Raw genomic sequence first — 71423 nt, 5'->3', positions numbered from 1 at the left:
AATTTAGTATTGTAGCATCTTAGAAGTGGATTTGGATCTTCCGCTGTTGCACTTTCTTCATGTCCTCCATTCTGCCCTTTATGTATCTATCTCTCTCATCATCCCCCTCTCTCTCTCTCATCTTAATGTCTTTATTTTTAATTTTCAATTTCTCTATCCTCACTGACAAAATCACTAGGCTGCCCTCCTACTGAGCATGAGGTGATCCAATTCCCTTAAAAATCATAATGGCAACAAAAGTAAAGGTGTGTTTAGAGGTGCATACGCTCAACCAAAACAGACACTTCATTTATAACCACTATTTTTTATTTATTAAGATAGGGGCATAAGCTGTAGAAGTATAACCACTATTTTACCATATCACAATTCAATATGGAATTTCCAACACTTCAAAATTCAAATACAATTAAAGGGTCATAATTCAATTTTAATAATTAATCAATGATGATAGTATTAGTTCCAAGTGTACTTGTATTATATCTATCTACCCTTTTGCTACAATGTTACACAAAATAGTAAAAAGACAAGAAAGAATATGGGGGGCCAAAATGAAAATAGACATGTATGACACAATTTGTGATCCGATTGAGCAGAGTCTTCATTTTTAGCATCAGTCAATACATATTCAATAAAGAGAAACATAAACTGCAATAAGATGAGAATCTGTCTCCCATGCAATGGATGAAAAAAAAAAATTAAATAAATTTTTTTGAAGAAAAATCATAAGATTCATTATTTGAATATATCTCAGTTACTTTGGACCAAGTCACATCCTTCTCGAATCTATAGAAATCAGTCTTGAAAGATAAAGCAAAGATAAAGAAAAAGTAGTAAGCAGAGATTGCTCCTTTGCTGATTTGGCTTTTGTGATTTGGAACATCCCATTAATTTGTTTAATAACATAATCATATGTTTAGGATTTGCCAAAGATGGAGTGGTTTAACCAACATAAGCTTATTCTAGTAAAAATAATAATATAAACAAACATAATCTTATTAAGATATTAGAAAAAAATGATGCCTATATTGCCTATTTGAGGCCTATATTAAGCTAAGTAGATGTCTTTTGTGTTTATATACTCCCTCTAATCTTAATTACAAGAGAACTTTTACATTTTAAATACATTGAAATGCTAATGTATCTAAACCATAATATAGTCAAAATTCATTAGTTTTCCAATGTATCTAAAAAGTGAAAATTATCTTATAATTAGGATCGGAGGGAGTACAATTTATTTGAATAAAAAATCATTTTAATTCCTGAATCTGTAATCACTGTTGTAATAGACTTTAAATATATTAAAATTACAAAAAAAAAATTAAATGCACATTTTACTAATAATTTATGGACTAATTTGACTAATTAAAAATGTATTCGAGTATGAAATTAATTAACCGAAAAATGCCTTGAGGACCAAAATTGAATAGTGAAATACTCCCCTCCGTCTCAAAATATAAAAAAAAAATAGGTCAACAAAAATTGATATATTTGATATAAAATATAAATTTTTATTGATCATTTTTTACTTATATTTTAGAACGGAGAGAATACACAATTATATTTATTTTTTGTAACTTTCATACATTCAAGAACTATTATAATACTGCACAAATCGTTAGTTGATTCAGTGGTGATTGACGTTGAACTTGACGGAGAGAATCATAGTTTAATCCCCGCAACTACGATCAGGAGAAAGCTGAAACCACTTGATGTCAAAACTGATCCACGAACCAGATTAAACTGATGAAAACCAAAAAACTATTATAATGCTGCCTATCAAAATAATTATATAGTCTAATTTATTTAAGTAATTGACCAAGTGGCACCACTATATATAGGTCCACATGGCACAAGAAATATTGGTTTAGGGGGTGGATTAATCAATGAAAAATGAAAATGAAATGTTAACAGTGTAACCTTTAAATTAAGGAAAGTGCTTTGTTGAACACTAGGCACTTAAAAGAAGGTGCCACCATAAAGGAATTCCCAAAGATTACTAGTAAAAAATTAAAGCCTAATTATATGATGCATGAAGACATAGGCTTTTTCTTGCTTACTGAGCCAAATTATATAAATCCAATATGGTTAGTGTGTTCCTATCCATAAATCTCAATCTCTATTTGAGTAGTGGAAAAGTACATAGCGTAAGGTGTTGCCTTAAAAAATGTAGTCTTTTTCAAAGGTAATTTGCACGTGTAATTTGCAAGGTAATTACCACTATTTTCACTTGGAGAAATAGTAGTAAAAAAAATTATTTATTGGATGATACATTTTCTTAGTTTTCTTTAAAAAAACATTTTTTAATAATTATTTATTTAGTAATAATCTGGTTCAATTGTTGTTCAACTCTAGTTTAACCGTTTGAAACAATTAAACCAATCCTCAGGAGTCTCGTCGGTCGATTTTCAGTTTGATTTTTAAAACATCAATTAGTATATTTTTTTACTTCAAGATTTTGAGGACTTGATTTAAATCCAAAATTTTTGTTAATTCATTACCTAACAACTTGATTTACATTTTACAACAACAAAAAAGGTACATTCCAAGTGAAGAAAAACAAAGAACAAAAAAGAGAGGGCATTAAGATCACACTTTAGCCTTAAAAACACTTCAATACTATGTAACAACAATATCTTATAGAACACACTAAATTCTTCCACACACAAAAATAATGATTTCTTCTATGATTTTTGCTCAAACTAGTTGTGGAACTTCACAAAGTTCATGCTTGATTAGGTGGTTGTCTATATTTCCTTGCTCTCCTGAATTAATATATATAAAAAAATTTAGAATATGAGAAAGATATAGAAAAAGGGCGAGATAAACTATATGAATAGAAATGAAATGACATGACAATAAACTTTATATTTGAAATTCGATTTGACATAATATTGTTTCGTTCAACCGGTTGAATTGGACATTTCGTCAGTTGATTTGATTTCAATAATATTGCAGTTAAGTTGAAACTAATAAAATCGGGTTGAATTGTGGTTGATTCTACCATATTTAATTTTTTTAATTCTTTTTATTTATTAATTAATCTATTATCCGGTTTAAACGTTATTGAACCAAATAAACCAATTGAAGTATAAATTGAAGATCTCACTGATCCGATTTTTAAAATTGCAACAAAATGAAATTCTTAATTCTATGGTAGGACATCATCATGTGCAGTGCTTTGATTTGTTATGCTACAATGATGGTAATCATCACAAATGGGTCCTAAAATTTAGAGTACTTAATAATTAATTAACATCAATAAGCAGCAAATTCCATATTGATTTTGAAATAACTCTTGAATAAAATTTTGAATTCAAATGTGGTTAAAAGTTGTTCATGATCCTACAATAAATTAATCAAGCTTTCCAAAGAAAGGAAAAAGAGCTACCTAATTATTTTTTTTTTCTTCTTTTCCCTCCAATAACTAAAGTGGTACAGTTCTTCACCCAATGTCTTTTTTTGGTTTCTCATAAAAATAAGAGAAAGATTGTTTAGTTAAAGAAGCTTTTGATAAAGAGTGAAAACTATCACTCTTTCTTGAATGTGTTCAAGTATTAGTACATTATGTTTCAGCTTTCCTTTATCCAAGTAGCCAAAGAAAAATTGTGCAAGCCTAGGCCTAATGAATATAATTAAATGTATTTCAACATTCTATATACTTAATTCAAGTTTAAACTTTTTTATGCTAATAAAAAACAAACATTAACATGTACGAAAGCAGGATTTAGCGACGGTTACAACCGACGCCAATTAAATTAATCCTAATTTTAAGTAGCTAAAAATACGGCGCAAAGTTTGGTATTGTTATGAACTTTAGAGGTGGTTGCATATAATGGCCCACATATGATACGCCGTTGTTGTCGGTTACAACCAACACTAACTTTGGTCGATGTTGCAATCAACTTGCAAAAAACAAATTTATGCAGTCGTCCAACCATATCTAACAATATTGTCACTTTGTTTCGTTGTATTACATCCTAAAATATTTTAACAAATATCTACGTATTGAAATATGATCCGAAGACCGTGCATATCTATTAAACCTAATTTAAAATAAGATAGTGAATTATGTCATCTAATCTTGTGTGTACATTAACCCTTTAACTTTATGATCAAAAGTACTAAGCCATGCAAATTATAAGATCAAAAGTATATAAAAAAAGTATATGATATAAATGTGTGTACTTACCTGTTATGTATTGGATCAGGTCCATTAGGTACTCTTCTCTTGCTAACAAAGACAAGTCTAGAATCTGAATGCAAGACATGTCTTTGCATGCCAACCAACTTTAATTGCTTGGAGATAACATTCACATTCATTGGATTTGGAACATGAATTGTTCTTTTTGTTTGAAGATTCATTGATGAAATTGCAAGGAAAATAAACCACATGATGCCTAAAGATAACAATGCTCCAAGAAACAACCTTTTATAACTAAAACCAAAACCAAAACCAACATCCATATTTTGATATCTCTTATGATTTTCCACACAATGGTAGTGACTTGAAGTTGAAGGTAATGGCATGAGAGTGTTTCAACAACATTGTGGCATTGAAAAAAGAAGTTATATGAGAAATTAAGAGAGAAAACTTGAAATAGAAAGAAAAAGGAGAGGACAAAGTAATGAAGTAGAGTGTGTGAGAGAGATTTGAAAGAGTGAAATGTGAGAAAGTGTGAAGAGAGCATGGACAAACATAAAAGGCCAATGAATCAGAAAAGTTAGTTATTTGAGACTCTTTAGGTGTTAAAAAAAGGGTCCACTTGAACTCTCTTTTTATTGAGTTTGTGCATTTTCATGTAACAAGGAAAGGGGATCTCACTATGATATCTCTAACTCACAAATTTTCTTTTATAGTACTTTGAAGTTTGTATGAGTTAAAAAAATTGCAAGTTATGTGAATTGCTGATGAAAATTGTTTGAGAGTATAACGAGTTAGTACTGAACATCTGGAACATGACCTGAGTGGTATGATACGGTTGGACCTTACAAATCTCAAACAGACTCTGATATCATCATAAAATTGAAGTTTGACCTAACTCAACTACTACAAAATTGATTTGCAAGAATTGTCGAATACTTATTGTTCCGAACTGGACCAGGGCTCGCCTGTGAGTTGGACCGGATTATCTGACACACACTTAGCTGTACGGACCATATGATAGACATTTCTAAAATGTTACATGCCAAAACTCCTTAGGTTTCACTCAAAACTAAGGAACAAAGGTTACATAAACAGCATAGATTATGAAAGTTTTAAAGATACTAACATAATTATGAGTTATGACAGTGAGGATCTAGTTTCCTACTTTCCTTGAAGTACATTAATATGTTATATGGTATACAGAGCAAATCTTTATCTTTTTTGTTGATAAAACAGAGCAAATCTTTATCTAACACTTGGTACTCTAGTTTTATTTTATATAAACATAATTTATCAAAGTTCTTTTATTTTGGAAATTTAATTTATATAAACACAAATATTTGAAGAAAAAGTAGAAAAACATCCTATAAATCCACTAGCTCTCTAAAAAAATTCAATAATTAATTTAATTTGATTATCAAATGATTAAAGACAACAAAATGGCCTTAAAGTAATAATGTTTTGTCATTGCATGACATCAAGGACCAAATTGGGGTCACATTTGTTTTTACATATTTGTACAACCATTCAGGAATTCATGGAAATAGATTCCAAACTTGGGGATATTTCTGATTAATGTGCTTGCTAAAGTTAGAAGGGTTGATTACTAAAGACTATATATAGGACAATTATAATATAATTTTTTGAGTGGATATTATTTTTGTTGAGCATGATGTTTGGCTTTGTCATTAATTGTACAATTGTTAAAAAAGCAAAAACAGTAAAAATAATTTTAAAAAAATTACGTTTGATTTGCTAACAAATAAGAGATTGGACAATACAACTTCAGCTATACTATGTTTGATTTTAAAACTGTTTCTGGGACTGAACAAAAATTGAAATTTTTGTCCACTACACAAGTTGTCTAACTTTTTATCCACCAAACATCTTACAAGATAAAATTTGATAAACACCTTAAATTTTGTCATTTGTTATTTTATCTTGTATTGTTCTATCCGATCCTTATATTTTATAGATCAAACGGGCCATAGATATACTTAAGCAAATGTGTAATTTGGGTTGTCATGTTATAATTTGACAAAACAATTGGCAAAAAACGAGTTCAATGCTCAAGAAGAATTGTTAACTTATTACTATTTATATTAAATAAGACCATCAAAATACTCAAAAGCATTAAAAATCAGTTTTATAAAGAATTTAAAGATGAAACAAAGACTGTATTTTAGTTTTGTAATCTCTCTCAACAATATGATACAGAGTTATTCATATCAAAGAGTTAGAAATTTACTCTTTAGGCCCCCTCTATTGCTAGCCACCCCCCCCCCAATTTGACCAAAATGCCCCTAATAAAGGCTTTGGATTTTGGAATCCAAAAATAATTATCATTGATTGGAACGTAGCTTCCGAACCTACCTTATATTTAAAAAGCTTTTGGTTGAACAAAATGCATAATAACCTCGATTTCAGAATGCAGTTTTCGAAAAGCTTTCTTTTAAGAAAAGTACACATGACTACATGCATGGTGTTGGCCAATATATATTGATGCTAGATGATTACTGTATAAGAAATTGGTGGATGCTGAGAGATGATTACAGTTTTCTCAGTTCCTATAAACTAGAAAAACTGAAATATATGCAAATTGACGTGGAGGTGAGCTTAAGCATCTTACTAAATACATTGCTCATCAAGGAATAATCCATAGACTTAAATATCCCCACAATCACCATCAAAATAGAAGTGTTGATAGAAAACATACTTGGTTTAACCACAAAATATCTTAAGGTGTTTGGTTGTGCATGCTATCATCATCATCTATACACCTTGTCAGGATTTAAACCCTGGACCTTTCCCTCCCCAACCCTTATGTCCCCCGCTCTTACCACTTGAGCTATTCTTCGGGAACATGCACTTGCCTATGTGGATCACATTATATTGACAGAGAGGCAGTGTGATAGATGAGAACATAAATTTTATATTCAGTTTGTAAGGCTTAGCCTTTAAACCCCATTCGTTATACATATAAAATGACTACGGTGCACATTGTTTTGCTTCAAAGATCGCCACAAATAGATTATTTTGGACATAGCATCATCATAATCAACTACTTTTTATCTGCTTGTTGCTTTTCCCACCACAGCCTCTTAACTCGTACTCGTTCACGAGGGGGAGAGACGTAGATTTCTCCAACCAAAGGGTAAAAGAGAGGCGGAGACCATCTCATTTTAAATGCCTCTCCCACATCCTCACCAGTCACCATTAGCGCCACCATTAGTTTCCATAGCATCAGAATCAATCGATCTGACCTCTCTAACCCTCTTTGCAGCGTAAAGGCTCACCCTTCAAACGCTGCAAAATCATGAAAATATTAAAGCAGACTTACATTATTATGTTAATCGTTAGTCCTTACTGATTGCTGATAGGAAGTGAATGAATTTCTCAATTTAGTATAGAAAACTCGACTAGCTCTGAATGAAAGAGGAATTACATTAATGGCTGGCAACGGTAGAGTGAGATTCTTGATATCATCGAAAGATTGAGACAAACACAAGACTTTCCTCTTCATATATGGCTCCACCCGGTCTATAATTCCAAGATCAACATTAACAATTGAAATCGTACACATATCGATAATATTGCAAGAACCACAGAAAAAATAAAAAATGACCTCAAAGGTGGCTTTTAATGGCACGGTGGAGGCAAATAGGGACAACGAGACAATGTTCGGATTGTTTGGCTGCATAACAGAGTGTGACAATTTTCTGTGCAGTTTCAGCTATAGCCATGCTGGCCTGCGACTTAATAGAGTAACAAGCTTCCCCTATCATTATAAATTTATACAGTAAACCAATAGCAACTACTCAAGGAGTATGTATTTTGCCACTTCATCCTAATTTCTTGATATAACATGAAACTTTCAATGAAAGGAGACATGGAGGGAAGAGAAAAATTCCAACTAAATACTATAAATGCCCTGCCCTCGGGACATTGTTTAAGGAATCGTTAAAAAAAATTGTCTTGAAAATACGAGTTGCATAAAAAGGAAATGCACGTCTTTCAATGAAAATATATTTTATTCATCACTTAAGCAATGTCCTAAGAGGACTTGTTGGCATTTTTATTCATATTATTCACCTATTTCTATTTTCTACACTTAGAATATGTTTGAGAGTTGGATTTTGAATGAGAGTTCAGAAAAGTTAAAGTCTATATTTTGTTATATGTTTTTGATTTTTAAAAAAATTAAAGTAATCACATGATGCACTTAATTTATTTTTAGAAACATTTTATAATTTTCTTAATGTAAAAAAAATAAAAATATAAAAAGTTCTCCCCTCTCTTCACCTCCAAAACACTTTATCCAAACATATCCTTAAGGTACCATTATGTGCACACAAGCTAACTAATATAATGAAAAATTAGTTTATGGACATTGTTACATCATCACTAAAATGTGAATAATTAATTTAGTATACTGTAAGTCCTTAATTTTCAAGTAACAAAATCCTGCTAACTCCTATAACAGTATAAACATTCCAACAACAAGTTTATCAGCCTTTTACTTCACTTGTTGTGTTTTATGAGTGTTTGATTTCTTCTTCTTTTGAGCCCATGTTGGTCCATAAATTGCCAAGAGGGTCCGGCCGAACCGCCTATCAGTTATCTGTAGTTTGAAACAATCACTTACACAGCTCAAAATGGAGACATATTATCAAACAATGTATATTAAGTTCATGAAAATAGGTTAAACGAATTTTCAATGTTTTAAAAACCGAACCTGATGGTTCCTGTGTTATACTAGGTATTGAATCCCGGATAGTGGCTTACTCTGAAAGTGAGGTAGCGGGATGGCCGGTATTTGATATTGTTTTGACAAATTTGATGAATATAACTTCGAAAAATATCAAAACAAAGGTGTTTGGGAGGAAAATCACGACATGATTTGTTCTTTGCGGAAGTGTCTGTAGCGTCTGCACCTGCAATATTCACCGTGGCGGCCAGCAGCCGCTATTGGCAGTGATTGACTAGGATAGCATCACGGTTTCATAGTGGATTCATCAAAATCCGCTATGTTATAGCAGCTATGGCACAACACTAGATGGTTCAACTGATTGAACTGTGAGGGTTTTGATCGAGGTTTGACCCCAGTTCAAACGGTTTAAAGTAGTTGAACCATGACTCAGAGGTCTCACCGATTCAATGACGAGTTCGGTTTTAAAAACATTGAGAATTACAAGAAACTTTAATGGTTGGCAATTCATTTATATGTGGTGCAACAAAATTCCAAAAAAAAATATGTATATTTTGTGAAATTGCGAACACGTTGATTACTTTAATTACCTTAACAAGGTCTCCGCAAGACTCGAGCATGTCGGTTTTTAAAGGATACTCGACTACCTGCATAAAAGAAAATGAGAGTTCAATGTAAAATTAGTACCAAGAATAATATTTAGACCAAGTATAAAGAAAGTAAGAAAATACTACATACCATAAAAGTGTCCTCTCCAAGAAATGGTGACTCTGAAATCAGCCTCATCAGCACTGCATAATCCACTACTTCGTACGGAGGGGTGACACTAATGTAATCAAATGCTCCGCTGTTTCCTGCATGTGAACAATTCAAATTTACAACAGCAGAAATTTCCAAACATAAATTGCATGCATTTGAGTTTTCACACATTCACGCATATGAACATATGTGTACCGTTTGTGTAAAATCTAACGACTCACAACATATCAATATAAAGTATTGTCAATAGCGGTTATAGAAGCGCTATAGCACTGGCATACCGTAATTTGAACAAGCCACTATTTTTCATGATCTGCGATTGACAACATTGATTTCAAGCCATAAATGTTTTTAAATTTGGGCAGGTAAAGAGGAAGTTTTTCATCATTATGTAACCTTGTACAATCCCTATTCCAGTAGAGTTTACTCGAATTAAGGTTGTGGACTAAAGAAGCAATGTGGATATGTACAAAATGAAGTTAAAAGGTAAAAAGATGTACATGCCTACAAATTGCTCGGCACGTTCGAAGAATTTCTCAACACGGACAGTGTGTATGACTGATTCATCAACAAATCCAGTCACCTCTAAGTTTGGACGTAAAACATCTGATACAACCCAAGGATCCATCTCAACAAAATGCACCTGGAATGTTCGCTTTTTGTCAAAATCATATAATCGAAAGACTTTAGGTCAAAAACTGCATGATGCATGGGAATATTCTATCACTCAGGAGAGAGCTCAGAAAGAATGGCAAATGATAAACACGGGATAGAGATTGAAACTGCCGATCGAAAACATTAATACCTCAGAACAACCTCGGCTAAGTGCTTCAATTCCAACAGAACCGGTACCGCTATACAAGTCTAACCAACGTCCAGGTCTCAAGGTTGCAGGAGAGCCCCCAGCCGCCTTGGCATTATAAAACAAAATTATTACTGTAAACAACAAAGTTGCAGCAAGAAAATTGACAAACTAGCCAAACTCAATATAGTTAATAACCAAACAAGGGCTAGTCTGTTTGGATTGACTTATTTAAACTTATCTACTGGCATAAGTGACTGTGAGACAGTTTATGGGAGCTTATGGAAACAGCTCATAACATGTCCAATTGTCCATAACTTGTTTTCAGCTTACTTGCATAAGCTCTCCAGGATAGCTTATGATAATAGTTAATAGCTTATATGAAAACGGTTTGGCTTTATTTTATCTTTTGTTATAAAGTAGCTTTTACAAATTACATAAACACTTGTATATGATAAGTGTTTATGCTATAAGTTCTTAATTAAGTTTTTATCCAAACAGAACCTAAGTAATATAGGAGATAACACTTCCAATTGGTACCTGTAATATATCAAAGGCCGCACCTTTCACGACCTCCATCATGGGACGAACATCCATACTGTTTGGTGAGAGTAGCTTCGTTCTTCGAACTGTTCCTCCAATAACCTATGTAGTCATTGGAAATAAATACCCGACATAATTTCATTGTGTCCAAAAACAAATTTCTATATAGTTATAATGCTTTGATCAACTAAACAAAGATGTTAACATTAGAAAAAGAAAATAACGATTTTCAAACTATTTGATTAATTTTCCATATATAATAATTACTCAAGCATGACATTCAGATTAAAATAAACAGTGAAATGATCAACTGATAAAGCTTGATAGTTTTTTTTGAACAAGCTATAAAGCTTGATAGTTGATAATAAGTTCCAAAGATTAGTTTACAAATTACAACTAAAATAGATGTGGAAGCTTTAAATATTAACTATCAGAAAGTCGTAGGTAATATGATAAATCTGGTATGAATATATGAATATAAGGAGCTATGAAGCATATATGAATATAAGGAGCTACGAACACGGACATCGGACACAACACAGACAGTGACAAACATCAATAATAATTTGAGAAAATGACACAATCATATGTGTCGTGTTGGATACCGATGTTTTTCCGACACCGGGAGACTCCTAAGCCCTGACCTCCTTATCACTCTACTCCCTAACTCACCCACCCCCACCGCCATCCCTAGCCACCAAATCATCCTTATAACTCCCAAAATCATCAAAAATTCTGTTGCCGGGTCAACAAATACCAAACTGTGCATAGAGGGAATCAAACCCAGGACAATGACATACTACTGCACAACCTAACCACTCGGCCAAGTCAACTCTTTTTTAGCTTCTAACTACCTCCTGAGAGCTACGCTCACTACTCAAAGAATAAGTCTACTCTCTGCCTCTAACTGTCAAGACACTTCTTCATACCCTCTCTCCTCATCAACCTGCTTCTTATAACGGAAAATGATCCGAGCATTACCCCTTTTTTTATTGCCAGCTCATAACTCTCTCCCTTCTTATTTCTCCTCACATACACCCTCAATATTTTGGGAACACCCTGTGGATGACTAGACATGTCATCGCCCCCCAAACTCTCCTCTCTAGCTCTACCAGAGAGCCTAGTCTCAACCAACCAAACTAACATAAAACTACCCAATGAGAATCTATATTCTCATCGTTATTCTATTTAAACATACATAAACAAATAATGCATTAACTTTGTACTCGTCAACAACAAAACCTACTCTGTCTGTCTCAATTTGAAAATCAAGAAAACCACGTTTTGGAAAAGGAAAATATGAAGCTCAAAAACAAAGGAGAGTGATATAAACCTATAATGTAAAAAGTACAAAACTCTAAATATGTCTGTCATCTTAAACCTATAGATATATTGGCAATTCATCATACACATAAAATGCCGCCACCTAACTGATATTTGCAAGACAAGGTCAGGAAAAATGTGACTAAGCTCAATGTAGCACCGACATTTCAGATTGAAAAGGTGTTTGGTGTATGACAATGACATGTGTCAGTGTTGGACACCAACATGACACGACACCAACACATGTGGTTACATTCAATAACTTGCAATTTCTCAACTTATAATTATATCTAGGTGCTAGTATCGTGTACAGCGTCCATGTCAATGCTTCAAAGACTAAGCTACTCTAAAAAGTAAGGCATGCCTCGGTTGAAATGCATCACTTTAATGTTTTTTTAACAAAGTTTAAGCAACCTCACAACAATATATCCATAAACACGAAAAAAATCCAAAAATGAGATTACCTGAAGTAATTTGTGCGTAGTGCGAGGAGGCTGCTTAGGTTCCACGGGTGGATCCTGCACTTGCTTCCCTCCTCGTGTCTTCTGTTGATCCTTTTTCCTCTTGGACTAATTGCATTCACAACATAAAAACAAAACAAACCAAAATTCACAAAACAAAATATTTAGAAACCGTTTTCACAGCCATTTATGAAACAAAAATTATTAAAAGAAAAGTTTAATGTTGATACATTGTCAGTGTAAAAAAGTTTTATAAAGTTAGCAAATCACAATCAATCATATGTCTGATTTTAGAATTAGAAGTAATTATGACTAAAATCGAAAGTTTTTAACTATGCGACCATTATAATTGAATTTGAATTAGAATTAGTAAATCATTAAAGTAATGTTACAATATTTTTAAAATAACCTTTTCCTGTATGTATTAAAATTAGCTATTACATCTCAATTTTTCTCAAAAACCATCTCAAATTCAATCCTATAAGCACTTCTTCCTAATTCAACAACAATGGCGATGTTTGGCATTACCAAATTTTGAACTTATAGCTTATAGCTTATTAGCTCATATTGAGAGAAAAAAAACTGTTTAGTAACATTTTTATCTCACAAGCTTATAGCTTATTTTTACTAGCTTAAAGCTTACCATTTTTTCTTCAAAATGTACCTCGTCATCTTACTTGAAAAGAATTTAATGTTAATTAAACAGATATTTTTTTATGTCATTTCATATTTATAAGCTAGTTCAACCTTCAACCGCTAATTTTAACGAACCTTACAAATTCAATCCGCTACCTTATCAACTATCCGCTATATCTTGCCAAACGGAGTATAAACTTATTCATATTGAAAAATTAAGCAGAAATTCAATCCAAACAGAGCTCAAAAGGCATTAATTGACATATGATATAGTAAAATTTTACAAGCATAGAAAGAAAAAAACAGATAGATAGAAAAATGAAAAACCTTTGGTGAAGATTGAGAAAAGGAATCATCAGCATCAACATCATAACCATACTTTTCAAGTAAGATTTTTTTCTCTTCACTCGCCAACCCATTTTCTGATTCTGCAAACAATTAAAGAAACACAAAATTCCCATCATTATAAACCACAAAAATTGATTAAAAAATAAGTTTTTTTTTTCCTTAAAAAAAGCAAAAAATGATGAACTTACTGTTAGAAGAGAAAATGGTTAGTAAAGAAGAACGTTTAGAAGTGAAAGTGAGAAGAGGAAGAAAAAGAGAAGAAGGTGAAGATGAAGAAGATGATGAAAGATTGGTTTTTGTGTTTAGAAGAAGTGGTGAATGTGTTGGAGGGGACAGAGCAGACATTGTTGTAGAATGAAAAGTGTTTTTATGGTTTTGGTTTTATGAGTTTGAGTGTGAAATTTTGGTTGGATTAGAAAGAGAAGAAATTGAGATTGTTGAAGTTGAGTGAGAAAATGTGAATGAATTTTTGTGTGTGAGTGAGGAATTGAACGGGAAAATGTTAGAGGAACAGGAACAAGTGAAAGCAGTTCGGTTGAGTTAAGGATAAAACGACCTCTGAAGACTGCAATACCAACATGAGCATTTGAGCTAGAAATAAAATTATTTTTGAGCTTATGCAATATAAATTAGGTTTTATGCTATTTTATAAGTTCACACTAGTAGAAATTGTATTTTTATAAAATATTTTATATAAACTACCTTGACAAACTTATAATAATACATAAAAATTTAATAAGTTGTTTGCATAAGCTCAAAAAATAAGCTAATTCAAACCAGCCCATTTTAGTTTTGTTAATCTATAGATTACTTTATTATTCCCACAACCATATAACTCATTTTAGTAAATAAATTTTTTCTTTTATTCTTATAAATCTCCAATTTTATAAAAAAATAAAAAGTTATAGTGATTTGGAGTTATTTAAGAAGATAAGTTAAATCTAACTAGATCAATCATTCATTTCGACAAGTTTTCTTTGAGCGGAAAAATTCTCCATTGTTTCTAGTTTTTTTTCTCCTTTGTTCATCACAGATAGGTGTTTATAATTCATTTTTGACCTAAAATCACCCCTCTTATAATATAAATAAGTGGTTTTAAATGGATCAAGTTTTTCTTGTGTTTTTTTGTTATTTCGTCTTATGAGTGTGGCTTTGTGTTGATCATCATCTTGTGCAACACTATTTGATTTTTGGTACTATTGTGGTGTACGTTTAATTTTTATTGAAAGATCAATTTCAATCAACTACAGTTCAATCAATGATTTACACATCAAATATGATTGGTTGCGACCATCATTTATACAAGAAACATAAGTACCGTTTTGTAGAGTCTTTGAATTTTCTTGGACATCAACATGAAAGCCCTTTAATGAGGGATCCTTGAATTGAGACATCTCTATTTTGTGGGGGGGCTTGATAGCAACTCAAAACTCAATGACATATGTTTCCAAGTAGACAATATCAATAAAAATTGGGTTTACTAAAATGTGGGCTTCCAATACAATGTTAGAACAATTTGTCTAATTTGTGTTGATAGCTTCTCTTTAGGCCCCCGATGTTTCTTTTTCACCCTTTGGATTTCCAATTATGCCCTTGTAAAAAAATTGATTTCTGTTTACCGAATTTTTTTTTGCCTTGAAAATTTTTTCGATTTCTGTTTCCCAAATTTTTGATGAGTTTGAACTATAAAAACTTTGATTTCTGTGTTTCGATTCTTTTTTCAAGGGCAAAATTGAAAATCCAAGGGGTGAACAAAAACACGCGGACGCACGCATGTACGCACGCACGCACGCACACACGATTATCCACACACACATAAACACACTAAGTGAAAAAAATTGGTGCCCTAAAATTATGGTCCACTGTAGTGCCACTCCTCTCGAACACCTTCGGGAACCCTACGAGAATGTCAATGTGGAGAGACAAAGTGTGTGTTTGGTTTGACGGTTGCTAGAATTGAGTTTGGAAGAATTGAGTTTGAGAGAATTGATTTTGATTAAAAGTGAGTTTAGGTAACGTGATTTATGTTTGGATACATTAAATAAAAGTGATTCTTATCAATTTATGATGTTTGGATAATTGGTATCAAAATTGCTTTTAAACTTGTAAATTATCAAAATGTCTCCAACTCCCACCAACTCCAACCAATATTATTTTTTAAAGAGCAGCTCGACACTGGTAAACAAAATCCAATAAAATCACCTGTATCTCTCTTAATAACACCACCACCTGTTTTTAGTCAAAAAAAAAACACCACCACCTGTTTTACTTTCAGAAAAAATAAAATAAACACCACAACTTTTGTCAAAATTAAAACACCACCATCATTCATTTTTCTAGAATTTTTCCAGAATCTTCAATAACCTTCTACCTTTTCTCCTTCCATCTCTCAACTTTATCATACCCTTTTTTTCGTTTCTCCTTCCCCATCTCTCAATATTCTTCTACCATATTCTAGCAATTTTTTCATCTAATCTCTCGTTTCCCTCATCATCAACATGCTACAGTGCTCAAACAAATTGGTGGTGTTGTTGATTTTAGAGGATATTTTTCCCATTCAAGGTGAATTTACTATTTTTTTTTTTCATCCTTTGGATTTTCAATTATGCCCTTATAAAAAAATTCGATTTCTGTTTACCGAATTTTTTTTTGCCTTGAAAAAATTTTCAATTTCTGTTTCCCAAATTTTTCCTGAGTTTGAACTAGAAAAACTTTGATTTCTGCGTTTCGATTCTTTTTTCAAGGGCAAAATTGAAAATCCAAGGGGTGAACAAAAACACGCGGACGCACGCATGTACGCACGCACGCACACACGATTATCCACACACACATAAACACACTAAGTGAAAAAAAATTGGTGCCCTAAAATTATGGTGCACTGTAGTGCCACTCCTCTCGAACACCTTCGGGAACCCTACGAGAATGTCAATGTGGAGAGACAAAGAGTATATTATATGTTGCCACACACAAATAACGGAACATTAGAGAACAAACTCACACATCTAAAATGCATATAATATAATTCAAGTGTACGAAGAAAGGTACATTCTTTAAGGCATTATGGAAGAACTCTGATATTGCTACAAGATAGGTCTAGAAATTGCATATTAGCAAACCACATGATAGCCATCGGAAGACATAATGAGAGGTTGCTAATTCCTCTGAGGCGAACAGCCTCCACTTTTGGCATGTTGCAAATGCTAGGGAACATTAGCTTTCCACTTATATAAAAATTTAGTGAATGAAGCCCAATTAGATTTTGAATTGAAACTGGAATCTCTCGTATGGAAGTTCCATAAATAATAATTGTATGTAGTGTTTCGATCTTGTCTAATATTTCTGGAAAATTCTGGAGACTCTCACAATCCATAAAATTCAGATTTTTAAGAGAAGGTAATTTCAAGGGTGGAAAACTCCTAAGCTTCGTGCAACCTCTAGCATTCAAGAATTCAAGTTTGCTCAGAAACCCAATTGAGTTGTCAATTGTAATTAAATTCACACAATTTTTAAATGAAATTTCTTCTAAATTTGGGAGACCAGAGACATTTGATATCTCTGTTAAATATTCACAGTTGTCAAAGTTCAAAACTTTTATATTCTCAAATTTCTGCATAAACAGAGAAAGAAAAAAAAATAAGTATAAATAAAATCAAGGTGAATTTAGAATATGCATGATAAAAATTTAACTTATTTCACTTGCCTTGTTCAAAATACTAAATGGTGTTGAAGGATATTTTTCCCATTCAAGGTGAATTTACTATTTTTTTTTCATCCTTTGGATTTTCAATTATGCCCTTATAAAAAAAATCGATTTCTGTTTACCGAATTTTTTTTGCCTTGAAAAAATTTTCGATTTCTGTTTCCAAAAATTTTCCTGAGTTTGAACTAGAAAAACTTTGATTTCTGCGTTTCGATTCTTTTTTCAAGGGCAAAATTGAAAATCCAAGGGGTGAACAAAAACACGCGGACGCACGCATGTACGCACGCACGCACGCACACACGATTATCCACACACACATAAACACACTAAGTGAAAAAAAATTGGTGCCCTAAAATTATGGTGCACTGTAGTGCCACTCCTCTCGAACACCTTCGGGAACCCTACGAGAATGTCAATGTGGAGAGACAAAGAGTATATTATATGTTGCCACACACAAATACCGGAACATTAGAGAACAAACTCACACATCTAAAATGCATATAATCTAATTCAAGTGTACGAAGAAAGGTACATTCTTTAAGGCATTCTGGAAGAACTCTGATATTGCTTCAAGATAGGTCTAGAAATTGCATATTAGCAAACCACATGATAGCCATCAGAAGACATAATGAGAGGTTGCTAATTCCTCTGAGGCGAACAGCCTCCACTTTTGGCATGTTGCAAATGCTAGGGAACATTAGCTTTCCACTTATATAAAAATTTAGTGAATGAAGCCCAATTAGATTTTGAATTGAAACTGGAATCTCTCGTATGGAAGTTCCATAAATAATAATTGTATGTAGTGTTTCGATCTTGTCTAATATTTCTGGAAAATTCTGGAGACTCTCACAATCCATAAAATTCAGATTTTTAAGAGAAGGTAATTTCAAGAGTGGTAAACTCCTAAGCTTCGTGCAACCTCTAGCATTCAAGAATTCAAGTTTGCTCAGAAACCCAATTGAGTTGTCAATTGTAATTAAATTCACACAATTTTTAAATGAAATTTCTTCTAAATTTGGGAGACCGGAGACATTTGATATCTCTGTTAAATATTCACAGTTGTCAAAGTTCAAAACTTTTATATTCTCAAATTTCTGCATAAACAGAGGAAGAAAAAAAAATAAGTATAAATAAAATCAAGGTGAATTTACAATATGCATGATAAAAATTTAACTTATTTCACTTGCCTTGTTCAAAATACTAAATGGTGTTGAAGGATATTTTTCCCATTCAAGGTGAATTTACTATTTTTTTTTTCATCCTTTGGATTTTCAATTATGCCCTTATAAAAAAAATCGATTTCTGTTTACCGAATTTATTTTTGCCTTGAAAAAATTTTCGATTTCTGTTTCCCAAATTTTTGATGAGTTTGAACTATAAAAACTTTGATTTCTGTGTTTCGATTCTTTTTTCAAGGGCAAAATTGAAAATCCAAGGGGTGAACAAAAACACGCGGACGCACGCATGTACGCACGCACGCACACACGATTATCCACACACACATAAACACACTAAGTGAAAAAAATTGGTGCCCTAAAATTATGGTCCACTGTAGTGCCACTCCTCTCGAACACCTTCGGGAACCCTACGAGAATGTCAATGTGGAGAGACAAAGTGTGTGTTTGGTTTGACGGTTGCTAGAATTGAGTTTGGAAGAATTGAGTTTGAGAGAATTGATTTTGATTAAAAGTGAGTTTAGGTAACGTGATTTATGTTTGGATACATTAAATAAAAGTGATTCTTATCAATTTATGATGTTTGGATAATTGGTATCAAAATTGCTTTTAAACTTGTAAATTACCAAAATGTCTCCAACTCCCACCAACTCCAACCAATATTATTTTTTAAAGAGCAGCTCGACACTGGTAAACAAAATCCAATAAAATCACCTGTATCTCTCTTAATAACACCACCACCTGTTTTACTTTCAGAAAAAATAAAATAAACACCACAACTTTTGTCAAAATTAAAACACCACCATCATTCATTTTTCTAGAATTTTTCCAGAATCTTCAATAACCTTCTACCTTTTCTCCTTCCATCTCTCAACTTTATCATACCCTTTTTTTCGTTTCTCCTTCCCCGTCTCTCAATATTCTTCTACCATATTCTAGCAATTTTTTCATCTAATCTCTCGTTTCCCTCATCATCAACATGCTACAGTGCTCAAACAAATTGGTGGTGTTGTTGATTTTAGAGGATATTTTTCCCATTCAAGGTGAATTTACTATTTTTTATTTCATCCTTTGGATTTTCAATTATGCCCTTATAAAAAAATTCGATTTCTGTTTACCGAATTTTTTTTTGCCTTGAAAAAATTTTCGATTTCTGTTTCCCAAATTTTTCCTGAGTTTGAACTAGAAAAACTTTGATTTCTGCGTTTCGATTCTTTTTTCAAGGGCAAAATTGAAAATCCAAGGGGTGAACAAAAACACGCGGACGCACGCATGTACGCACGCACGCACGCACACACGATTATCCACACACACATAAACACACTAAGTGAAAAAAAATTGGTGCCCTAAAATTATGGTGCACTGTAGTGCCACTCCTCTCGAACACCTTCGGGAACCCTACGAGAATGTCAATGTGGAGAGACAAAGAGTATATTATATGTTGCCACACACAAATAACGGAACATTAGAGAACAAACTCACACATCTAAAATGCATATAATCTAATTCAAGTGTACGAAGAAAGGTACATTCTTTAAGGCATTCTGGAAGAACTCTGATATTGCTACAAGATAGGTCTAGAAATTGCATATTAGCAAACCACATGATAGCCATCGGAAGACATAATGAGAGGTTGCTAATTCCTCTGAGGCGAACAGCCTCCACTTTTGGCATGTTGCAAATGCTAGGGAACATTAGCTTTCCACTTATATAAAAATTTAGTGAATGAAGCCCAATTAGATTTTGAATTGAAACTGGAATCTCTCGTATGGAAGTTCCATAAATAATAATTGTATGTAGTGTTTCGATCTTGTCTAATATTTCTGGAAAATTCTGGAGACTCTCACAATCCATAAAATTCAGATTTTTAAGAGAAGGTAATTTCAAGGGTGGAAAACTCCTAAGCTTCGTGCAACCTCTAGCATTCAAGAATTCAAGTTTGCTCAGAAACCCAATTGAGTTGTCAATTGTAATTAAATTCACACAATTTTTAAATGAAATTTCTTCTAAATTTGGGAGACCGGAGACATTTGATATCTCTGTTAAATATTCACAGTTGTCAAAGTTCAAAACTTTTATATTCTCAAATTTCTGCATAAACAGAGAAAGAAAAAAAAATAAGTATAAATAAAATCAAGGTGAATTTAGAATATGCATGATAAAAATTTAACTTATTTCACTTGCCTTGTTCAAAATACTAAATGGTGTTGAAGGATATTTTTCCCATTCAAGGTGAATTTACTATTTTTTTTTCATCCTTTGGATTTTCAATTATGCCCTTATAAAAAAAATCGATTTCTGTTTACCGAATTTTTTTTGCCTTGAAAAATTTTTCGATTTCTGTTTCCAAAATTTTTCCTGAGTTTGAACTAGAAAAACTTTGATTTCTGCGTTTCGATTCTTTTTTCAAGGGCAAAATTGAAAATCCAAGGGGTGAACAAAAACACGCGGACGCACGCATGTACGCACGCACGCACGCACACACGATTATCCACACACACATAAACACACTAAGTGAAAAAAAATTGGTGCCCTAAAATTATGGTGCACTGTAGTGCCACTCCTCTCGAACACCTTCGGGAACCCTACGAGAATGTCAATGTGGAGAGACAAAGAGTATATTATATGTTGCCACACACAAATACCGGAACATTAGAGAACAAACTCACACATCTAAAATGCATATAATCTAATTCAAGTGTACGAAGAAAGGTACATTCTTTAAGGCATTCTGGAAGAACTCTGATATTGCTACAAGATAGGTCTAGAAATTGCATATTAGCAAACCACATGATAGCCATCGGAAGACATAATGAGAGGTTGCTAATTCCTCTGAGGCGAACAGCCTCTACTTTTGGCATGTTGCAAATGTTAGGGAACATTAGCTTTCCACTTATATAAAAATTTAGTGAATGAAGCCCAATTAGATTTTGAATTGAAACTGGAATCTCTCGTATGGAAGTTCCATAAATAATAATTGTATGTAGTGTTTCGATCTTGTCTAATATTTCTGGAAAATTCTGGAGACTCTCACAATCCATAAAATTCAGATTTTTAAGAGAAGGTAATTTCAAGGGTGGTAAACTCCTAAGCTTCGTGCAACCTCTAGCATTCAAGAATTCAAGTTTGCTCAGAAACCCAATTGAGTTGTCAATTTTAATTAAATTCACACAATTTTTAAATGAAATTTCTTCTAAATTTGGGAGACCGGAGACATTTGATATCTCTGTTAAATATTCACAGTTGTCAAAGTTCAAAACTTTTATATTCTCAAATTTCTGCATAAACAGAGGAAGAAAAAAAAATAAGTATAAATAAAATCAAGGTGAATTTACAATATGCATGATAAAAATTTAACTTATTTCACTTGCCTTGTTCAAAATACTAAATGGTGTTGAAGGATATTTTTCCCATTCAAGGTGAATTTACTATTTTTTTTTTCATCCTTTGGATTTTCAATTATGCCCTTATAAAAAAAATCGATTTCTGTTTACCGAATTTTTTTTTGCCTTGAAAAAATTTTCGATTTCTGTTTCCCAAATTTTTCCTGAGTTTGAACTAGAAAAACTTTGATTTCTGCGTTTCGATTCTTTTTTCAAGGGCAAAATTGAAAATCCAAGGGATGAACAAAAACACGCGGACGCACGCATGCACACACGATTGTATGCACACACGCACACACAATTATCCACACGCACATAAACACACTAAGTAAAAAAAAATTGGTGCCCTAAAATTATGGTGCACTGTAGTGCCACTCCTCTCGAACACCTTCAGAAACCCTACGAGAATGTCAATGTGGAGAGACAAAGAGTATATTATATGATGCCACACACAAATAACGGAACATTAGAGAACAAACTCACATCTAAAATGCATATGAAAGATAAAGTATTAAGAATTTGAATTGGCAACCCAACACATCATAATGTTACTAAAACCTTTTATCATTTAAGGCGGAACAAGAAATAAACATTTTAGCTAGTGGATGATTAAAAGCCTTTAGAATAGCATATTCATTCAATGGAACATAGTACCTAATGCTTGTCTAGAAGGGGACATATCACGATACCGGCTTTCATGACCATGTCCGAACCACAATCTATAACTTTGTATATAGTTTGAAAAGAAATAGAAGAATCTTATATATATGGTATATTATTCCAAATGATAACCACCTACTACTTCATGTATGGTAAGCTAAAATCTTATATATTTCGACTATATTATAGTTTAGATACATTAGTTTTACAATAAACCTAAAAAGTAAAACTTATCTTATGATAAAGACCTGACAGAGTATATTTTATGGTAAATTCTAATATGGATCACTTCATCAAGTGGTCCATGGTGGACCAGTCATGAATAACATTATAACGAATACGATTTTTACAAAATTCACCGTTGAATTGAAAGTTTATATCATATAGATCATCCATAAAAAAATTTATAAAAAATGAAAATCATTTGATATGTTATTGAGACACATCAAGATTAACGGTTTATTAAATAACGTAAATCTTGATGGGTCTCAATAACATATCAAATTATTTTTAAAAAATTTATGGATAATCTATACGATATAAAATTTCAATCCATCTGTGAATTTCGTAAAATTCATATTCGGTAGATACACTTGTTCACGGTGGACCACTTGTGAATGTGGTTGACAGTAGCATTAGCCTATATTTTATAGTTGATTTTAAGATTTTGAAAATGAACAGTTATTTTAGTCAATTGATTTGAGAAAATACTGTTGTGGAATCTCATCGTTTAAACAGAAAAGAATACTATAATTTATTCCTTTTAGAAATGTCAACTGACCTCATATGAAAGTGGTCTCAGATAGGACAAGGCAATGTTCATCAAACTTTAATATTTTATTTACTTGTTTGTTACAACATGGATGTTAATAGGGTCTTGAAAATTATTTAACGTATTAGATTTGAAATTCAATCCTATGGATTGTTTATTTTTCTGGGGGGAGCTATAGAAGTTTTTCGGGTGCTACTATGCATATATTTTTGGATATGAATCATTGAAACTTCACATATCAATAAAAAAAAATGGTACTCCAGTTAATTAATTAAGGAAGATTCAGATTTCAATTAGTACAGTACTTTTTTCATCATACCTATCTTCCTCGCCACCAATAAGGTTGATAACGATAGTTGGACCATTGGTTCCTATGTCCTTAGGGTTTAAATTCAAAATACGTCTTTTTTTGGGCCCGTAAATAAATTGTGAGGTTTCGAATTTGTGGTGTCAATCTAGTAATATTGGTAACCAAGTTATTGGGCTCCAGTGATTAATGAGCTTTACCAAAAAGGACGGATAACTCGAATTCGATTCCTGGTGGAACAATTTCTTAGCCAGACTCAGAACCGGCCCAAGGGTAAGGTTACCCAAGTTAGGGCTTTAGGTCCCCAAAATATTTTAATTTTGTAAGGCCTAATAGGCATCGAATTTATAAGCTTAAATGTTATTAATACTAAAGAAAGGCCATAACCATAAGTTTAAAATTTTACATATAGTTCTGGTTGTGTGTGGTTGTGTAGGTAATGGTCAAGGGTTCAAAACTCTGCATCGGCAGAGTCTATATTTTTTTAACCCTTGTACTCTTTTTTGTTTACTAAACCTTGTATTTTTTTTTTATTTACTAATTGTTGTTGAAAATTTAAATTTTACCTGACCTTCATACTCCTTTTATTTACTGCTTTTTGTTGGAAGTTTTAATTTTACTTATAATTATTCCCTTAATAAGGTTCTTTAACAAATTTAATTAAAATTGTTTTGCTTTTTCATAATCAAAATTTAGTTAAGTTTCAATAATACAGATAATTGTGGTTTTAATTAAGTTTACGGTGCTTCATTCTAACTTCAATTAAGTATCTATGATGAATCAATGCATACAAAATGTTACTCTTTCGTGTTAATTTTTTTGTTGGCTTTGTTGGATTCGTTGATACAGAGTTTCACTCTAATTTTAATTTGACCACCTTTACTAGTGGACGATGAAAATGATCCCCAAGATTAGTTTGTCCTCAAAATAGATACCGACTTTGAAAAAAAAATCTTTCCCAAAAAAGTTAAATTTTTATTTTATTTTTTTCTTACATAAAGGCCTAATTTTAATGTTCGCTTTAGGCGTCACAGTATGTTGGACCGGCCCTGACCAGACTTTACTTACTTCACAGTCGAACTCTGAACTACTAGGGGCTCTTTCCCCCTAGGAACCAGAGGGTTATAAACCAAAAAAAATCTAGTAATATCGATATTGTCTGCTAAATTAAAATTTATAAACAAAAATATATATTCTCAAATTCATAGTTATTAATTTATATAAAAAAATTCTCCTATATCTCATAACAAATTCTCATATTTATATATTTGTCACTAGTTTTATTTTATAAGGTTAAATATGTTTTTTATCTCTCTAAATATACCAAATTTTATTTTTAATCCCTCTAATAAATTCCTTCAAATTTTGATCTCTAAATTTTTAGTCCCTATTTTTTTTTTTTTTTCAAAATTTCTCGTATCATATTCGAAATGACTTTTTTAAAAAACATATCATTATTCAGATCTTATAATACAATTAGTTCAATAATTTAATTTTTTTTCAAAAAAATTGTTGAAGTGGAAACAATAACATATTACGCACGTTCGTTGCTCCTCGTAAAGATTTGTGTTCAAAATCTTGTTTCTGAAATTATGATGTTAATCGGTCAAACTTTGTAAAAAGATGGACGTACTATATCTTACCAAATAGTAGTAGTTGCTTGCTTCAAAAAATAATAGTAGTTGCCAAATCCATTCAAATAAAAGTAGTAGTTGCCAAATAAACAAGATAGTATAGACTTAGATCTTACCAAATTCAGTTGTAATACTTTTTTTATTTAGCAAAGTTGTAATACTTTTATGTAGACTAACCTTAAAACATGCAAGATCATCATACTTAAAAAGTCTACGAAAAATAGTTTTTATAATATAATAATTGTCTGTGTTGAGATATAAAAAGTCAATTTTGAATCTTTAGTATCTTTGATAAATTAGACTTTTTTAATTCTTTATTTTTAATTTATTAATCAATGATTAAGATTGTTCATTATATAGTTTAAATTTTTAAATAAATTGTTCACTTTACTTTAATTAATTATATTTCTTGTATATATATATATATATATATATATATTTTCTACTTTTTATATATATTATTATGAGTTATAAGTATAAGATGTAAGTGTTTTGGGGTGCCATTGTACCAATATCCTTTATATTATAAGCTTGTATACACAAGCAAACTCTAAACGCTAATTTATTTTCCTGTTTTCCCTCCATTTTATCTTGCAATTTTTATTAAAAAATAATACAATTTTGTCTTGACTAGGATTCAAACCTGCAAACCTTCAATGCAAGACAATATTTCCAACCACTATAGCAAGTATACCAATTGTGATTAAAATTATGTGCAATAATTGATAAGCACCATCAATTTTAAAAGTATATCATATCAAAATTATTGGTGATTATATTATTCATCACAAAATATTTTTATGTCTTTCCTGATCAATAATTTTTTTTCTACCGGATCATAAATTTAGAGAATAATTATCATGTGAGATTTGGAAAGTTATTATCACGTGTAATTTGAAAAGTTATTATCAAACTTAATTCTGCTAAATCAATTTTTTTTGCAATACAACCAAACACAACCATAGTCATGTCACTAATCACATTCATTATTTTGATTTTAACATTGCAGATTTAATATTAACCGATGATCAATTGATACAATATGTACTAGCAGACCAATTATGATTTAAATTATGTCCACAAAGTGTTAAGCTCCATCAACTTTCATAGGAAAGATTTCATACGACAATTAAGCACCATCAATTTTCATTGCACAATTTAAACAATTAAAAACCAATAATCTCTTATATTATAAGCTTGCTAACATAAGCTAACTCTAAACCAAATTTTTCCCCCTCTCATTTTCTCTTTCTTTTTATTGCAACTTTATATTAAAAAAATACAGATTTATCATCGAACCTGCATCCCTTACTTACAATAAAATCTTTCAACCGCTAAAACATGTGCTTCAATTATGAAAGAATTTAGGAATCCTAATGTTAACACCGTTTTCAATAAATTTGAACGGCGGAATTAATCACAATTTTTATTTATTTATGGATGTCTACTTAAGTTTATGTTCTTGATTATGTCTTTAATTTTTTTTAACCTTTAATTATCATTTATTTTTTAACCTTTAGTTATCAGCAATTTTTTTTTAATAAGTAAACAAAACGACGGGGTTCCAAAATTATTTAAAAAATATATAAAATATAAAATAAGCACATAAACAAATATAGAATAATTAGTCCATGAAATTCCCTATACTACTCTTATTGAAAATGCTCTTAGAATTTTTGTATTTTATTTTTTATTGTTACATATTACACCTAATTAGACTCATGCACTGCATGGGTCAAAGTTCTAGTGAGAATTATAATGATGACTTGGTGGCTGAGGTGGATAAGATAAGGAATGAAGTAATAAAAAGGTCCACTACAAAAAAAATAAAACTACTCCTAAAAGGATAAATCTGATTTAATAATTAGTTCACAAAAAATTGATTTAGTAAGGGTATAAATGAAAAAAATATGTAATTGTTTTTTGAAAATGACTAAAATTTTGAGACAAAATTAAAATCCTAAAAGGACCAAAGTTCCGGAATGGATGGAGTAACAATACTAATCAAACTCGTTGAGATGTTTACTCACTTTATGATACTCGGATGCTTTTAACTTATTGAGAGAAAAAATAAGTATATTATATTTACAAATGTGTCAAACAATAAACATATTTTCACTACTATATTATTATAAGAATCTATACTATCTTGGGCTATACTCAAACCCATTGATAAAGTTTTGCTCAACCTAAGAAAGAATCTTTGAATTTCAATTTATCTTAAACGATGCCGTTTTGAAACAATGAGAAAAACTCGTATGTCGGCATTCACGTATTAGGATATTCCTTTGTGCGGTAATGGAACACTGTTTGACTTTTTTTGGGTACACCAACATTGTCTTATTATTCTTCAAAAAATCATTCTCCTTTTTTGGTAAATTGGAGTATCATTTTTTAGTTTTTACATGTAGAAAAAAACATTCTTTACACTCACAATGATATTTTAGAGAATATTGTTCAAAGAATTTTTTTAACGGCAAATACAGTATATTATTAATAATATTCGGGTCTTTGCATGAGACGAACAAAAACTCATAAAACAATGTTACAAAACAAAGATACTATATATAAACGGAACACCAATAAAAATACCAAAACACATGTCAAATGTATTTGGTAACTATTTTATTCTCTTAAAAATGTTTTCAAAATGTATTTAGCTAAAAAATGGTGATAGAGTGAATTGGATGTTAAAAAAGTTATAGCAGTTGGTTTAGTTTCAAATGATTTATTTAAAAATATAAAAAGTTAGATGAGTTAATTGGATATTACGGGAACAATTTTAAATATTTTTTTTTATTAATCTTCTAGTTCTGAGGGAAAAGGTGTCCGATAAGTCAGAATTTGGTTGTGAAATAGCCAGGTAAGTAAAGTCTCATTAAAAATTGTTTCAATCAAGAATCAAACTCGGGTTCTCTCTGACCAGAACAATTCGTTCTAAGGTAATTTATTCACAATTTGAACTCAATATCTTATGTCTTGATTAAACCAGTAACGTCAGTCAGTTTAGTAACAATGATATATATCATAAGTAAAAAAATGTAGTGTCTATAGCCATGGCAATGGAGTGTGACAAATTTTGCCTTTCAAAATCTCAAAACTATAAAGTTCGAATATTTTCATATTCGTTTCAATTTTCAAAAGGAAGAAAAATAGAATCATAAACTTATATCCAAATATCCAATAGAGTTTGAGTATCTCAGATTGAGTTCGAGTATTTTCATTTCACCTCACTCCTCATGAACTTCAGTTGTATTTTAATATCTTTTTATAAAAAATATAAAAAGTCCAAAATTATTTTGTTTCAGTGAGTTAGGATCCTCTCTATTTTCAATTCTTTTCATTTCCTCCATTATTATATAGTTTAATACTCAACAAAGAAAAAAAATGGAGAAGGCGACTTAGTTTAATACTCAACATAAAAAATAAAATAACCATGAGAATACAATTTAAGAGTTTATTTAAAAATTTATCTTGCAGTCTCTATGAGTATAGCTCAGTTGATAGAGATATTGCATGCAATATACATAAATCGAAGAAAACTTAATACTCCTTCCGTCCTATTTTATAAGACATTTTTTAACTAAAGACACTATTCATATATCTTGTTTTAACCGTATTTTTCTTCGTTGAAATTGATAAGTTGGGTAGTTTTACGAGTTTTATTGTATTGCCTACGTTTCTCTTGAAATCCAAAACTTAATTTAAAATTCTAAATTACTAGTAAATACCAAAACATAATTTAAAATTCTAAATTAAATAAAAAAAAATAGTGACGTGGTAGTGCGTGCACGATTTGTTGAAGAAGACGTGTGTTAGTAATAGTAATGGAGCGTGTCGGTAACTGAGACTGAAACTGACTGACAATGTCAGAAACAACATTAACTGTATTCATTCATTTACGAACCTACCTGCACTTGTTATGTTATGTTATGGTGAGGGTAACGACAACACATGACATGAACAATTTCAAATTGCACACTCTTTCTTCTTTTATCTTTCTCAATCTATACAATATATCCATTAACAAAAACTATTAGTACTACTATTACTTTATGGAAATAAATGGGAAAATGCGGAGAAGAGCCAACGTAAGCTCATTTTTTAGGTCACTTGAAATTTTTAATTTAGAAAAGTAAATATCTTTATGAAAAGAACAATTTTTTTTAATGAAGGTGAGTTGGAAGATGACACTGAATTACTGATAAATAGTTTCACCGTTTATTTTTAAGTGTTTTTTACGTAGCGTTTTTATTTAATTGTTTTTTTGTTTTTTTTGAAGAAGCTAAATTAGCCCACCCAAATTGGCGCCAGAGAGAATCGAACCTCCGACCTCAAGAGGAGCACACTCCCAGGTCCCATGCCAATACCAATGCACCAATCCAAGTGGGTTTAATTGTTCTTTTGTTATTTTAAAGGTAAGATTTGTCAATTATATTCATCGTCAATTACTCTTATTTTTTTCAATTAAAACTAATTATTGTTATATACTCCCTCGATCCCAAAATATAAGACTTAGTTGACCACATCAGGTATGTCAATGCACAACTTTGATCATTAATATCTTTAATTGTCTATTTGTAAAAATTATAAAAACTTGATATTTTGAAAATACTACATCCGTCCCTAATTATAAGACTCTGTTTGACCTCTGCACGTATGTCAATGCACAATTTTGATCATTAATATTTTTAATTGTCTATTAGTAAAAAATTATAAAAATTTAATATTTTGAAAATACTCATCAAAACAAATTGAACAGAATCTTATATGTTAATATTTATATTTATATATTATTAAAAAAAATACGGTCAAAACAAGGTATATGAATATTACATTTTTGTCAAATAAAGTCTTATAATTAGGGACGGAGGTAGTACTCATCAAAACAAATCAAACAAGATCTCATATGTTAATGTTTACATTTATATGTTATTAGAAAAATACGGTCAAAACAAGATAAATGAATAGTATATTTAGTCAAAGTAGCTCTTATGTATTGGGACGGAGGGAGTACTTATCTTGACCGACAATTGTATGCTATCTACAAGAGTCTTTTGTTGGCCAAAGACATTAATATTGATGAACTTGTCTCCTACTATGATTCTTTACATTGTATCAACCTTATCAAAGGTTCTCACGTTAAGTATCATCTCCATGTTGTATTGATCTAAGATATAAAAAAGTCGCTCTCTGGAACCAATGTTTATCTCTATTACACGCTTAAAAGAGAATAATCAATGTGCAGATTTCTTCGCTAAATTTGGAGTTTCATCAAATGTCGACTTCTTGACTCATACTTCACCTCCAGAAGACGTTCGTGATCTTCTTGAAAATGACGTAATGAGAACTTTCTTTCTTCGTGAATATATAGTTTTTCTTTTTAATTTTATTTAATTTTCTTTCTTTTTAGCTTCCTTAAAAAAACTGAATGAACACATTTTGTGTATATTTATTTTACACCTAAATCGATAAAAATGATCTAATATTTCATGTTATATCAAATTATCAACAAAACTGAGGTGTAGTAAGGTGACTTGCAGAATATAGAGTTGTTATTGATTGACAGTGTAAAATAATTTTATATGCATATTTTTTTTATCTAGCATATTCCTTATTTCTTAAAGTAATTATTATTTTGGTAATATATTTATTTTATTTATTTATAAATTAGAAAGTATTAATAAATTTATTAAACAAATATATATATTTTTATAAAAATAAAGTTTAACAGATAATTGTATATAAAAAAAAAATTTAACAGATAATTACAAAACCTCTTAAATGAAATCAATAATAAATAGTTTTTTTGTTGATGACAAAATTTAAACACTTTTCTCAAAAAGAAATTCGGGGAAACAAGACGAGTCAATATGAAAATAGTATTTAAAGATACTAGCTGAGTCAATATGAATTTTCTTATTTTTTTTTGAAAAAGCTAAAATGAGATATATTACCACAACACTCTCCTCAGTACAAGACGTGTCAAGATAGACTACAAAAGTTTACAAAGAGTCATAGAAATAGAATCATAAACAAATCATACAAAATCCAAACAAATCATAGGACTAGACCACCAGCTATGATAGTTATAAGCTAACGTAACACTCGTCGGTTTTAACCACCTAAAAGAGAAAAGCTTGATCTTGTCCAACAAAATATGAGGCATATCAATTGGTATACCAATTGAATTTTCTCATACCTAAAACCTTTATTATCGATGTTTTTAAAGTTTAACAAATAAAAATAATCATTATAATAATAAAAAAAACAATGGTTCACAAACTCTAATTCAATCAATAAAAATATCTAAATTATTAGATCAGACGTCGTAATCGAAATTTGAACCTCAATTTCATTATTTTTTTTTATGATGAAGCCCCAATACAACTTTGTGTGTGATTCTATCTTAAAAAAATATAAATAAAAACAATGATATTTATGCTACCTCTTAAATGAAATGAAAAATGAACAAACCTTTATTAATGCCAAAATTCAGGGGAAAATTAAACACCACTACTTTAAGCACTAAGAAGAGGATAAAGTTATTTATCTTTAGGCTCTTGCTAAAGTTCCCGGGTATTCTTTTAATATTTAATTTAAAAAAAAAATTTTATTCAAAAAGTTAAATACTACAATTTGTAATGTGTTGACTTTAAGCATTCCGATAAAAAATTTACTATTTAAGAGTGATCCGGAACACTATTTAGCATTTGCATTATCTTTATCTAGATCTCATCAACACACACCTCAATGTCAAAATCTCAACCGTTGGATCATATCCTCAATAAAACCAAACAAAGAAATCCACATTTTCATATAAAATAAAACTTTATAATTAAATTTCGTCATCATTATGAATGACCCTTCACCAGCTCAACAAAGAAGCTGGTGCTGATGAGAAAAAAACCCATTGATTTTCCGAATACCCTTTTAAATAAAGCATCGATTTTTATCAACAAGAACAAGAATCAATAACTGGGTTGTGAAGAAAAATTGAAGAAAAATAATGGGTAGTTGTGGGTCTAAACCTAAAGTTTCTGATGATCTTAAAGTGAAAAAGATTAATAATAATCATAATCATCGGAGAAAAAGAAGAAGAATTCTCAGAAGACGTGTTTCTTCTCATAAGATTGAAGCTAATGTTGCTCATACAAATTCTGGTTTACAAACTTCAAATCGTGCTTCAGGTATTTACTTCAAATTTTCAATTTTTTTGATCCAATGATACCCTTTATTTTAATTATTCTAGTTTATATGAAACAGGGTTTAATTAATTCTGTTATATTTAATTGGGTGGAAAAAAATTGAGTTGAAATTTATGATTTTGGAAGAGAAAAAAAAAATTAATGTGGATTTATTTGATTGAGATTGAAGTTATGCTAATTATCTGTTTTTCAGATGCTGCTTGGTTTGATTCTACTTCAGCCTTGGATTCTGAATGTGATGATGAATTTTATAGTGTTTATGATGGTATGTAGGTTTTTATTTTTATTTTTTATGAAATGTATTTATTTGAGAATATGTGATGAATTTGTTTAATTTTATTTACCTACTAGAATGACTGTAGATTTATGATATTTGTTGTTTAATTTTATTTTACTGCTAGCATGACTGTAGATTTATGATATTTGTATAAAATATATATTTATTTGAGCATATCATGGTTTGAGTTTATTCAAGCTTCATGGTATGAGTTTATTAGTCTAATTCATGTCATGATCCTTGATATTGTGGATATTGCGGAGAATTATAGTCAAATACGGCTGATCCAGCCTCTATTATGGAGGCGACATCAAAACCTTGATGTCCTAATCACGGATGCAAACATTTTTATAAAAACCCTAATTTTTTTTGTTGATTTTGTATTTGGTGATCACCAACAACAGAAACTAAGAGTGCACCTTATTGTGGTAGAAATTCTGCTTTGAAGATTACTAGGCGTAAAGTTAAAAAATATATATTTTTCTGCGTTGAAATAAGATAGTTCTTGAGCTGAGTTAATTATGTTTTCGACAGGAGAAATTTCTGCAAGTCATGCTGATGAGATTGGAGAGGAAAGAAGACTAACTCCTGATCATTGTGGGATTCTACCAAATAATTGTTTGCCTTGCCTTTCTTCTTCCAATGCCCCTACCGTTGAGAAGAAACGGCCATTGAGTCCTGAAACACTGAGTTCCCGTAGAAAGTCGCTTTCTAAACTGTCATTCAAGTGGAGGGAAGGGCCTTCTGACATGGCATCACGTGAGTGAAGTCAATATTTTTTTGTCTTCGAACTTTTCTTTATGCTTATGTTATTTTCAGTGTTGTCAAATAGAAGTTATAGCTGAACTTTCCGTAGCGGAATTTGAACAAATTGCTATTGTTCTGTGATAATCTATTTAGTACAAAGTGTTGTTAAATAGTGGATATAGCAGCGTTGTAGCAATGTTTGTAGCATAGTGGAATTATTACAATCCGTGATTGACATAACTGCTATTTTCTGCAATCCGTGATTGACATAACCGGTTCTTTTGTATTTTAGTGTAATTATTACAATTTACTTTAGAATGACTTTGAAAGTGATGATAGATGTTGGCTTATGATTGAGCTCGTTTTACTTCTCAGGCCGAGTTGACAACAAAGTAAAGCTCTTCGTGTCAAGCTTGTTGTAATTTTTATCATGAGCTTCTGAGTTTTTAGATGTTTGGTACTAGTTCTGTTTATGGTTTTTCTTGTTACTGATTATTGACTTATCTTTTGTTTCAGTTTCCCCTAAGGCATTCAAACAAAAATTAGTCGCAGGTTCGACTATTCCATTTTGTCCAATAGAGAAACAAACCCCCGGTTCTTGGTCACCACTTGAGCCAAGTTCCTTCAGAGTTCGAGGAAAAAATTACTTGAGGTATGTACTAGATGCTTACTTTGAACTAACTTTCTTTCGCGGATTGATCCTGTTGTTGGCAATGTTTCAAAAACCAAGCAGCCAGTTCAACTGGTTGATTTGGCCAGTTCTCCGATTGGTTTGGTCCTGGTTGTATTACAGTTTAGTTGAATCCAGGTTGAACTAGGTTGAACCGTGGTTGGTTCATAGGTTCCACCTGCTTTTATTCTTTATCGGTCCCGGTTGAACCAATTGAACCATGACCTGGAGGTCTCTCTGGTTCGGTCTTTAAAAACATTGGTCACGTAGAGGTCATTATCATTAAATAATCAAACATTGTTCCATTTTTTATAGTTTATATAATTTATTGTTGCATGGTTTGCAGAGATAAGAAGAAAGAATTTGCTCCAAGCGGTGCTGCTTTCTATCCCCTCGGTGCTGACCTGTTTTTGTCTCCGCGAAAAATTGATCATATAGCTCGCTTTGTACAAATTCCTGCAATAAATGTACCAGGGGACATCCCTTCTATTCTCGTTGTAAATATTCAGGTAACTGCACGTTTTCTTGTTCAGATGATATTTGAACTTGAAAGTGAATTTCTCATCCTTATATGAGTAGCTACTTTTTATTCACAATTTTGTATCTTATGCACTGAAAATTGTAAAGGTGGAATAAACATCTTCACATGGACTTTTTTCATGACGATTTTCACATATTTATGTTCTTTGAAATGCAGATACCGTTATATCCTGCCACAATATTCCAGAGTGAAAATGACGGTGAAGGAATGAATGTGGTTTTGTACTTCAAATTATCTGAAAAATATTCTAAAGATCTTTCAGACCAATTTCGAGAAAATATCACTGTAAGTTTGCAGAATATGCTCTTGTGCCTTTTTTACTCGATTATTTTGCATCGACATGTTAAAGATGTTGCTTCTATAACTGTGTGATTATGCTGTAGACACTTCATTAACAAGCGTGTTTGTTCTTTTTGTTTCTTGACAGAAAATGATCAACGATGAAGTGGAGAGAGTTAAAGGCTTTCCTATGGATTCAATTGCGCCATTTAGAGATCGATTAAAAATTTTAGGCAGAGTGGTGAATGTGGAGAATCTTAATTTAAGCGCGACCGAAAAGAAGCTGATGAATGCTTACAATGAAAAACCTGTTCTTTCACGTCCTCAACATGAGTTTTACTTGGTAAATACACCAACACATCATAGTTTCATTGAATTATTGTCAGAATCATATATCAGAAAATATATTTCACTTATTGTTTATGGAGCTATAAGCATTTTTAGAAGCTCATATAGATATTGGTTTACGCACTCACTTTTATATGCAAATTTGCTTATATTCTGGTGTTTGCGGTGCACCTGTCTTTAATTGGTGCATCAGTATGCCATGTTTTGGTTGGACAATTTTTAAGTTTGATTAAAACATTTATCAATCTGACGATCATAACTGTTATGAAGTACTGACACAAACACCAAACACAACATTGGCACGTCCGCAATAGTAATAATTTGAGAAAATGGAATAATTTAATGTTTCGGCAGTTTTGTCAAATAGCCGGTATAGCAACACTACAGTGCTCTAGCTTAGCAGAATTTTAACAAACCGTCATTGTTCTGCAATACCTGATTTAGTAAGAAGTGTTGTCAAATAACTGCTATAGTAGTGCTGTACCACTGCGTCGTAGCAGAATTTGAACAAACTGCTATTTTTTTGCGATCTGCGATTGACAACACTGTGTCAGGCACACTTTTAATCTGAAGTTGTCGGTGCTACACATGAAGTATACCAGTGTGCTTAGCGGCAGCTTGTTAGCAAATTAATGTTCTCCATCTCTAGTGTACTCAAGTTATCTTTGAAAATTTTTAACCTGTCAAATAGGTTCTTATTCTGAAGCTCATTTTTTTCACAGGGAGAAAACTATCTTGAGATAGATTTGGATGTGCACAGATTTAGCTATATTGCAAGAAAAGGATTTGAGGGCTTCATAGAAAGACTGAAGCTATGTAACCTGGATTTTGGTCTGACAATTCAGGTAATTTATCTTATCATTTTATTGGCAACATGAACTTAATACAAACTTTAGGCTGCGTTTGGATTGACTTATGAACAGCTTATTTGGGCTTATCTATAGACATAAGCATTTTGTCAAGAGTGTTTGTGAGAACTTATGAAAATAGTTTACAACTTATATAAAAACAACAGTTTAACAAAAATTTCTCATAACATATACACGAGTACTTCTATGATAAGCTCTTAGGGCCTGTTTGGATTGACTTATTTGAGTTTATCTACTGACATAAGCACTTGTTAGACAATTTGAGAGAGTTTATGGAAACAACTTATGACATGTCCATAAGCTGTTTTTGGCTTATGAAAAACAGCTCATAACTTACATGAAAACAGTTCAACTCTATTTTATCTTTCGTTATACAAATAGCTTATACATAAGCATTTATACGATAAGCTCTTCTCCTATAAGCGTTTAAGTAAGTTGTTTATCCAAGTACGGTCTTAGCCTGCATTTGGGTTGCTTATGAACAACAATTTATTTAAACTTATCTACCGACACAAGTATTTGTTAGTCTTTTGAGAGACTTTACGAAAATAGGTTACACCTTATATAAAAACAGTTTAACTATATTTTCTCTTTGCTTATTGATATAACTAATACATAAGCGCTTAATTAAGATATTTATCAAAACAAATTTTACTATGGAATTTTATCATATTCTAGTTAATGATATATACTTTCTATGCATTTTGATGATACAGGGAAACAAGCCAGAAGACTTGCCAGAACACTTATTATGTGCAATTCGGTTGAATAAAATTGACCACAGCAGTTTCAACCAAATTGGCCTTTAAATTTAAGTTTTTTTTGAACAAGGCCTTTAAATTTAAGTTAAAGCTTAAACATAAAAGAGCTTTAAGCTTAATGCAATTTTTATAATCACTATATTATAAGGATATAAGGATGTTAATCATAGAATATTTTGAGCTGAGATTCTGTGGCTAACTGCCATGTATGTATGTATGTATCTTTGAACTTTCTTGATTCATTGATGTAAAAGTTGTAGAATGTATAGTGATGAGAATGAGAATAATAATTAATTAAATTCAAGAAGAAAAAGAATATTAAATTAAATTACTCAACAATCTGATTTTATTAGCCAACATTCAAGTGACACAAGCAAACTTTGCAGTTTAAAAATATAAATATAATGAAAAATATTCCAATTGACTTGAGTCACAAGTCACAACATATACAAATCTAGTGATTATCTTCATTCTTCACAATGCACTTACTCTTTTTTTTTCATCTTTAATCTTCTTTCTTCCATATTCATAACTATAGGGTTTAATGTATCCATTCAGAGTTTGGTCAAAATTCCTAGGACTAGATTAACACATTTTAGCATTTTATGCTCAAGAGCTAATCCTAATTATATATGGTTCATACTCTTAGCATTGACTATTGGATCAATCTGATGATTGAGTATCTCCGATTCATTAAATTGATCCAACGACAAACATTGTATGTATATATTTGAAAAAACTAACACATTGTATCGTCTGAAAATATACTTTTGAAAATGTTTTTATAAACGCGGAGGTTAAAAATAGTCTCAAAACCAAATCATTTTAGAAATTGTTCTTCTCATTTTAGAAAATATTCTTCTCTCGTGTTTTCAGAATCCCCTAAATCCTACCGGAAGTTATCTTTTGACAATGTACTTCAAATATAGGCCTAGATCATTTGTACAGACAGGCTTTTAGGGTGCTAAGATCCAAAGTCGAGAGGGAAACAGCCCAGGTTTGTTTGGAGCAACATAAAAAGTTAGAAAAACAATCTCTGTTGTTTATGAAGCAAGTCATTTCGACCAAAGTAATAAATAAATAAAATATGAAGCAAGTCATGAACAATTAATTAGTTTTTTTTTTATCTTTTTCTATAAAAAATAAATAGATTTTTGTCTTTATTCATTCTTTTGCATTTGTTTTTTCTCCTTTTCTTCCCAGCTCATCATGCTCCATATTCTTTTTACATATATTATCCATATTTTATGCCCATACAAGCATTGCAACATCTCTTTTATTCATTTGTGAATTGATGCTTGATTTTTCCAAAAGGGTATATTTGATTTTTTTCACTTTTTTTTTTCCTTCTTATTTTTCCTTTGTGACCATTTTCAACATTGCCTTTTGATGAATCTAGATAAAAACATAAGCAGAAAGAACAACAACAATAAGATCATGTAAGAACATGTATATTAAATTTAAAATAATGAAAAAACATTGTTCATTAAAAAAGGAACAATGAATGGCTGACATATTTGCATAACATGAAAATAAAAATAAAAAATAAAAAAAAAAAAAAATGACAAAATGTACCTTAAATTTATAGTAGAGAATAATTATAATCAATTCTTAATTGTTGGAGAACTCATACATCTTCCAAAGATGGAAGATAGAAAACTTCTTTGCACCTTATTTTGATTTTTTGTTGAAGGTTGTGAATGTGGTACAATTTCATTTTCATACATTCTTCTTCCTACCACAATTTGTGACACATTTTCTTCCTTGAGTTGACTTTTCCTTGGTGAAGGATTGACATTTCCTTTTGGTTCCATGAATATGCTATCTTGCCATATCCGACCGGACGATCCTTGTCGTCGAAATGAACATGAAGATCTTTGCAATGTGTTCATTGTTGAATAAATTATTTCCTTGTTTTTCTTGATATGTTTGTGTAACAATTTTTCTTCAATAAGTATTTTCAATTGATTGCTTAAAAAAATAAGTATTTTCAATTGATCATATAAGTCTTTTTGATTTGGAGAGAGAAATTGGGTAAAGTTGTGGACAGATAATTTTTTTGTTTGGTTATAAGAATATGGTTATGATTCATTTAGCTTGTTAATCCAAATATAGTAAATAGATTTCTATAATTAAGTCTAATCTGTAATCTGTAAAATTTGATTGATTCATGATAGTTGCAACTGTTGGAATGCAACAATATGATGCTATATTTTAGGATGTTGAATATTAACATAAAACAATTATAACCACAAATTTAGATCTTAGCTCATCTTTTGCAGCCAACATGTATAGTCCATGATATGAGAGACTCACACTTAAAAGAGAATATTTTTGAAGTTTAAATATGAGTGACTATTCTCACATCGGTTATGAATGAACCAAATGAACAAAATATAAAATAGGTAACTCACATGTAAAATGCCTTAAAGTTTTGAGTGAAGATACAGTATCAAAGGTCTTAAGAATCATGATTATTAGTTCGTTCTTACTCCCGGTCCCCTATTTTTAGTAAGTCTCATAAAATTATTAAGCCTTAAAATTATTTTAGTTATTTGGAAAACAAAACAAAACATGATTAAAAGAACTAATACAAGTTGGTTCCACAATAAAGCTTCTAATTCAACCAAACAAAAATCAAAGGTACATTTTATTCCAAAAAGAAAATCACACACAAAAATGTTTAATCACACCTCCACATCAAATATAAAATCACACCTTCAAATAATTATTCACTACCAAGAAACACCCTTATAAAGAAACTAAATCATAACAAAAAATAAAATGCAACACCTAATTGAGTCCAACAATGTGTGACACAATCACTTAATAATCAAAAGAACCATCCAATAATTCAGGAAATGCTGCCCTTATCTCATTATCCTTGTCCAAAATGCCATCCACAAATGACTTCCCTGAAAATGATTTTCCTTCACATTGCTTATTAACTTTATATTCTTTACTTGCAACACAAGCAACACCTTCCAAACTTTCATTTGAACCACCTTGCTTATCATTTCCATTACCATTGAAATTGTTTTTATTATTATTGGAAATTTCACCTTCATTTTGCATTAAACCTCCTGAGAGGCTCAATGACGACATTACCCTTTGTATGTCAGTTTGTTGAATATTTTGAATTTCTTGCCACACAAAAGGGTCGTCATTTTGAAGAAACTCACTCCAATCAAAGTTAGAATTAGAACTAATTTGAGCTAGCGAAATCGGCGAGCTTAACCTTGTTAAATTAGAGGAACATGAAGATGAGCTTGAAGATGCAACTTCACTTAACATATTTTGTTGTTGGAAATTATCTTGGTTTATGAATTGGTGATATTGAACTTGTTCATTTTGCAATGAATATTGAATTTGTTCCTCTTTTGTGTGTTCCATAATTGAATTATTATTGACATAATTCATTTGGCTTTGAGTGGTTGTTGATGTGAGGCTATTAATGCTTCCTAAGTCAGAAAGTACTTGTGAAACTGACTTATGAGTTACTGGATCAATTCCCATTTTCATAAGCTTCTTTCTTAATTTTGTGTTCCAATAATTCTTGACATCATTGTCTGTTCTTCCAGGTAGTCTTTTTGCAATTAAAGACCATCTACATTAATTAAAAAATATATTATTGTAATGAGATTTTAAATTAGGTGAATGCATAGAAGAAAAAAGTGTTTATAGTTGGTTATAGCAAGTTTGAGATTCATGTCAAAGTTAATATTAAACAAATAATTGCATAAAGTTTTGTCATGTTAAATTTTAGAGTTTCTTTTCTCACCCCCAAGTTTTTTAAAAAAGGGGAAAAAAATGTTTTATGTTTTAAAGTATACTTCCGACAAGATTATCGAAAGTCTTTTACTCCGACAAGATTATCGAATGTCTTTTACTCCAACAAGATTATCGAGACCCTTTTGAAGTGACTTTAGGAGGTGCGAAAAGAAATAAGGCTAGACAAACCCTTATTTTAAACCTTGAACTCGCCCTACTTAGCTGTTAGCTCCCCTTTCATGATTTCTTCACTCAGAAGACTCACCTAATTTTAGGCCTCACATTACTTTCGGGGGACCCCGATTTTATTATTTTACCAAGACTACTAACTATACAGAAAACTAAATTTAAAACTTGCATTTTTTTAATGTGATCGGATGGATATAAACAATCTGGATATTAAATCTCATTAAAACATACAAATTTCCATTTTAAATGAAGAAAATATGTACAGGGAAAATGCAGTTAAAACATACAAATTTGATGTAAGATTCTTGCACAACATATATGTGTAAGTTTGTTACACTAAAATACATAGATCTTACTCTAAAGCCATTTTGAATCATACATTTTTAGTTACTGTCACATTTCATATTTATTTTATACAAAAATAATTTGGTTGCATAAAGTGAAACATGAACAAGAATATAAACAATTGAACATACCTGCTTCCTATAGCTGCATGAAGGGTAATAATAAGCTCTTCTTCTTGAGGTGTAAAACTATCATGCTTCAGATCAGGTCTTAAATAATTGGTCCATCTTAGCCTACAACTCTTACCACACCTATTCAGCCCTGAAAACAAGTTCAAGAAACAAAAATTTAAATTACAGCACACAATCGCATTATAAAAGATTTTGAGATCTTTGCAACGGTATCACAATCACAATTTGACCGCATCGGGTGCATTTTACTGCTATATATAGGTTTGCAACTTCTACCGCAGTTTAAAATCGACAGTTTAAGCAAACTTGTTTTGTCTATTTGAAATTGACTCGTAGACTAGTATGAATTTTTCTTTTTGGTACATAGACTAGTATGAATTTACTTCATCAAAATAATATTTAGGTAATACACTAAGAAATGCATTAATTATTCAAAATTTCAACTAAATTATAAATAAAAAAACTAACATGAGCAATATCAAGTTAACAAAGAATAAAAGGAGCCAAATGTGAATAATGGATGAATTTTTTTAAAAAAAATAGAATCTTTTTTATAAAATTTCTACATGAATAAACTCAGTTTCAACTAAGGTCTCAAGTTTGATTTTTTCTGGTGCAAATTTAGATGGGTTAATTTAGCTTCTTAACAAAAAATTAACTCATTTTCATTTCTGACTTTACTAAAAATTAAGTTTACAATCAATCAAGTCAATTCAAAATTGATATCTAGACTCTATGAATTAACTCGCGATTTTGACAATTTTTTTAAAAATTATGTTTCTAAATAAATTTAAAAATCATGTTTTCTGAATTGAGGAAAAAGAAACCTGCTATCTTTGGAACCAAAGTCCAATTTCCAATTCCATGTTTGGCTACATAAGCAAGAATTTTAGCATCTTCTTCAGGAGTCCATAAACCCCTTTTCACATTGGATTTATCACAACATGGAGGCCTTCCCATTTGTATGAAATGAGAAGAAAAAATGACAAAAAAAAAGGAAAAATGAAAATATTTTGAGAAGAAAGAGTTAGTGAATTATGAAATTGTTGATGCAAAGTGCATTGAAATGAAAGCTAAGTTTTAAAGTAGTGAAATGAGGCTAATGTTTAAGATATGAAGAGGTAAGAAAAGCATGCAAATTTTGGATCCATATAACAACAATTGCATGATTATATTCATCTTTATGATAACAAAAATTAAAAACCAAACCATTTGTATGACATCAGAATCATAATGCAAGTGCCTTACATTCATTCATTCACTCTCTCTCATATGCTTTTAGCTCCTATGAACAATTTATATTTCAGGTACAATTTGAATGACCAATTTTGTTAAAACTGAATATGTTTAACTAATTATGATATACTATTGAATGCAATTATTTCTCTATTATGTTACTTGGTTCATATGCATGATGATGCCTCTATTTAATATATAGTAGCACAAGTTCTAAATTCTAGTAACTCTTAATTCAAAACATGCATTTTCATATAAGCTAAACAATAATGAAAATGATTGGACCATGATTCAGTGCTGTCAAATTATTACGCATTCACACATTCAATATATTCGTGAATGCTGGATTGAAATTGGACGGTTCAAATTTTAAGTTGGTATTTATTATTTTTTAAAATGTCGAATATCAATCTAACGACTACAAATATACCGAATGCATCAATACGTCAAAATTTTGACATCAGAGAATCCAACTTCATTTGACATCAGAGAATCCAACTTCATTTAAAAATGAATCGAACGGTTCCATTGGTTGAATCATGAACTGACATTGTTGATGTTTGATCACTTCACTTATGCAATTCGATCACAACTTCATTTTGTTCGTGCGGTTTAAAATTGTTGAGCCATGGCATCATAATTCATTGTAAAGGAAAAACCCTTAAGAGGATTATTTTTTTAATTTCTATTCATTTTTCAATAATACACTTTCTATTCTTTTAAATTCTTTCTGTAATTCATTACAATTTTCTAGTTTATAACATAAATCATGATAACCTCCCTAAGAAGAAGAAGAAGAAGAAGAGCAAACATTGCAACTCTTCATACATTTTCCTTTAACTCCATCATTACCAACCATATAAAGTGGATTCTTCTCACATTCACCAACTTTAGCCCATCTACCACAATTCTCATTCTCATCAACACACTCTCCATCGTCGTCAGATGCTAGCCGTATCGGTTTCATAAAGTCTGCGACGTGAATCCACTTTGTTGCAGACCACTTCTCACCTTCAATCACTGGACAACTTCCATGTAAACTACTAGTGTCTGTAGTTGCATTCAGATGAAGACTGAAGAACAATAAGGCGTCACCCTTACGAGGTTTTACTGAAATGACAGAAACCGAATGCGTTAGAATTAAGATCCTATGCCGAAAAATAGACAGAAAAATTATGTTTAAACTTAAAAAAAGCAAGTTACGACATGTTTATAAGTTGTTGTTTTCCTTATTTTTATATACTTACTTCCTAGAGTAGCTTACAGAATAACGTAAAGTAAGCTCCCTATAATAGCTTATTGAATAAATACTTATTTAAGTGTGTGTTTGGTTCTACGGTGACAAAAACTGATTTTGAATGACTTGATTCTCTAAACTTGAATTAAATGTAAAGTGATGTATGTTTGGATACAATCATGTAAAAGTGAGTTACAAATTCTAGCTTCAAGTTAGAATCAATTTTGGAGGCAAATAAATTCTACTTGATAACATCCAAACATGTCAAAATCAATCCTACATCACAATATTAAATAATCGTAACACTAAGACAAAAAAAAAATAGTAGCTTATTCAAAAGAAAGGCAAAATGCACACCACAATATTAAGCACCAGTAACACGAAGCTTTAAGGCGAGTCTCTCTTGTTACGGTTCAAAATAAAGAATCTAAAAAAATAAATTAGTAATAGCTTATAAAACCATTCTGAAATGCATACCTGCGTATCCTTTGTGAGCGCATTCAGACCAACTCTCATCCTTTGGCTGCGACAACCTGCCCTGAAAATGCGAACCAATAACTCATGTATCATGATTTTATTTTCTTTCTTTTGTTAGATAGAATCAAAGACATGAGAAAGTCTTTACCGCGGCATAAGGAAAAATTGTTTCTCCACCCTTCTCAACATTAGACAAATACATCAGCACTGTTGCAACACGATGGCCACCGAGTCGTTGATTGTCCTTGTCATGGAAGAAATCAAAATGTGGTTCATATTTCTCACCATTCTGGTAGTGCAATACTTGTATAGACTCGCCATTCTCTGATGCACAAAAGAGATATCATAAAATTTAAGTGAAGCAAAAAAGAAGCTATAATGGACCAAAGAGTGACGGTGTCTACTTACCTATAGGAAGGAATGTCCATGCGGCAATTCGATCTTCGATGCCAGCAACTATTTCATCCTTAAAGAAAGAACAAAAGAAAGAGGAACTAAAAAAGTAAATATCCAAACTCGAGAAATAAAAGCACGTAAATCAAGCAGCTTTAGAAGAGTAAACATCCAAATTCGACAAATAAAAAGCATATATGTCAAAAGTAAAACTTAGAAATGGACACTAAGCACGACACAGACACAGACACATCGACACCGGTAACAATTTGAGAAAATGAATTAACTAAATGCAATCATGTGTCGGTGTCTTGTTTGACATACATTGCTTCAATTTGAAGTGTCAGTGCTACAAAGATTTGTAGAGAAAGGGTTATTGCGTAAGGGGAGATGAGTTAATAGTTACCATTAGATTCAACTTCACACTATATATAATACTACAATTAAAACGCATCACGTTATAGCATGCAAGATGAGGATAATAAAGTTGCATAAATATGAAAGTTTGAGAGAAAAATAGAAGATCAACAGGATGAAGAACAAAAACCTCATAAAGTTACAATGATAATTCAATATGTTCTTTGCAACTACGAAGGAAGAATCTAGATATTAAAATCTTTCTACACGAATGTAGTAATGTAATGCAAATAACTGTTCTGAACTCAAGGATTCTTTGACTTTGACAGCTTCAGAATGTTTTGGATTTAAAATCACGTGAATATGCCCATGATTACTTAAAACTTTTGATATTAGGCTATCTTCATTGCAAAGTATAATTCAATGTCAATCCACATTTTACATAAAATTCCGTTCACAATTTAAACAAGTCAATCATCTCCATGGATCAAACTCACAAAAACATTGAAACACCGAACTAATTTCTATAGCACATTTCTCGTCATCAAAATGCATGCCCATATATATATATATAACATAAGAAGAACCACATGTTCAAATATAACACAATTAAAAACAAAAACTTGCATGCTAGATACTATAGTCACATGAAGTGCCTATGAGTTTTGACATGGAAAGAAAATAAATTGTCGCTTTTTATACCTGTGCCTTGCTGAGAAACATCCCAGAACTTGTTCTGACATCACTTTGTATACTTTTACCAGATTCATTGTCCGCCACCATAGACTTCTCAAGTTTATCCTTGGCCTAATATCACAAAAATTCAGATATGAAATCTTAGAATTTGAAATAGACCTAATTGAATCCTACAAAATTGGCTTGTAATGTAAATATCCCCTTATAAACATTGTAAGCCAATATGAGACCCTCAAAACACCTTGTCACATCAAAGAATAAACATTTAGAGCATAACTAAAGTGGCCCGATAGCAAAGCCTAACTCAAACCCACAAAACTAGCTTGTACGGTGAGGAATGTCTCCCACAAATAAACATGTTTTCAGACAATGTGAGACTCTCAACACACCTTGTTACACCCAGTACTGAACATTTGGAGCATGACTTGAGTGGCCCCAATATCACATACAAAATCAGCATGTAAGGTGAGAAACGCCTCCCACGTATAAACATATTTTCAGACAATGTGAGAGACTCTCAACACACCTTGTACCTTGTCACACCTAGTACTTAAAATCTAGAGCATGAGCTAAGTGGCCCTGATAGAAGGGTCTAAGTCAACCCTACAAAATCAGCTTGTAAGGTGAATTTAACGGATGCCTGCCACTTATAAGCATATTTTCAGGCAACACTCAATTCTCAACACATTCTCACGCCTAGTACTGATCATCTAGAGTGTAACCTCAATAGCCTGACAGCTGAGTCTAACTCAACCTTACAAAAGCGATTTAAGGTGAGGGATGCCTCGCACTTGAAACTCATTTTCAAGGGCTCTCAACATGAGCATAATATATACTATTAATTACATTCCAACACATACACAAGGAAACAAAAATCCAAAACCAATGATAATTACTGGAAAATAAAAATCCTAACCAGCTCTTTAAGATGATCACATTCTTCATCAGTTAAAAAATTCTTGTACAGAAAAGCCCTGCATAACACAATTCACAAAACAAAAATTACAACAAGTAAAAAAAATAAAAATAAAAACTTTTGTAGGACAGAGGAAAAGGGTAAGTACCTAGGACTCCATGAGAGCTGAATGACACGTGTGGGATCAAACTTCACTTTTCTTACTCCAAAAACCGATCCAAGCCTGAAAACAGTGAAACAAAAAATCAAAAATTGAAAACCCCCAACAAAAAAAGATAAGATTTTTTCAACATTTTGAAACACATAAACAAAAAAGAAGAAAAGGGTATGCGGTATTTTACGTTGGTTTATCTTCTTCTAAACCGGGTAATCGAATTGAAGATACGAAAAGAACAGAGAAAAAACAGGGGAGAAAGAGTAATAATGGAAGAAAACGAGGCTGAAACATGATGATGATGTAGAAATTGACACGGAAATAGAAGCAGAATCAGAAGAAGAATCAAAATAAGAATTAAGAATGAATGTTACTCTTATAGTTATAATATAATGAGAGAGAGAGAGAGAGAGAGAGAGAGAGAGAGAGGGGTTTTGTTTTGTTTTTCTTAATTAAATAATTAAGAAATAATTAATTGTTAATTGTTGTTGGTTTGGAACAAAGACAAAGACACCCACAGATTTGAGTTTGGCGTCTCGTTTGTGTTGTGTTGTGTTGTGTCTGTTTTACTTTTCTGAAAACCTCCCTCAATCTATTTTTTCTGGAATGTTCCTCACAATTTCTTTTATTATTACAATATTATTTTTTAAGTCAATCTTTATTTTAATAGTGAATAAAATCAGTTTTAAATCTTTGAAATTATAATATAGGTCAGTTTATATTCTTGAATAACATTATTTAATATTCAATTTAATCTCTTTTTCTAAATTTAGTACCACAATTTTTTTTATTTTATTTTCATCACTAGTATCCGGTCGGCTAGACCGTTTAATCTGGTTCGGAGGTCAATTCTAGGTTCAAGTGATTTCAGCTCTCTCTCATATACGAGAATTGAACTGTAATCTTTCCTACTAAATTTAGCGTCAATCACTACTAAACAACCAATGATTAGTTTTAGTACCACAATTATTATTATTTTTTGAGCAATTTTAGTACCACAATTTTAAAAGTTGTATATTTGGGATCAAAATTTGTTGAAGCAATTAATACACATTATAATAGGAAATTAGACGGCTAAGATAACAAATTATATCATTTAAGTTAAAACAATTTCAATCCTCAATTTGACATTGGACTTCTAACGTGTGTTACAATGTCCTACTAAATTTGTAACTACATATTACATCCATTTATTTTGATGTAATGATAGATTATGTCAGTTAATACGTTGGTCTTTTATTTTCTTTTTTACTAAATGTTTGTCTTTTATCATTATTTTTTATTAAAATTTGATATTTTATACATGTAATTATATAGACTAATTTTTTGATCTATAGGTAAAATCACAATAAGGGGCAAAGTTTTTTCTCAAAAAATTTATGAATTCGTACCTAAGATATCTAGTTAAATTAAAAGAGACCTCTTACGTCTCATTCAAGCATTCTTGAATAGTCTTTAATTGATTTTGACTTATTTTCATTAAAGACAATTTGGTGGATGAGCGAAAGAAATTGATGCATGTTTTTAAATTTGAGGACTAAATATTTTACTCGTATATTTTAATGACTAAATAATTGAGTAATGCTAGGTTCACGCCCTCTAACACACTCTTCTAACATACTTCAATAAAAACTTGTCATATCAGCCAATTTTTTTATCCTCTTACCTATTAACCGGTCAAACAAGTTGAGAAACCATTTTTTTTTTTATCATTTATCTCTTTTATATGCAATATTCACGCACACAAAAACTGCAACAAGCTTCCATCTCCTTCCAATATGTGTCACACATTGATGTTGCCATTGTCTCTCCCAATCTCTTAAGGTCATTTCCAACACCATCGTTGATTAAAAAACAACCCATTAGTTGAACCTTAATATGGGACAAAATAGAAAGAAAGGAAAAAACATTATAATTTGGAACAATTGAATTTGAAATTTTAAATGAATTAATATTACTAATTAATAACATGTTAGATTTTTTTATTCATGTAATAGATGCTTAAATATATATATATATATATATATATATATATATATATATATATATATATATATATATATATATATATATATATAGGTCTCCTTAAACATAGCTTGGTTAATAGGTACATTGCATATATATGCATGGTCGGATTTCGAATGTAGAATTCTCTATTCATTTTAAGAGTGAATTTCTATCTATTAGACTATTTGACAAAAAAAAAATGCTTAAGTTATATATTATCCATCTATTTAATAAAAAAATTATCCATCTGATAAATTTTATTAATAAAGAATTTAAATATGATTGAATTGTATAGTTTAAATAAAAAGTAGTCAAAGAAATTAATATGAGAAATAAATTTTTACTATATTTGTTTACTAATTTTGTTAATATTTATGGATTTAGCTATCGTGAAGCATTTAATTCAAAAAAAAATTGACTGGTTAATTTTAAAATTTTATAGAAAGAAATAAAAAGTTGTACCAAAAAAATAAAAAGAAGTCAAAGAAATTGAACATGATAGGAAACAAATTTATTTAACCCAATACGTAGTATTTTATTATTATTCATGACTTTAGCTACCGGAAATCACATGGCTCTTTTGTATTTTATAGATGGTTTAATGTTTGTTTTTGGTAAATTATAGATGGTTTAATGTCGTCAAATATATTAATATTTAAATAAATAGATTAAATTAGTTTTTTATTTATGAAAATTAGATGAAATTAGTTGGCAGAGGTGAATCCCTCAAAAATAAATAAATAAATAAAAAGTTTATTATATTGGTCAATCGATAAATAACTATAAAATAAAAGTTTAACACTGACAGTGTAAAATAATTTTACACGACCATTCAATAAAAATTTATCAACTTATCAATTTTATCATGTTCTATAGAAAAAGTGAGATGACATAGCGAAAAACATAATTGGTACTAATAGACAGTTTTATATTGCGTCAATGCATCATTTTTTCTCATAAAATAAAATTTTATAGTCTCATGAACTTAATTTAATTAACAGGAACATTACACTATATGTTCAGGAGTCGGGATTCGAACTCAACACTCCACTTATTTATCTGAATTTCCTAGCTAGACACCAGATTGATATAAGAAAATTGCAACTAGCATTTCTCATTGAATGGATCAGTTAGAAGTTTCGCCTCCTCTCCTACAACCAAAAGCCATAATCCACTATAATATAGTATATAATTGACAACATCACAATCGCACAAATCTATAATCTTTATAAGGTGATTTTAAAAATGCCATTGTTTATTTTAGTGTACACTTTTTAACATTATAATATTATAATTTTTTGAGTATAATGTTTTATTTATCTTTTTTGAAAGAATGGAAAGTATGAGTTGTAAGCACCAAATTTTGTACACTAGTTTCACAGGGCACAAAATAAATATATCCCCAGACAAAATATTATGTGTAAATTAAGTATGATTGAGTACGGACTTACAACCCGGCTTGAAACTGACATAACCGCTAATATATGAAAGTATTTGGTTAGATTCGGGTTGGATCTTGAGTCAAAAATTTGAAAAATCAATCACAAGCGTACGGTTATATACGGGCGCGAATGTCTGTCTCTAAAAATATATCTCTTGTTAATCGAAATAGACTGAACAAACATTAAGATGCAAATTATTATTTTTTCTTCAGGTTTCGACCACCTTTTCTCCCTCTCAATCTCTTATTATACTCTTCACTCTGTTGTTTTAATTCATCTTTGATGAAAGAGAAAAATGTTATATTTTACAAACTTGTAAAATGTTGATGAAGGAGATGTGAAAAATTAAAACCCGTGCATCGCACGGGTCAAAGTCTAGACGATGCTAAGGCCTAAACCTAGGTACCTCAAAATAGGAGAGGATATCAAAGTATGGGTTTAAAAAACACGCACCCGTCATTTACACTGACATTTAATAAAAATGATTGAAACTTTCATGTAATATTATTGAAATTGAGTGACGTGGCAGAATACATAGTTGTTGTTGATTGACAGTATAAAATTATATCGATGCATATTTGTTTCCTCTTTTTAAGTATCAATTTGATCTCAACAACATAAATTGTTTATTTCAATAGTTTCTCTTTTTATAAGGATCAAAATGTTTATTATATAAGATCAAATATTCTCTTCTTAAAGACAATGCATTTTCTTTTAGGGTCCGTTTGGTTGGAAAGAAATAAAATGCGAAGAAAGTAAAATACGAAAACCAATAAATGAATATGAATTAAGATTTAGTTTAAGTTTTTTTTTATAATAGATTTAATTTACGTTTATTCATCAATTTTTGTGTTTTCCTTCCTTTTTAATTACTTTCTTTAATTCCTTCCCTTTTTTTTTGGAAAGATTAATTCCTTCCAATTAAATGAACCAATAATGTTTATTTATATTTCAATAGTTTCTCTCAATTTTTTTAATCACTATATTGTGAATAATTTATTAGTATTTATTATGATTGTATATTATGTATATATAATAAATGCATTTATTGCCTTTATGTTAATTTGAGAGAGGCACGTAGGTGTAGCCATATGCCTAGAGTTGTGCTACATACATTTGACTTGATGTACAAAATGGTGGTGTGCATTAATAATGGAGCATGCTCTCATTAATATGTTAGGCAAATACTAGTACTAGTAGTACTAGACTTGAAATTTTTATTTTTATTTTTTGAAATTTGTCTCCTGTGTAATTTTAACGGCAGGATATTTTCAGTCTCCATCTCAAACTTCTATTACTATTTTAATAATTAAAAATGCTTGTTGTAAAAAGATGAGTGGAAAGGGATTTTATACGACAAAAATATCACATTAGAGGATCTCCTCCCGTGAAAGAACTTAATTAGCAGTAATTAATTAGTACTCCGAAATTTGTAGAAAAAACAAAAAATATTGTTTATATTCAATCTGCTATGTGACAAATTATTTTTTAAACGGCAAAATATTATTAATAATAATCGGTCTCTGCACAAGACGAACAGATGCTGGGATAAACAGAATTACGGAATTATAAAACAGAGGCGTCGTATATAAGTGGAACACCAATGAGAAAGCTAAAAGACTGACACCACCTAGTACACACTCCCCAGTCACCAGACCACTAGAGCAAACACCACAAACACCAGACCACCAAAGAGGACTATCAACGTTAACCCGACCCAAAAAGATGCCCTAAGACTCTAACTCCCGATCTCAAATCAAAAGTGATCGGCCTATCAAAATACAAAAAGCAGCTTTGTGAGGCAAAAATTAATGGGGCAACGGCAGAATGAAAACTAGGGAGTTAAGTCCCCAACTCACAGTCAACACTGATGCGAAAAAGGTCGACCAAATACAAAGAAACCTACAAATCTCGTATCGAGTCAACACTGAGGCTAAAAAACGAGTCATGCAGATCTCAACGGATTTGTAAGCTTGTCAGAGAATCCCGTATCGAGGAAAACCAGTCTCACACAACATCAACCTCACACCGGCGGCGCCAAAACCAACACCTCCACGTCAACACCTCACCACCACACCGTCACAACACCTCCAACTCAGAACCGTCGCAGCTGCCGCCACACCACCCCCTTCTCAGATCTGACGCAGCCACCACCATCCCAACTTAGAACCATCACAACCACCACATCCATCTTTCACCTTGTACGCAATTGGTTAGAACTCACGCCAACGCCCTACTGCAAACCAGCACCACCGAACAACCGCCGAATCCGCCACATGCAGCCCAACGCCACTGTGAACAACAAAAAAACCTAGTGGAATAGGAAGCAAAAGCTTCCAACACCACTGCAAACAAACAAAACAGCCGCACAACAAGCAACCACCGCCTTAAAACTAGTACCACCACGAACGAAGACCCAAATCCGCCGTCAACACCATACCAGAAAGACGAGCCACCGCAGAACTGGAAGTAACCGAAACCCATCCAGATCCAAAACACTTGAAAAACACAAAACCGCCGCCGCAACCACAAACAACTCCAAAGACCGATTGAAGAGCAAGCTCCAAACCAGAAGTGCGAATTTTGAAAATTATTTAAAAAAAGATGTGGATTTCTCATCTTTTATGCTATGTTTGAAATGACATAATCTGATTAAAGTGATATGTGATGAAATTCAATTGCTTGAATTATTTAAAAATAAATGGAGTATAAGTACTTAAACTAGTGGTGTTTATTCCATTTTATTTGTTATTTGTTACCACTATTTTGCTGCCCCTCTAATTTGGGTTGAATAAAATAGAATCACTCCGTAATATATTTTTAAAGTTGTTAATTTATGTTTTTATTATATCGTTCATAATTATCTTATTGTATAGATTTATACGTGATTTTGGTTTGTTATTGTTGTTTTTTTTTTTTACAAACCAATGAAAGTTTCATTTTATAGATAAAAGATCCTTACAATGAGTTCATACAATAGTCTGGGATGCACCCCAACCAACTACAACAACCACTGATTTTTGACAGGCTAACTAAACTATTTGCTACTTCATTACACCTTCTAAAAATGATAAACTATTGGCTTATGGAATAACTTCAAGAACAGCTTTTAGTAAACTTATGAAGGATCGATGTATCAAAGATGGCTGGAGGGTTTTCTCTGGCAGATTTGTTTCCTTCAATTGGAATTCTTCAAGTTCTTATAGGATTAAGGCAAGGAATTGTGAAGCTTCATAGGGAAATTGATGAGATACTAAAGAATGTAGTAAGAAATCATAGACAAAAGAATTTGGAAACTAGGGACAAAGAAGAAAAAGGAGAGGATTTTGTTGTTCTTTTGAAGCTGCAAAAGGACAGTGATTTGGAACATCCCTTATCAGACAATGTTGTCAAAGCAACAATTTTGGTTAGTACTATGTTACTATTAAAAGTCTATGAATAATTGGAATTATTAGTAACAAAATTCATCCATAACATAAGAAAAAATATGTTCCATATTAAATTATTTTTTCTTTTGTGTTTTGTCTCATACTTATCTTGAACTATAGATATTTAAAGCTTTGTCTAAGAATCCCTTTGGTTAGCATGTTACATGGAGAAACTTTTGGATAATAGCCATAATTGAGTCAAATAGTAGATTTAGATAGCAAATGATAAGAAATCAAATTTTGTTCTTGAAATTGTGAGCATGATAAATATGATTTAGACATTTCTTCGTAAGTGATTCATGGCTAATGCCACCGTGGACAAGTGATTTATCGAATATGAATTTTACGAAATTCACTGTTAGATTGAAAGTTTATATCGTATAGATCATCCATAATTTTTTTTTAAATATTTTGAAAATCATTTGATATGTTATTGAGACCCATCAAGATTTACGTTATTTAATAAACCGTTAATCTTGATCTGTCTCAATAACAAATCAAATGATTTTCAGTTTTTCTAAATTTTTCTATGGATGATCTATATGATATAAACTTTCAATCCAATGGTAAATTTTGTAAAATTCGTATTCGTTATAATGTTATTCATGACGGTACACCATAAACCACTTGATGAAATAGTTCATATTAGAATTTACTAGTGATTCATATAACTCAACTCAAAGCTAATTTAATAACAAATATTTTTGATTGATAAAAAAAAAAAAACAAATATTATTGTTAAAGTGTTAATATAGTTGAGATGTTATAGTTTACAGCGATGTTATCCACCATTCTTTTCCTTAAAAAATATTGTTGTGAATTTAAAAAAATATATATTTGATATTACAAATAATGTCATGTTCTCATCTAGGAGATCTTTAGCGTCAGAAACAACACCACATTTACAATTTTAGAATGGACAATGTCATAATTGATTAAGAATCCATAAGTAATGCATAAAGCACAAGCTGAAGAAAGAGGCGTCTATAATGAAAAAGGGTATGTCGATAAATCAAATCTTCACAAGCTCGTATATTTGAAAACTGTTATAAAAGAAGCAATGCGTTTACATGCACCAATTCCATTAGAAGAAGGTTAACTTATCTCACTTTATCCTAACCGCTTAAGATCTTGAGATAATCCATTACTTGACATATACATATTTTGGTGGATTAGCTATATCAATTGAATTTTTTATTTTGATATACAGTAACAAATTAGTTGAAATTTTAAAATTTGAGAGATCACTTTTTATTTTGTTAAATGGATTAAATGGATATATTGTATGCAGAACTGTATGCTTTATTTGGTAAAAAATAGCGGGAATCCGATAAATTAACTTATAGCGGATGAACTTATAACGAATAACTTATAAGCTAGCACCTGTTTGGATTGACTTATTTTTGAGCTTATAAAAAATAGCTTATGCAACTAAATAAGTTTTTATGATAATTCATAAGTTCTCACTAAATTGTATTTTTATAAGCCATTTTTTCATAAACAATCTTGACAAACTTATAATAATACATAAAAACTTATTTGTTTGCATAAGCTATTTTGCATAATCTAAAAAATAAGTCAATCCAAACAGGTCTGTTTATAGCAAATAAAACAGTTGATTGAATTTGGATCGTTTGATAAAATTAGAGGTTGAACTAGCTTATAATAATAAAATGACATAAAAAAAATTTTAATTTTTTCAAGTAAGATGACAGAAGTAAAATTGGAAGAAAAAATGAAAAACTATAAACTATAAACTCATAAACTATTTAAAAATTGAAATAATATTTGAAAAATAAGCTATAAGTTTTTTTTGAAAAATATTTTCCAAATAGAACCTTTAAACTATAAGCTCAAAATCTGACTTTATCAAACAGAGAAAAAAACTACTTTACGGTGCATAACTATTAGAAGAAGGTTAAGTCAAAAAAAAAAAAACAATTAGAAGAAGGTGGTGGTGGTTTTAGTAATTCCCCACATGACATGATACGATTGTTCAAAGGCCCATATAGTATAAACCGGGTCATCACCAATCTTCCTAAATTTTTTAGGGTTTCCGTTTTCTAGAAACTACCAAACATCCTTATAAATTCACACCGTCTCTCTCTCTCAGCCTCACACTCACACACACAACACACACATAATTCTCTGCTCAATATCTATGAATCTCTTTTACTAGGTTAATTTTCTCATGTTCAATATCAATGTTTCTTTTTCACCTTAGGGTTCTATGTTGTTTTGTTTTTGAATTGTTGTGTATAAATCATATGATGAGAAAATAACTGCAACAATATGATGGATTAGTTTCCATGATTCCTAGTATTTAAGTCTCTGATGATTTATTATTCACTTTGTTTCTTCATATTCATGTTTTTATTTTTATTTAATTTTATTTTTATACGACAAATATTTTTTTTGAATTGAAACAAAAGAGAGACATGATGATGTTTACATTGGTCCGTGTTTCTGAATTACTGTGACCGACAACCTTTTCCAATTTCTGATCTCTTTTTAATTTTAAACAATTTTCATAATATTTATTTTTTTATTTGTGATTATTTTTTGTTTATTGTGATTTTGTGTTTATGGCTCTGTGATATTCTGCCTTTGTTGCAGTATACGCTATTCTGATTCGAAGTATGAGCAGATAATTCATTATATATGAGAGCTACATTATCAATTTTTTTGTTTATTTAATTTAGTAATTTTAATTTGAATTTTATGATTTATCAATGTGTTGTTCTGCTGTGATGAATTAAGAACAAATTCACATGTCAGACTTCAGAGATTTTTATAATCAATGAGAATGACAATCTTATTCACTGAGCAGATATTTCTAAATTCTAATTGTTTTATTTTATGATGTTTTTGTATTTGTTTATTAATTAATTTTTGTTAGTGACGGGAGATTTCCGATTAATCTCAGTACTAATTGGGAGCAAATTGAAAAGTGTTTGCATAGTTCTCTAGTAACCGTCATAAATAAATGTTTTACGGTGTTGACGGTGCTGCTTTCGCGGCATCTCCGCTGGATTTGTCTCATATTCCATTGCCTTGTGGAGCGGCGTCGCTGCTTTTACCATTTGGGACTGGCCATGAGACATACATTCCGATTCATATTTTACCATTGTTTACATTTTAATATTTGTTTATGATTCTTAGATTTCAATTGATTTTATCAGTTACCTTTGTCAAGGGATTTCTAGCAAGTCAACCAAACCAAATGTACAATTTCTTAATTCTTGAAAGTAGGTCTGGCATCATGCCATTGACAACTATTGCGAGGAGAACGAACAGGACGTGCCTTGGTTGAGTTGGACAGATGGTTTTTAAATGTCATAACTTTGTAAATAGGAAAAATTGAAAATAAAATTGCAACTCTTGTTTAATTGTGATACCGAAAAACAAACAGGGGAAACTGTTGTTGTTTTTGTTTTTTGTATTTGTTTATACATTTAGGCTATGTTTGGATTGATGGTACATAACGGAATGGAGCGGAATGGAATAAGATGGAATGGAGCGGAGCGGGATGGAATGGAGCATAAAATTGGAGGGGAAGAAAAATAAGAGAAAATGATGGAATGGGATGGAATCCATACCATCACATACCATTCCATTCATTTTTAAAGAATCCAAACAATGGAACTTCACTTCATACCACCACATACCACTCCATTCCATCTCATACCACCAATCTAAACAAAGCCTTAGGATCTAGATATCTTTGGTCCAAAGAGCTGAGCACAATTATAGCAATGTTCATCTGTATTCAATTTTACAACTTTTTGCATGACTTATCTTTTTTTTCATTTCTTGTGAAATGAGACTCGGTACATTTGACAATTTTTTCCTTCCAATGATATGATTATTCTTCTAATTTTTTGGTGACATCATAACAAACAATCGTAGATGTCTGTGATAATGGAGGTTGTTGTTTATCAATTTCCAGTGCGGTGGAGATGTTTTTGACCCAAAAAGTCTGATGTTTTGCACACTTTGGTTCAAATGATGATTGTTTGATTTTTTACAACAATAGTGTTATTCAAGTTAAACTGAATAAAAATTTAAGAGATCAAATTTATGGATAAAATAAAATTCTTGTTTTTCTCTTGTACTTTGCTATATATTTTATCAATCCCATAATCAATTTTTAAATTAGACAGGGTATAATAAAAGTTATTCAGTTTAATTTCCTCTTATTTTTAACATATCAAGCACCATAAGGATCTTAATTTAATTTATGTTTAGCAAACCGTGACTTTAACATATTTTCATTTTAATTGGAGATTACAAAAATTTAAATTTTCCCCAAAGTCGAATTAAAATTAATATCCAAATTTGTGAATTTGCATATTGTTGATTTCCATCTTAAAAAATTTGAAGTCTATCAAAAGTTTTAGATCGTATTTGGTTTTAGAAATTATATAGGATTTGTGTTTGGTTTTGTGGAAAAAAAGTAGATGGGAAAAAAATTACAGAACTGATTGATTCAAACAAAACACAAATCCAACCATTAAGTTTTTTTTTTTTTTTTTTTAAAAACAAGGCAACATTTTTATCATTCTCTCAGTGTGCACCTGTAAATGTCTGTATGGCCGATAATTATTTATTGATCTTCTTCAAGTAAAGACAATGCTTAAAGCTATAAATCATAGTTATGTTCCCTTTTCCGCAAAGATTATATATCCTCATTGAATCTTTGAGTGCAATCGAAGAACTAAGTATTATTTACTCCTTAATCCTCATATACAATATATATACTAGATCACTAGATGTTAAACATATAACATATTCTGTTAATCTTCAGAATGCAGCTACTAGAGTCTATAACAATTTTATTCATAATCTCGGGCTGCATTTTCTATGGTAATTTCATATTTATATTATCCAAATATTCCTAGATACATTTCATATCCTAGCATTTTTATTTGAGTTTGGTAACTATGTATCGATAACATAAGTTCTGCAAGTGTCGGAGGGGTTGATAGCTAGCAGAGATATTATTGGAAGGGTTGGAGTTCTAACTATAAATTTTTCATACTTAGAGTGTGTGAATCTAGTCACTATATTACTTGACAAAAAGATGCATCAATAGTCTATTTTTTTATTTATTCATTTTTACAATTATATATCATAATGTATATATTTATAAAAATATTTTAAGTAATAATATACAAAACTGACAACGTGCTGAAATTATACTGGACATGTAAAACATGCTGAAACAGTTTGATCCTAGTTGGCAGGGACATTGCATTACATATGCAGAGGGCTATTAATTTGGGATCAAACGATTTAAATCGTAAAATCAGTTTCACACACTTGACTAAGAGGTAGTACGCGTGACACAATTAATTCGTCTAATCCAAATACTTCGTTAGCTAGTGTGTGTGTGTAACTATATAGCACCGACACATCAAATTAAAGGTGCATCTGTTGTTCGACTCCAAAAGATGTTATATTTAATCACTTCCATGAAAAAATTTGCAGGGAATGTAGAGGGACATCAAGCAACATTCTATATACACAATAAATGTCCATTTCCAATATGGCCAGCAACAGCACCAAACACTGGTCAACCAATTATAGCAAATGGTGGATTCTACCTTCCTTCAAGCCAAACTAAGAAAATTATAGCACCATGGTCATGGAGTGGTAGAATTTGGGCTAGAACAGGTTGCAATTTTGCTTCAAATAATTGGAAACCATCTTGTGAAACAGGAGATTGTGATGGAAAATTAGCTTGCAATGGAGCTATAGGAACTCCTCCAGCTACATTAGTTGAAATCACACTTCAAGGTGATAAAGGAAAACCAAATTTCTATGATGTTAGTCTCGTTGATGGTTACAATATTCCGGTTTCGGTTGTGGTCCCTAACAAGAACATAAATTCAAAGTGTAACATTCAAGGTTGTTTGAAGGATGTTAAAAATTTGTGTCCTCATGAGCTTGAGGTTTTGAATTCTAATGGAGAAGTTGTGGCATGTAAAAGTGCTTGTTTGGCTTTTGATCTTGATAATTTTTGTTGTAGGAATGGTTATGGAAGTCCTGAGAAGTGTAAGTCAAATGTTTATTCTAAAATATTTAAGGATGCTTGTCCTAATTATTTTAGCTATGCTTTTGATACTCCTACTCCACTTGTGAGTTGTGGATCCTTAGAATATATAATCACATTTTGTCCTTATGGATGGGGTGGTGCTGCTAATATGCTAACAACTGAAATTGAAGATGTATTTGATGTCTGAGATGTGTTAGTCTGACATGTGTTAGCGTTTGATACAACATTGTCATATAATTATATTTAATTTTTTTTTAAATAAAATTATTACTAGTATTGACATGTCTTCATAGGTGTTTACCACATTTGTTATTTATTGTCTTGACACATTGATATATAGTAGAAGTTTGACACTATATGTTAAGCTATAAAATTATTATGATCCTGATCATGGCACATTATGAGTTATACATAACCTATTATATCTTATATTAATCCTTTTATTTTGATAAGTGATTGTAATTTGATTACTAATAAGAATTTGATTGATACTCAGAAGGTGAATGAAGGTTGTTCAACCTTTGAGTTAATAATTTATAGAAATTGAAGTTAGTATTGTGCTTATGATAATACAAATTAATTAAGTAATCAGGAGTGAAAGTGATTATGAGGAATTGAATTGTTCATAAGGTTGATAATTATCTTTCAATTATTAAGAAAAATATAATTATCTTTGAAATCGTAATGTCTATTCTAAATTTTACAAAATTAATCGTTGAATTGAAAGTGTATATGATATAAATCATTCATGTTAAATTTCATAAAAATTTATAACCATTTGATACGTTATTGAAACCCGTCAAAATGAACAATTTGTTTTTCATTATAATTGAGTATTAAACTTAACTCAACACTATAAAACTGACTTGTACGGTAACAATTACCTCATTCTTATAAACTTTGTCCGGCTCAACTGATATCCAACGTGAGACTTATCACAAATTGTGGGTCGCGCGAGATAATCCCATTTTTAATTTTTAATTTTCTTAATCTAAGATAGAAACGCGCGCTTTGTTATCATTCTCCCTCTACATTTTAACGCTCAATTTTTTCTTTGAATTTTTAAAACTTCAATTTCTTCTTTGAATTTTGCAATCCTCAAATTTCTTCTCTCAAAACGTTTCCAATAAGCCACCGCCATCGCTTTCTCTTCCTTCCCTCTCAACGGCACCGCTTTAGATCCACCGTCGTTCCGTGAGCTTCGTATCTGTAAGCTCTACCTCTTCCCTTCGACGCCGATTTCACCTCACCGAGCTCTTCCGTGATTGCCGACCGTATGATTTCTTTTCTTATTTTGTGCCCTAGTTTTATTCCAATTTTACTCTTTTTCTAATTTTTCCTTATTTTGATCTAATTTCACTTTTAAATTGAAATTTGTATGCATGTCTCATGATTTAGCTTCAATATGCAGTAGCGAGTTTGAAATTTGGGATATGTTATCATGATATTTTGAATTTGATTGAAATTTGTCACTCTATTGTTCATGTTTGTGTCCTAGTTTTAGTATCTTTGTTTATTGCGGCTAGTTTGGCATTTTGACAGTAGCAGATGAGATTACATAATCCTAGTTTTATGTACTGCAATTTGAAATAATGCATTAGATAGTGATAAACCACTTTTTTAGTGTTATTTATTAAGTTAAACTTATCTCTCAGTGTTTAACTTTTAAGAAATTGTGTAATACTAATACTAAAATAGTGTAAACTGATGTATCATGAAGTAAATCTGTATGGTGTAATTTCCTATCCAAAATGAATCGGTGATATGATATCATAAGCTTTTTTTATAAGCAAACACATTTGTTAATGATGCTCTTGTTGTTTATGTTAGGGAGTGGGGGGCATTGTTGAATTGGCAGCTGGTTACTTGTCTGCTGCCTATGATAGTGTTAGAAAAGCTGGAGGTCTTTGTATTGCTGACGAGGTTCAGTCTGGATTTGCTCGCACTGGTAGTAATTTATGGGGATTTGAATCCCATGGTGTTCAACCTGACATAGGTAACTCTTCTCTCCTTGTTAGAGTAGAAAGAATCTATCTTCAATTAATTTAGCAAACAGAAAAGTCTAGCCGTCTGCGTCAAAAAACAGAATGTTTGCCTTGTCTGGTCATTAAAGTGATGCATAGACTATAAATTATAATTGATACATTATATCCAAGGTTTTTTTCTTAAAAGAAAATGCAATTACGATTTGATCTGCAACATCAATGAGTTTGATATCTCTACAACAGCAATGAAAGCACAATTGCGATGTATTTGACAGAGATTCTCTTAATATCAAGAATGCAATGCCATTGTGACAGTGACTTTTGAGCCGTGCATATTTCTAATATCTACATCTATATCTACGCACACAATATGTATGCCTTGTCAAGTATGTATGCTCATTGTTGTTGGCTTGTTTTCTTGTTTTTGTTTTTTTGCAGGGTATTGGAAATGGCATTCCTCTTGGTGCTGTTGTAACTACTACTGAGATTGCAAAGGTCTTGACTCGCCGAAGTTACTTTAATACCTTTGGTGGAAATGCTGTTTGTACAGCTGCAGGATTGGCTGTTTTAAAAGTAATAGAGAAGGAAAAGCTTCAAGAAAATGCATTTGTAGTGGGGTCCCATTTAAAAGAGAGGCATAAAGCGCTCAAGGACAAATATGAAGGTAAAGTTTCGTCCCTTATACTTTCTTATCTAAGATTAATGCGCACGCATTCATGAATTCATTCTAGAGAGAGTTACATGATGGACTATAGCTGAGATGCATTATGGTTACAAAGGACTAAAACTTGTTTTTCATTCAATGTCTCTAATTATACTTTTTTGTTTTCTTTTATAGTAATTGGTGATGTAAGAGGACAAGGTTTCATGCTTGGAGTTGAACTTGTCACTGACCGTGAACTTAAAACACCAGCAAAAGAGGAAACACTGCATGTGATGGACCAAATGAAAGGTAAAGTCTCAATCCTTATAGGCTAAGTTGTTCTGGATTTCCTGCAGTCAATTCCCTACATTCTTAAACAGTTTAGTACTTCAGTATCTCGGATTTGGAGCTGCGTTATATAAACCGATTTATAGAACCTAAACGTGTTACTCATCTAATTGAAAACTGTTTGATAAAGTAATGTATGGTTTAAGTGATTAATTAGTCTGGAACTTATAGTAGCTAGCTGTGCTAATTGATATTGATTGTGTCAGTATTGGGCTGTAGAAGTAGAGCTGTCAAAAATGGGTCGGGCTAATGGGCCGTCCAATTAGCCCACAGGCTTGGGCGGATCAGGCCTCAAAAAACCTAGCCTAAATGAAACCGGGCTGGGTCGGGCTAGGCTACTGGTCTTCGGGCTGGCCCATTATCGAAAAATTTGTCATTTTTATAAAAATAATATTAATTAAAAACATAAAAAATTGTCATCTAATTGAAAAGTTATTATAAAAAATATATTTAAATATGTAAAAAGGTCGTATTTACCTAAAACTTTTTAAAAAATTAAGTTTATAATTTATTAATTTGATTTAATTTCTTCTATAAGAATCAAACTTGAGTTTAATTGATATTTAGTGTTGATGTAAAAATTATTTACACTAATATAAAAAAAAATAAAAATTATTTACACTTGCATGCAATTATATCTCAATAAAATTGATAATTATGAGGAACTAATACATCAAACTCATGTAAAAAAAGATCAAATAAATGGAAAAAACTAAAATGAAATGAGTCGGAGCGGCCCATTAGCCCACATGGCCCAATAATAATTGGGTTGGGCCGGGCTAGCCCATATATCTAGTCTGGCCCATCGGGCTGGGCTAGCCCATTTAAAGGAGAAAAAAAAGCAGAACGTTGTTAGCCAGCCAAACAGCGCTTTATATTGCCGTGGCAAATACCAAATTTAACCGTGGCTAAATTTTGCAACGCCCCTATAGGCCACTCTCAAAATTAACGATGCAAACTTCATTAGCCACGGTCAATTGCACTTTTAGCTACGGATTTGACAGTGGCTAAATAGCAAATATTTTGTAGTGCGATAGCGGGTGACCCAATGGATCTTGGAGAAACACGGATACCATATAATAATTGAGAATTCCCTCTTACTTATAAACCTTTGTCTAGGTCAATTCACATCCAATGTGGGACTTCTTAACATCTTTTAACATTTTTGTTCTATGAAAATGTTTTATTTTCCTTTTTCTTTTTGATGGAAAAAAGTTCTGTTTTCCTGATAAAGGAATTGAATACATTTTGTTTTCTTGACAAAAGGAAGAACCACTATTCTATGACACATTATTATGTTTCTATTGGAAAACAGTACCACCATGACCTAAAGTTATTTGGACCTAAGTTATATATAATGTTATATAAAGTTATTTGAACTGTGAAAAAAACGACTTTACATGCACGCCTAAATTTTATATACTTACTGGTCTGACTATGGATATTAAAAAACAAATAGTGGTTTGACTTTAGATCCCAATCACTTTTTTCTTTAATAAAACAAAGAGACAGTTTGTAATAAAATTCAAATTAATTAAATGATTTAAGAATTGAATCGCAAATTTTAAAAAGTTTGATTAATATTTAAATACTACAAACTTGATTCCATTTTCAGGAAGAAATAGTACACACACATAAATTTAAATTATTTCATACAAAATCTTAAAATATATTTTATTTGTAATATATTGGAAAGTTTAATTAAAGCAGCTAATTATGAACATGTACAAAAATATAGTAAAACATAACTATATATCATTTCTACGGTAAAAAAAAAAAAACTATATATGCTTTCATATTTGGTAATTTTTTTTTTTTTGCATTTTTATTACATTTTTTTAATACATTATTTAGATTACAGATATTATTTAATCTAAAACAAATTAATGAATGACACCATTCTCCTTCACTCTTTTCTCCAAAATACCATTAGCCTTCACATTTAATTCCTCTTGAGTCAATTCTTGTTTATCTTTCTCCACCTTGAGCTGAGCTTCCTCATCCTCAGCCTTTTTCTTTTCTTCTTCATCCTTGGCTGCTTTCTTTGCAATCTCAAGAGAATGAATCAAATTCTTCAAGCAAGTCTCGAAATCTTCGGTGATTGAATTTGGCATCAAATTCTCAGCAACATCAGCAGGTGTCATATTAGTCTCTCCCAACAACTTTTCAATAATGGGAAACAAATCATCATGATACTCAATATCTAAATAGTTCCTTGCAAGAATCTTGAAAGCTTGATAGCCACAATAAGACATTTCTATGTGCTTATCCATCCTTCCCCTCCTAATGAGAGCAGGATCAAGTTTGTCCACAAAGTTAGTTGTGAAAATTATGATCCTCTCTGCTCCACATGCCGACCAAATTCCATCAATAAAATTCAACAAACCCGAAAGAGTTACCTTGCTTTCTTTTTTATCTTCTTTTTCAGCTTCCTTAATAGGATCAGGTTTTCCCCCATTCTCGTCATTATCTTTCTCCTTTTTCTTCTTCCTTTGTCCCGTAAGCTCAAGAGAACAATCAATGTCTTCAATAACTATAATTGATTTGCTTGACGTCTCAATCAAAAGTCTATTCAAATCATTGTTATCCTTAACAGTTGTTAATTCAAGATCATACACGTCGTAATTCATGAAATTAGCAATAGCTGATATCATGGTAGATTTTCCAGTTCCCGGTGGGCCAAAAAGTAGGTAACCACGCTTCCATGCCTTCCCTACTTTAGCATAGTACTCTTTCCCATTTTTGAACTTAACAAGATCGTTTATGATCTCTTCTTTCTTCTCCGGTTCCATAGCAAGTGTTTCAAACCTTGCAGGATGCTCAAAGGTTGTGTGACTCCACTTTGTACTTTTGTATCCTCCCCAATTATTGCTTGGATTGTTGGTGTAAATCTTTAATTGCCTATTTTTTAAGGTAATATCCTTTCCTTGTTCCAACACATGTTGAATATACGAGGTAGTGATAAGATCACGATGCCTTTTGTGGAACGTTAGTGTTAAGAATCTTTTCTCATCCGAAGCAGGGTAGTAAGAAAACGATTGTGATTTTGAGGTGGTGTGATTCGCAGCCCACCAAACTTTGACTCCATTGAACTCATCTACGATCTCTTGATTGTCGTCCATGCTTAGAACAAGTGGGGTTTGGCTATCTTTGACTACTTCAGCTTTAAGCTTTCTGACTCTTTGTGATGAATTCGCGCTAAGATATGTTTGGATGACTTTGTAAGTTTCGTTGTGTTTGAGACGCTCTCCAGATAACTCATGGAAGGTTATTTGGATGTAAGGATACATAAGGTTTGTGAATTTGGTTGTGTATTTTAGAGCATATCTACGAAGATGAGGTGGGAAAAATCGGTCATACATGGCATATACAAACATTATGCTAGCCATAATTGACCCCATTTGTGACCATAGTTCCCCAATTCCCATTGCCATTTTTTATAATTTCAAATGTTTAAATGTAAGAAATATGTTGGATTGTTTTTCTAATTTTGTGATGTATGTGTACTCAAGGGTGGGTAGTATTTATATGGAGTATGTATATAATAAGAGTGTTTACGTGTTCAATGACAAATTGGAAGGACCACGCAAGTTCTCTTTGCTTTCTAGTAAGTTTCTTGGTGATTACGTTTTTTTTTTTTTTTTTTTTTTTTTTTGGGTGATATCTTGGTGATTACGTTTTACTAGGAGACAATAGAGCTATTGATGTCATGGGAGAAATTCTTGCATAGACTCTCACTTAACAGTCTAACACCTCATCTCATGATTGATGAAGCTTTTTAATTAACCTCATTAATTATCAAAGCTGGCAAACTTCAATTCTTTAACCACCCCCTTAGAAATTCGCTGCAGTTGGGAAAATAAAGCATTCCCATTTTCGGAATACTAGGGGTAACCCCGTGCGTTGCACGAGTTTGATTAAAATATATAATTAAAATATTTTTATAAATAAAAAATAATAATTGTGATAATTATAATCACATATATTTAAATAATAGATATTATTTTAAAATATGATTATATTTAATATTAGTATATGGGTAAAAAAAAAGTTGTTTAGAAATATTAGATTTTTTATTAATTTATATCGTAGTTTGTTCATATTTTAATGTAATAGATCTCTTATAATATTTCATAAGTTTGAAAGGATGTATCATTTTTTATTTTATTAGTGTAATCATATAAGATTTTAGTTTTCTTTATATGAGTTGCAATTTTATAGTCAAATGTCACTTTGTTTTTTTATTTTTGATGTATCCCTTATTTTATTATTTTCAATAAGAGTTGGAGGCATACCTAATTATACTTGTAGACAATATTGCTCATGAGAAATGTTAAAATAAGTTTTGATTATAGAATATGATTCATATATGGTGGCTTTGACTATTTGTTCCACGTGATCTCATTTTTTGAAAATTATGTCTCAAACAGCGTATTTGCTTACTACGTTCTATGCAATTTAAGGTTCCAAATATCTTATGTACTTACTCATCTCTCGTTCTCTTGGAGTTTATTCTCACTTATTCACTTGTTGAGATTTTATTCCAACTTTATTAGTCCCAATTTTTTAGTCTATTGTTTGGTTCACATTTTTTTTTGCTTGGTACTTTTGTTTTTGGTTTGTTTTTCTTTTTCTTGGTGAGGTTTGTGTCTCTTCAAAATTATTGTTAGTTTTTGTCCCTCTTATTTAATATTTACTTGAACATTTATTTTATTTTTCTTATTATATTATATAAACTTGAATATTTGTTGTTGTCAATATATAACTTTGGACGAAGATTTTATATATTTGAATTTAGGTTTAGTTATTTGGTTAAGGTAAAGAAAGTCTTATAGATGAATTTAAGATTTAACATGTGTCATTTTCTTATTTGCTTAAAAAAAATGTCATCTTATTCTTATAAATATTCCACTATTTTATTTTCAGCCGTACGTAACGTAAACATTATTTTAGAATATGTAATTAATTTATCCAAAAAGTTATATTATTACGTAAATTAAATTAATAATTTTTGAATGATTGGTGAATTTTAGTTGTGTGTAAATATGTTTAAATATATGTGTGATTATATTTTCTAAATATATGTAAATATATTTTAACATCTACGGTTTTAATAATTTCTAAAATTTATTTTGACAAATGAGAATCAACAATTTTTATTTAATAATTTTTGTCTTTTTTTAATTTAATTTAGAAAGTTTTTAGTACAATTCTAAGTGGGAGGAAAAAGTATTTAGTACAATTTCTAAACTAACATGTTTTTAGCACAATTCTTTTCATCGATTCATTTTATGGTTGTAAGAATAAGATGTCACGCGTAGATTAAAATAGGACCATCTATTAAAATTCATATATATTCATATTGAACCATCCAGATTTAGGCAAGTGTTATACGATAAATGCATGAAGATTATATATTTGGACAACCTCTAAGTCAAGTTGAATCAATATACTTCTTGCATGTATTACAATTATAAGAACCACATGACTTGAGTATCAACTAAAAAAAAAAAAAACTTATTTTAATTTCTACTTTGTTATCGTTTCTATATTTCTCTTGATTGAGATCAAGTAGATTACCTACACATTGTAGACAATATAATATTTAAAAATGAGACACATATTTATATTTCTAAATTATTTGGATTGTCTTCTTTTAATTGAATGCCTCCAACATCAATATACCCTCGATCTATATAAATTTTAAGGGACTTCAAAATCAATAAATAGAAGTCTCTTTTATCCTCTTCAACTTATTCACATGAAAAAAATTAATTATATTCCCATTAATCAACAATTTTTTATACAAATCTTTTACCTTATATAAAATAATAAATGAAAAAGAAAATAAGAAACAAATAAGCTAAAACATTAGACTAATAAAATAATAAATGAAAAAAGAAAGTTGTCTAATTACAAACATTATATCAATTAAAAAAAATGATGGTTTACAAACTGCCATCAGAGTTAAATACACATCCTCACATGAGGTGCCATTTCATAGATTTACAAACATTCATAGGATGCAACGTAAGCAAAAATAGAAGTATGTTTTATCCTGTTCTCCTCCTTCACATGAAAAAATAGTCATATTCATATTAATCGATTCAACTCAAAGTTTAATTAATCATCGAACAAAACACCGGTTGATATTTAAAAAAATATCCAACCTAAAAAAGAAATATAAAAAATGATTAGAGATATTCTAAACTCAGAGTAATAGAAAAATTCCAATTTACAAACATATTAATAGGCAACTATCACATATATGTATATCAATTTCTTAATTAATCAAATGTAGACATACCTGATACTCTAAGAGGCTAGACACCATCACCTACCAAGGACAAAACCAATATACTTATGATGTAACTATATATATATGCACACAATAGCTTTTAAATCAATTCAAGACACTATAATGTGTAACTTTAACATATGGAAGATGAAGAAACATAACTTTTTCTCATGGAGATGTTAGACAAAGAAACCATAGAGTTTTTGCTATGAGATAGATAAATTAAAATTTTGTTAAAACATAGAAGGTAGACTTCCTGATATGGTGGTGGTGATAATTAGCTTTTGGGTTAACTTTATATAGAGCTTGTGTTTGATAATTAGCTAAATTAACATATTCAATAATAGTGTCTCCAAGAATTCTTTGTTTTCAATTGCATTAATAGGGAATTGTAACATACAATATATATTTTAATAATATATTGCAATGCAATTAAAACAATAACATGATGCACCATTCCACCTTTCATTGCTTGCAATTCATTTTTGTCTCAATTCAACAACAATAAATTGTGTTAGTTTTTTTTAATATATTATTATTATTTATTATTTATTATTAGAGTAACTCTATTATATGAAAAAATATGAAAAGGTTTTAATAGAGATTGTAAACTTTTCTTATAGAGTGTCACATCATCACAATGCTTGCTTGTGAACAACTCAATCTTCCTTTTAAAGGATTGTTTGATAAATTTATTTGTCATAGTTAAAGAATAAGAGTTAAGGAATACGAAAAAATGGTAGTTTAAAAGTTGGTGTGACAAAATTAATTTTTTTTTAAATAATAGCACAATAGTAATTAATTAATAAACAATATAACTAAAGTATTTTTTTTCATAAAATTTATTTATTTATTTTGTCAAGCATGGAATTTTTTTGAGGAGTAATTTTTTTATTTGGTTTATTTATTTAAAGTAAAATTTTACAAATTGCAAATCATATTTACGCATGCATGATTTATATTTTATGTTTGGTAGTGTAAAATATGAAAGAGCATATATCTATTCATTGTTCTTTTGTAATTTGATCTTTTTTTCTTTTCTTTCTTTCATTATTATTGGGAGTCATTATTATTGTAACATATAGATAATTATTTTGGAGGATGAATGGACACACAAAATAAATTGTCGGACAAATTTTAAATAGATATGAGAAGCTCTCTAAAGCATGCCACATCATCACAATACTTGCTTTTGAGCAACTCAACCTTCCTTTTACTAGTAAAAGATTTGATTTTGATTAAATTAAATATCTAAAAAATATAAACTTATCGAATATCAAATTTTGATTAATTTTATTTGTCACATTTGTCATTTTCGTTAGTTTTTCTTAAAAAATGTTAACTTTACTTTCTGTTATTCGTTATATGTATGCATAAATGATTTATTTGTGAGTAATATTTTTAGGCGTGCTTATAAATATGATTATGAGTTCAAATATCTTTCTTAGACTAAAGATAAAGTTAACGTTTTTTTTAGAAAAACTAACAGAAATAATCGATATGACAAATATAATTAAATTTAAAGTTAAGGAAGTAATTTATAACGTTAATTAGTTAAGAGACCAATTTATAACATTAATCAGTTAAATGACCAATATGAAATCAATAAATAAATTAAGGGAACATTTGTCTAATTTAGAAAGAAAAAAAGTTTAAGGTAAGTATTTCATGTCTAAATTAAAATCGATAAGTTTCTCCGTGTTCTCTATTTTATCTATTATAAATTATAGCTATTGTGTTATAATATATCAATATCATTATGATTAAGAAGGTGGGATGCCTAGTTCAAATGATTTAGGTTAAAGGTTAAAAATATTAAGGTGTAAAAATATTCGTGTTTAAGTTTTGGTGAAGAGAAAAATACTAATATTAATAATTAATTATTAATTTTGTCTGTTTTAATTTTTAAATAAATAAGATTTAATTGTAGTTTTGATCCATCTATTTTTACTATTTTGCAGAATTAATACCCTATTTTAAAATTTGACAGATTTAGTACCCAACATATATTTTAAAATTTAACTTTGGCTACCTTGGAAGGCTTTCGTGAGGTGAGCTATCTCTCAGTATAACCTCAATGAGGAAATTCTAATTATTTTTATTTTCTTTTTGAAGCAAGTCTAATTATTTAATGAAATGATATTTTTTATTTTAATTTATTTTAAAATACAATTAAATTTTAAATAGATTTTATCCATAAAGTACCGCTATTCAACTAATTAATTCAATAGTACTTAAAAATTTACCATAAAAAGTC

The 71423-nt window shown here is 30.7% G+C and overlaps 8 protein-coding genes and 4 non-coding genes across 12 annotated transcripts; 7 read left to right on the top strand and 5 right to left on the bottom strand.

Moving 5' to 3' along the window:
* Positions 1-2485: 2485 nt before the first annotated feature.
* LOC123906465 (CLAVATA3/ESR (CLE)-related protein 25) lies at positions 2486-4693 on the bottom strand. Its single transcript, XM_045956377.1, has 2 exons — positions 4190-4693; positions 2486-2762 (listed from the first exon to the last, which is right to left on the bottom strand). The coding sequence occupies exons 1-2, from the start codon at positions 4525-4527 to the stop codon at positions 2723-2725; spliced, it is 378 nt and encodes a 125-aa protein (XP_045812333.1). The 5' UTR covers positions 4528-4693; the 3' UTR covers positions 2486-2722.
* Positions 4694-8490: 3797 nt separating this feature from the next.
* On the bottom strand, positions 8491-14301 carry LOC123906464 (putative rRNA methyltransferase YlbH). The gene is made up of 9 exons (XM_045956376.1): positions 13913-14301; positions 13704-13804; positions 12744-12848; positions 10954-11058; positions 10417-10521; positions 10116-10254; positions 9591-9706; positions 9443-9499; positions 8491-8765 (listed from the first exon to the last, which is right to left on the bottom strand). Exons 1-9 carry the CDS (start codon positions 14067-14069, stop codon positions 8661-8663), a joined length of 990 nt encoding a protein of 329 aa, XP_045812332.1. The 5' UTR covers positions 14070-14301; the 3' UTR covers positions 8491-8660.
* A 17876-nt stretch (positions 14302-32177) lies between these two features.
* On the top strand, positions 32178-37368 carry LOC123906463. Its single transcript, XM_045956375.1, has 9 exons — positions 32178-32545; positions 32757-32828; positions 33375-33599; positions 34104-34239; positions 34604-34766; positions 34955-35083; positions 35226-35420; positions 36148-36270; positions 37011-37368. The coding sequence occupies exons 1-9, from the start codon at positions 32365-32367 to the stop codon at positions 37101-37103; spliced, it is 1317 nt and encodes a 438-aa protein (XP_045812331.1). The 5' UTR covers positions 32178-32364; the 3' UTR covers positions 37104-37368.
* Positions 37369-39754: 2386 nt separating this feature from the next.
* Positions 39755-42451, bottom strand: LOC123906460 (transcription factor MYB35). Its single transcript, XM_045956373.1, has 3 exons — positions 42319-42451; positions 41492-41621; positions 39755-40662 (listed from the first exon to the last, which is right to left on the bottom strand). The coding sequence occupies exons 1-3, from the start codon at positions 42449-42451 to the stop codon at positions 39882-39884; spliced, it is 1044 nt and encodes a 347-aa protein (XP_045812329.1). The 3' UTR covers positions 39755-39881.
* Positions 42452-43367: 916 nt separating this feature from the next.
* Positions 43368-47501, bottom strand: LOC123906461 (probable prolyl 4-hydroxylase 6). Its single transcript, XM_045956374.1, has 8 exons — positions 47145-47501; positions 46952-47026; positions 46804-46861; positions 45894-45998; positions 44850-44907; positions 44590-44765; positions 44442-44502; positions 43368-43837 (listed from the first exon to the last, which is right to left on the bottom strand). The coding sequence occupies exons 1-8, from the start codon at positions 47249-47251 to the stop codon at positions 43509-43511; spliced, it is 969 nt and encodes a 322-aa protein (XP_045812330.1). The 5' UTR covers positions 47252-47501; the 3' UTR covers positions 43368-43508.
* Positions 47502-56094: 8593 nt separating this feature from the next.
* Positions 56095-56174, top strand: LOC123912021. The gene has a single exon (XR_006810876.1). It is a non-coding gene; the product is annotated as a small nucleolar RNA Z199 (small nucleolar RNA).
* Positions 56175-56267: 93 nt separating this feature from the next.
* LOC123911989 lies at positions 56268-56342 on the top strand. The gene has a single exon (XR_006810844.1). It is a non-coding gene; the product is annotated as a small nucleolar RNA SNORD18 (small nucleolar RNA).
* Positions 56343-56421: 79 nt separating this feature from the next.
* Positions 56422-56504, top strand: LOC123912028. The gene has a single exon (XR_006810884.1). It is a non-coding gene; the product is annotated as a small nucleolar RNA U54 (small nucleolar RNA).
* Positions 56505-56573: 69 nt separating this feature from the next.
* Positions 56574-56667, top strand: LOC123912031. The gene has a single exon (XR_006810888.1). It is a non-coding gene; the product is annotated as a small nucleolar RNA R64/Z200 family (small nucleolar RNA).
* Positions 56668-58540: 1873 nt separating this feature from the next.
* LOC123906459 (thaumatin-like protein) lies at positions 58541-60260 on the top strand. The gene is made up of 2 exons (XM_045956372.1): positions 58541-58700; positions 59325-60260. Exons 1-2 carry the CDS (start codon positions 58643-58645, stop codon positions 60077-60079), a joined length of 813 nt encoding a protein of 270 aa, XP_045812328.1. The 5' UTR covers positions 58541-58642; the 3' UTR covers positions 60080-60260.
* Positions 60261-61599: 1339 nt separating this feature from the next.
* On the top strand, positions 61600-63052 carry LOC123910310 (alanine--glyoxylate aminotransferase 2 homolog 3, mitochondrial-like). The gene is made up of 4 exons (XM_045961408.1): positions 61600-61611; positions 61723-61905; positions 62316-62541; positions 62716-63052. Exons 1-4 carry the CDS (start codon positions 61600-61602, stop codon positions 62853-62855), a joined length of 561 nt encoding a protein of 186 aa, XP_045817364.1. The 3' UTR covers positions 62856-63052.
* A 1665-nt stretch (positions 63053-64717) lies between these two features.
* Positions 64718-66474, bottom strand: LOC123906458 (AAA-ATPase ASD, mitochondrial-like). Its single transcript, XM_045956371.1, has one exon. The coding sequence runs from the start codon at positions 66300-66302 to the stop codon at positions 64752-64754; it is 1551 nt and encodes a 516-aa protein (XP_045812327.1). The 5' UTR covers positions 66303-66474; the 3' UTR covers positions 64718-64751.
* Between the last annotated feature and the right edge of the window lie 4949 nt (positions 66475-71423).

Source organism: Trifolium pratense, linkage group LG2, assembly GCF_020283565.1.
Source record: "Trifolium pratense cultivar HEN17-A07 linkage group LG2, ARS_RC_1.1, whole genome shotgun sequence".
In the NCBI taxonomy this organism is placed as follows: Eukaryota; Viridiplantae; Streptophyta; class Magnoliopsida; order Fabales; family Fabaceae; genus Trifolium; species Trifolium pratense.
This window is presented reverse-complemented; position numbering and strand designations above follow the sequence as displayed.

What these genes read in the sequence shown, in the direction of transcription:
- LOC123906465 (XM_045956377.1), bottom strand. Translation starts at nt 4,527, where the DNA reads ATGCCATTACCTTCAACTTCAAGTCACTACCATTGTGTGGAAAATCAT. An exon ending in CCTGATCCAATACATAACAG is followed by an intron (nt 2,763 to 4,189) that starts GTAAGTACACAC and finishes ATATTAATTCAG; the next exon opens with GAGAGCAAGGAAATATAGAC.
- LOC123906464 (XM_045956376.1), bottom strand. Translation starts at nt 14,069, where the DNA reads ATGTCTGCTCTGTCCCCTCCAACACATTCACCACTTCTTCTAAACACA. An exon ending in TTGGAGAGGACACTTTTATG is followed by an intron (nt 9,500 to 9,590) that starts GTATGTAGTATT and finishes TCTTTTATGCAG; the next exon opens with GTAGTCGAGTATCCTTTAAA. An exon ending in CTTGCGGAGACCTTGTTAAG is followed by an intron (nt 8,766 to 9,442) that starts GTAATTAAAGTA and finishes TTCAAACTACAG; the next exon opens with ATAACTGATAGGCGGTTCGG.
- LOC123906463 (XM_045956375.1), top strand. Translation starts at nt 32,365, where the DNA reads ATGGGTAGTTGTGGGTCTAAACCTAAAGTTTCTGATGATCTTAAAGTG. An exon ending in AACTTCAAATCGTGCTTCAG is followed by an intron (nt 32,546 to 32,756) that starts GTATTTACTTCA and finishes TCTGTTTTTCAG; the next exon opens with ATGCTGCTTGGTTTGATTCT. An exon ending in TTCTCGTTGTAAATATTCAG is followed by an intron (nt 34,767 to 34,954) that starts GTAACTGCACGT and finishes TTTGAAATGCAG; the next exon opens with ATACCGTTATATCCTGCCAC.
- LOC123906460 (XM_045956373.1), bottom strand. Translation starts at nt 42,451, where the DNA reads ATGGGAAGGCCTCCATGTTGTGATAAATCCAATGTGAAAAGGGGTTTA. An exon ending in TTTGGTTCCAAAGATAGCAG is followed by an intron (nt 41,622 to 42,318) that starts GTTTCTTTTTCC and finishes ACTTGTTTTCAG; the next exon opens with GGCTGAATAGGTGTGGTAAG. An exon ending in CATGCAGCTATAGGAAGCAG is followed by an intron (nt 40,663 to 41,491) that starts GTATGTTCAATT and finishes TAATTAATGTAG; the next exon opens with ATGGTCTTTAATTGCAAAAA.
- LOC123906461 (XM_045956374.1), bottom strand. Translation starts at nt 47,251, where the DNA reads ATGTTTCAGCCTCGTTTTCTTCCATTATTACTCTTTCTCCCCTGTTTT. An exon ending in TTAGAAGAAGATAAACCAAC is followed by an intron (nt 47,027 to 47,144) that starts GTAAAATACCGC and finishes CACTGTTTTCAG; the next exon opens with GCTTGGATCGGTTTTTGGAG. An exon ending in GTGATCATCTTAAAGAGCTG is followed by an intron (nt 45,999 to 46,803) that starts GTTAGGATTTTT and finishes TTGTGATATTAG; the next exon opens with GCCAAGGATAAACTTGAGAA.
- LOC123906459 (XM_045956372.1), top strand. Translation starts at nt 58,643, where the DNA reads ATGCAGCTACTAGAGTCTATAACAATTTTATTCATAATCTCGGGCTGC. An exon ending in CTCGGGCTGCATTTTCTATG is followed by an intron (nt 58,701 to 59,324) that starts GTAATTTCATAT and finishes AAAAATTTGCAG; the next exon opens with GGAATGTAGAGGGACATCAA.
- LOC123910310 (XM_045961408.1), top strand. An exon ending in TAGGTAACTCTTCTCTCCTT is followed by an intron (nt 61,906 to 62,315) that starts GTTAGAGTAGAA and finishes GTTTTTTTGCAG; the next exon opens with GGTATTGGAAATGGCATTCC. An exon ending in GCTCAAGGACAAATATGAAG is followed by an intron (nt 62,542 to 62,715) that starts GTAAAGTTTCGT and finishes TTTCTTTTATAG; the next exon opens with TAATTGGTGATGTAAGAGGA.
- LOC123906458 (XM_045956371.1), bottom strand. Translation starts at nt 66,302, where the DNA reads ATGGCAATGGGAATTGGGGAACTATGGTCACAAATGGGGTCAATTATG.